Source organism: Phragmites australis, chromosome 6, assembly GCF_958298935.1.
Source record: "Phragmites australis chromosome 6, lpPhrAust1.1, whole genome shotgun sequence".
NCBI classification, from domain to species: Eukaryota; Viridiplantae; Streptophyta; class Magnoliopsida; order Poales; family Poaceae; genus Phragmites; species Phragmites australis.
Genome location: NC_084926.1, coordinates 25,502,497 through 25,574,585, shown reverse-complemented (window position 1 = coordinate 25,574,585; position 72,089 = coordinate 25,502,497). Strand labels below are relative to the sequence as shown.

At 42.9% G+C, this 72,089-nt stretch overlaps 1 protein-coding gene across 2 annotated transcripts; it reads right to left on the bottom strand.

Annotated features, from left to right (window-relative positions):
* Positions 1-25,965: 25,965 nt before the first annotated feature.
* LOC133922170 (probable protein transport Sec1a) lies at positions 25,966-50,692 on the bottom strand. 2 transcript variants are annotated; one of them, XM_062367379.1, is made up of 21 exons: positions 50,334-50,692; positions 48,920-48,975; positions 48,027-48,108; positions 46,695-46,773; positions 44,844-44,894; positions 44,657-44,753; positions 44,525-44,557; positions 43,717-43,845; positions 40,618-40,809; positions 40,439-40,522; positions 40,245-40,343; positions 40,095-40,168; positions 36,792-36,888; positions 36,068-36,193; positions 35,893-35,988; positions 35,392-35,508; positions 35,222-35,299; positions 34,231-34,421; positions 26,573-26,663; positions 26,352-26,441; positions 25,966-26,274 (listed from the first exon to the last, which is right to left on the bottom strand). In XM_062367379.1, exons 1-21 carry the CDS (start codon positions 50,401-50,403, stop codon positions 26,221-26,223), a joined length of 1,986 nt encoding a protein of 661 aa, XP_062223363.1. In that variant the 5' UTR covers positions 50,404-50,692; the 3' UTR covers positions 25,966-26,220. The 2 variants fall into 2 exon arrangements, with proteins under 2 accessions (XP_062223363.1, XP_062223365.1); XM_062367381.1 differs by having other exon boundaries at positions 48,920-48,983; positions 50,334-50,658.
* Between the last annotated feature and the right edge of the window lie 21,397 nt (positions 50,693-72,089).

Here is a 72,089-nt window from a genome sequence, read left to right as displayed (position 1 = left end):
ACGACCACCAGGGCTCACAACATTTTCTTCGCCTTGCTGCTGTCTGATTCCTTCCTGAAATGATTCTTTGATTTCTCTGATTTTGGTGTCTGTCATCTGACGCTCTTGCACAAGTTCTTGTCGCACTACAGCCAGCAGGTCTTCCAGCTCTTCTCTCCTTCTCTTCCGACTCCTATAACTTTTGGCGAATTCTGGGAATCCCTCTTTCCAGGGCACCACACCCTTGCCTCTGGTGCGACTTGGGTGCTCCTTGGTTCCTAGTGCCAAGGTTAACTAGTCGTTCTCCCTATCCGGCCTGAAAGAGCCTTGGGAAGACTGAGTGTGGGCATCTGCAATTCTCTGCATCACTTCCTGTTCTCTGTCGCTTTTGAAGTTCACCAAGGTCACCCCTCTCGGGTACAGATAGTGCTTCGCCCGTTCAATCCAGGGAGCCGTCTGAGGTGTGGCACCACTGCGGGTTACCTGTTCTTCCATCTCATCCCACTCATCGTATTTCCTCACGTACCCACGCGAGCCAGTTCTGTGGGGGTACATGTTCTTCTTGGAGTTGGCTTTGTTGATCTCGCTTAGTCTTTGTGCTTCCTCTGAATGCTTGTTCTCTATGAAATCGTTCCAGAATGGTTGAACCGTCGGATAATGGTCCCATTTTGGTGTCCGGCCCACCAAGCCATAATTTCTCCACAGCTTACCCTTGAAATTCTTGAACGCGATGGACATTGTTGATAGGGCACGACTCTTCGCTTTCGCCATGCTGCATCCTTCAGGAAACTCAAACTTTGCCAACAACTTGCCCCACATAAGTTCCTTGATATTTTCGGGAACCACCCATACGTCATCCCGTCTGCCTCTCCAAGTTATGTATGTGACTGCGACATGGTTCCTCACCAGACACCCGATTGCTGTCTTGTATAGGCCCAGAATAACTTTTGGTCTCGTGGGCTCCCCGACTGCATTGACCTCCGCGATGATGAAACGTCCCTCAGGCATCCTGCTGGGACCTCGTCCACTCCTCTCTTCTCCAGTCATCTCGTCACCACCCGGAGCATCAGCATCAGGGTCGATCTGACCCTCCGGTGCATCACCTTCGGCCGTGCCCTGCGCAGCCTCAGCGGCTGTCTCCAACTCAAACTGTTCCATGTTCAAGTACAACCTCGGGCTACCGCCCCATGTCTGGTCCGGCTCCATGTTTGCAGGCTCATCATGTACTGAGGCTGGACCCGGACTTGAGGGACCTTGTATCGGAGGGGGGACGGGACGGGGCCGTGCACTGCGGTTGGATTTCGTACGTGTCATTCCTACATCAACATTGTACACACAAGAAGCACTTGATTTAGAGATAATCTAAAACCGAATGCTATACTGGAACATAGAAGAAATGAGGAGAAAGGGATGTAAAATGCAAGGGCATAAGGCATACAGAAATGCAAACGTACAACATATTGATCAGGTCCATAAGCAAAACATACATCAGTTTTAGTTATGCAAGTGTTCATAGCCAGAGTACTATACACATAATAATCAAGTCCACACAAGCATTATACATTCAAACTACTCATCGCTATCATCACTCGGCAACCACCAGTACTCATCGCCCTCAATGTGGCCAACATCATCGCCCTCAACGTAGTCATAAGGAACCACGTCGTTCGGGTCCACGCTAGAATCCACATCATCGCCCTCAAGGTGGCCAACATCTTGACGGTCCAGCACCTCGGCCGATTGAATGTACAACTTCTGAAGCCTTCTCACTACCTCCTCAGTTTGGAGTACAAGCCGGTTCACATCCATAGAGCACTTGCACGAACAGGGATCAAAGCTTTCCTTAGCCATCTTCCTTAGGTCTACAACTATATCATCAATCTTTTCGATGGTCCACGCCGAATCATCAGTCATTATTCTACAACCATCCAAAACGGATAGGAAAACACATATGACATACCAATTTATGACAAAGCTATATATACAAAGCTATATATTCAAAGCTATATATACAAAGCTATATATTCAAATGAAAGGCACATATTAGAATCAATGACAAAGCTATATATACAAAGCTAGTCCAATTATTGGAAAATTGCATGGTTTGAGATAAAAAAAAATATTGTAATGGTGGCGGCCTTGCAACACCTATTGACTCAATGAGCTCGATCAAAAAGAATAGAAAGAAGAGGGAGAGAGAGAGATCAGCAGTGAGCTTGAGAGGGAGGAAGGAGGAAGGAAATAGATCTATTTTTATTGATCTGATCAGCCAAGAGGCTCTCCTTATATATAGCCCACACAATCTAATTGAGCTCTATCTCTTAAGCAAATCTATCTTTACTACTTATCTCTAAATAAACTGATTTATTTTATCTCCTAATTCTAGCCAAAATTCTGCTAGATATCCTTTCTAATGCCGAATTAATCTCACGAACGGGTCTAGCTCAAAGCCCTCTGTTCCTCAGCGAAAATTTGACAAGCCCCCCAAATTAACAAGCTTATCACCAGATGAGGGGACTTAGATGGGTTAGAATGTTGTTTAGTACTAAACAGTTAACAACATTGATCACTATCTGGCTGATGCTCATGGGATCATGTTCAGAAAGACAATTTAACCCGTCGTGCACCACGCCATTGTTGATTAGTTTCCATTTCACCATCAGTACCTATTTTATTGTTGATTTGTTGTGTGTCGCAAGTTAGCAGGAGTTGCTTGCATCGATAAAGCATTTAGAGAAGACGAAATTAGCTACCAAACATCATATTTAGATATTAATACTAAAAATGACTAGCCAGATCAATAACAATAAGTTACGCCCTAGACTCCTAATGACAAACTAATTTAGCCGTATATTTGATTATTTCAATTTCGCCGCCGGCTGAGCCCATAAATCAATCAAACATGGGGCAGCTGATGTCATGAATCAGTGAATCAGCACAGCTTTAATCAGCTAGAGACCAACTGATTATCTGGCAGATTCACATGGGGGCATATTGATAAGAATAACACAATTGGTACCCAATTAAACAGTCTAACAAAAAGCTTAAACAAAGTAAAGACAGGATCTGTTTACTACCAATTAATTTACCATCAGCCTGCTGTAAATATCTCCAAACAGCTCACATTTCACAGAACAAAAATAGTCTCGCATATATGTATATTTGAACTTCACATTTCACAGAACAAAAATAGAACCCTAGTTCGTAGTTCCTCTATTTCTCCCAAATTCTTCCATCCTTATCACAAATCGGCGTTGGGTAGGATGGGATGGTGCTTACCCGTTGGGCTTGACGGGGATGGAGGAGAGCAGAGCAGGAGAGGTGGTCCTCGGCGTCGGCGTCAAGGGCGGCGGCGGCTCCTCCTCCGTGGGGGTTGACGACGGCGACGGCTCGGGGACAAATCGGCGTCGGGAGGAGGCGGCGGCGCGTCGAGGCTCGGGTGACTGAAGTTAATGAGGAAGGTAGCGCTAGGGTGAATAGAGGAACGAGGATGCGACTAAGTGTTGGCGATAAATATAGGAGACATATCAGTGCCGGTTCTATTTCCCAACCGGTTATATGTACAACCGGCACTGATAGTTCAAGTATCAGTGCCGGTTATATGTACAATCGGCACTGATAGTTGAAGTATCAGTGCCGGTTGTACATATAACCGGCACTGATACTTGATTTCCCAGCAAATTAATTCTTATAATGTGCTTTGTTTGACAAAATAAATGCATTAATGTGCTTTGTTGCATATAAAATTAGTTTTAATTCTAGAAAATTGCAAATAAATTTTATAAAATCTTTTTAACTTGTTTTATGTTGAAAAATAATTCTAGAAAAATTCAATATGCACTCGATATAAATTAAAGCATATTATTACATCACTCATATATGTCCTTCATACAAAATAAAGCTTAACCTAAATATTATACAAATTTCACCAAATACATGAAAGCTGCTTTCACTGAACGATTAATGCTTCGTTATGGTCGCGGCGTATGTAGGTAGCTTCCGCAGTGTCATCAATGAGAAGCAGTTCGACATTCTCTCCAAAAGGAGGCAGGTCTTCGAATTTGTCGCAGTCTTCGTCGTCAACAACATTCTCAACACCGACGATTTTTCTTTTTCCTTGAAGAACCACGTGACGCTCCTCCTTGTTAGCTGGGTCCGGGTCCTTTACATAGAAGACTTGTGCAACATCGTTGGCAAGCACGAATGGTTGTTCTCTGTATCTGACGAGTTTGAGGTCCACAGTAGTCATACCGTACTTGTCGACCTTGACTCCCCCTATGAGTCTGACCCATTGGCACCGAAACAGAGGGACCATCAACTCGCCATATTCAAATTCCCAAATCTCCTCTATGAATCCATAGTAGGTCTCCCTGTTGCCAGCGCGGTCACAGGCATCAGTACAGACACCGCTATTTTGGTTAGTGCTCTTGTTGTCTTGTGCTCGCGTATAAAATGTATAGCCGTTAATCTCGTATGCTTGGAATGTGCGAATCGTAGTTGACGGGCCATTTGCCAGCAGTTCCAACAGAGCATCGTCGTATCCTTACCCATCATGAGTTGACGTAACCAATTACCGAAATTATCTATGTGCTCTTTTGCGATCCAATCATCTGACTTCGTTGGATTTGTGAAGCGTAGCATGCTCACATGCATTTTGACATACGGGATCACTACAACTGTCTGTTGTAGAACTGCGAAGTGTGCTTGAGTGAATGAAGCACGATCTTTGATATGGATTGAAGTATGACCTATCGTCTCTTTCCCCTTTAGCCTCCCCTCATAGCGAGATATAGGCATACCAATTGCGTTCAGTTTCATATAGTCAATGCAAAACTCAATGACCTCCTCCGTACTCCACCCTTGGGCAATGCAACCTTCCGGACGACCTCGGTTACGAACATATTTCTTCAGAACCCCCATGAACCTTTCGAAAGGATACATCTGATGCAGAAACACAGGGCCAAGGCTCTTTATCTCACCCACAATGTGAACAATTAGATTGGGCATTATATCAAAAAATATCAGAGGGAAAATAGTCTCAAACTGACATATAGTATGGACCACGTCTTCCTGCAGCTTTGCCAGTTTGTTCAGATCAATGACCTTCTGTGAAATTGCGTTGAAGAACGAACACAGCTTAATGATTGGGTCTCGGACCTTATCCGGCAGAATACCCCGAATTGCAATTGGAAGCATCTGCGTCATCATCACGTGACAATCATGAGACTTCATGCCAACTAACTTCGTATCTTTCATGTTTACAAAGTTCCTGATATTGGAGGAGTAACCGGTCGGAACTTTGATATCACGCAAGCAACCACACAGGCGGATCTTCTCTTCCTTGCTCATAGTGTAGCAAGCTATGGGAAGTTTCTTTTTGCCGTTGTCTAATTGTATGTAGTGTAGGTCCTTCCTGAGGTTCATTTCTTCCAGGTCCAGCCGTGCATTTAGTGTATCTTTTGTTTTGCCGGGTATGTCTAGTAAGGTACCAGTCAAGCTATCAAACACATTCTTCTCCACGTGCATGACGTCAATTGCGTGTCGGACTATAAGATACTTCCAATAAGGCAGCAACCAAAATATTGACATCCTTTTCCACATGGGAGCATTTTGCCCAGCCTGCATTTTTGTACTGCCTGGCCCCTTTCCAAGTACAACTCTAAGTGTATTAACCATCTTCAATACCTGTTCTTCACTACGAATCTTCGGAGCTTGACGAAGCTCTATTGTCCCGTCAAAAGCTCTTTTATTCTTGCGGTATGGGTGATCCGGACGGAGGAACCTACGGTGACCCATGAAGATCATTTTCCGGCTGTTTTTTAGCCACCGCCCCTCCGTTTCCTCCAAGCACTGAACACATCCATTGTACCCTTTTATAGTCTGCCCTGATAGGTTACCAAGAGCAGGCCAATCTGAAATCATCATGAACAGCATCGCGCGCAGAGTGAAATTCTCGCGTCTGTACTCATCCCATACTCGTACGTCATCTTTCCACAGTACAAGAAGATCTTCCACCAATGGTTTGAGTTACACATCGATATCGTTGCCTGGTTGATTCGGCCCACTAATCAGTAGAGGCATCATAAGGTACTTCTGCTTCATGCACATCCAAGGTGGAAGGTTGTAGATACAGAGAGTCACAGGCCAAGTGCTATGAGTACTTCTCGTGTTGCCGAAAGGATTCATCCCATCCGTGCTCAACCCGAACCTTATATTCCTCACTTCATCTCTGAATTCCTTGTATTTCGAATCGAATCTCCTCCATTGCATGCCATCAGCAGGGTGTCTAAGCATTCCATCTTTCTTGCGCTGTTCGGCGTGCCATCGCATTAGCTCGGCATTCGCTCTGTTAGCAAACAATCGCTTCAAACAGGGGACTATAGGGAAATACCAAGCCACCTTAATGGGGGGGGGGGTCTTTTCTTCTTTCTTTTCACCCCTACGCCATCGCTCTCGATATCATCAACGCTGCTCTTGTACCACGGTGCATTGCAAACACGACACGCTTCCAAGTTTGCATCCTCACCACGGAACAACATGCAGTCGTTTCCACATGCATGTATTTTCTCTACTTCCAATCCCAACGAGCAGACAACCTGCTTGGCATGGTACGTGTTTTTAGGCAACGCGTTCCCCTCTGGAAGCAATTCCCTCAAGAATTCTAACAATTCATTGAAACCCTTATCGCCCCAACCATTGCTAGCCTTCATTTGCATCAGTGTCAGCACCACATGCAACTTGCTATGCTCATCTTTACAGTTCGGGTAAACTGGTGCTTTAGAGTCCTCTATCATGCGCTGGTACTTTTGATGTTGTCTTTCAATGGTGAAGTCCCCCTCCCCTTCGCGCAACATTTGTTCCATGCCTTCTTCATTGTTGCCAACAAAACTGTCCCGATCATCGTTCTCGACAAAAGTATCTTCAAATGCCGACATATCGAAGTCTTCGTTAGCCATCGGATCGTTGACTCTGTCACCTTCGACTGTTGGTTGCCCTTCACGCCCAACATCTGCAAGTTCATCGTGCTCAGTCCAACGGGTGTAGCCAGCCTTAAAACCCTGCGAATCAAGTGTGCACAGATCTGCTCTATGTTTGAAAACTGCTTCTCATTCTTGCAGTCAACACACGGACAACATATATAGTGCTCGTCACGCTTCCCTTTTAGCTTCTTGTACGCTGCGGCAGCTCACAAAAAAGCCTCGATGCCAACAATGAACTCTGGCCCTCGTTCCTTGTACATCCATGACCGGTCTATCTGCAAATCATTATAATTAAACACATTGGACTTATAATCATTAAACATTTTAAAATCTAGAACATATTCATCGAATTACCTCACATCCTGATTGGTCCCTATTTGAGGGCCCATCTCCTTCCGGTACTTGGGCCGGGTCGGGGGACCCGCCTTCCAAAGGCTGCCGAGTCTGATTGCGACCCGTGGGTGGACGTGCCATCCCTACAACACAGTATTTTATGAACTGTATATGTTAAATTCAGTATGTTGATTAATTAACAGATGAAATTCATCAGATTATTATTAAAATTCATGACTTTAAAAATATACGCAATCCACATACCAGAAAATTAGAGCTAGATTTTAGAGACATTTTACAAATACCTCCCTGATTTTTTATTCTTTGGATGCCACTCGAATGACAGTTCTAGCGGTATTTTTGCAATTTTTGAATGGCAATAATGGTTCAACAAGTTGCAAAGTTGCAACTCGTTAAATCATCTACAATGATAAAATTGCGACCTTTCTCTAATTTATATGGATATTTGAGCTCTTGCTCATTTCAAATTTCAACACCAACTAACAACCACCTAAATTCAAACCTAGAGAAATCTAACAACTAAAATCCAACTAAGAATCAAATTTAGATCATCTCTATACAAATAACAACGACAAAGTTGCAAAATTTACCTAAATTATATCTCAACTACATCTCTAAATCCATAACCATGGAACAAGCACCATCCATCATCAACCCTAGAGCAATTTACCAAGTAATCTATCCAAAAATGAAATATAGATCTCACTAACCTTAAAACAATTGACTCCTCCAAATTTTGAAAGCTCCCACGCAAAAAAAAACCTTGAATCGCCAAAAAAATGGCAAGGAGGCGCTGTAACACTGGGCTGCGGCGGCGGCGGCTCTGTTCTGGGTCAAGATGGGGAAGAAGATGGGCTATATATACTGTAGCAGGCTTTCAGTGCTGGTTTGTTATTAGAACCAGCACTGATGTATCAGTGCCGGTTCTTAACTCCAGGCCCTCGATCGCGGCCGGGAGTTTTAGAACCGGCACTGATACCTCTTTCAGTACCGGTTCCTTTGAACCAGCACTGAAGGTGGAGACTATTATGTGGGATTCTGTAGTAGTGTAGGGCGATATCTTGGTATCGTCCAATTAGAAGGAGACAACTTGTTGTGTCCTAATTCGATTTTATTTGTGGTAGAATAAGCATCGTCCATGCGTCGACCTTTTTTTTAGATTCGTCTAATGTCATTAAATGTTTATGAGATATTTTGGATACCTGGATTTGAAAAAAATAGAAGGTTGAATACGATGGTTTTAATAGGAGCTGCGACATACACGGTGGCATGTACTACACAATCATTCTAACGTACATGTATCACATCAAAACCTAACATGTCTTAGGAAATTTAAACAATAGTATTACAACATCTAGCCTACTGAGTGCAACGTGGGTACTTGCACTTCCTCCCCGCTTCCGGTCCTGCCTCATGTGCCCGACGTGCACTCTCACGCTTCTTCTACCTCTCCGCCTCATGGGCCTCCGTCATCATGCGGTTATGCTCCTTCCTCATCTTTTGCTGCTTCTCCTGAATGCACTTGCACGTAGCCTCCCTCCTCTCAACTATGTGAAAAAAGTTATTAGTGACGGGTGATAACCGTCATTAGTGACGGATCACGTACCCGCCACTCTTATCACATCACTAATGACTTATCATTAGTACGAGTGATGACTTGTCACTAATGAGGTCCTCATTAGTGACAGGTTGTTTAGTCATTAGTGACGGGTCGGATCGTAACCGTGATCCGTCACTATTGACTGAACATTAGTGACGGATTGTAATCTTGACCTGTCACTAATGACCGATGAACATTTTTTTTGACCAAAAAAAGTCAAAAGTTTTTTCACCCAAGCCATCCCAACGCAAGCTCATCCCATATGCTTCATAAGCAACACTTTTTTCACATTATTTTCAAGTTTATGTTACATGGAAATTGAACCCGCGACCTCCTCCTCGTGCGTGTAGTCACCTTACCACCTCTACTATCACATAGTTGTGATAGAAACTGAATATTTTATCCTTTTAACCTTCTTTGCTGAAGGTCATTAGTGTCATATCATAACCATGACTCGTCACTAATTACTAATTTTATCAAATTTCATCAAGGGTTATAATTTGATAGGCGACCCGAAGTGCATTTGGTAAACAGGCACAACTTTTGCATATGGACTCCAGTTTTGACGTTTCTTGACTCTACTGACATGTACAAAAAAAATTACATCCGTTCCTCCCCCACTTTGTCAAGTTCAGAGAATTTTTTCAGGCCAAAAACGGCTTGGAAGATTTGAGTTCTCGCCGCAGAAGTTTTTGCAGCATTTTCGAAACACGTGTTTGTATCTATAGCCACCACATCTTACATCAAACTTGACCAGAAATATACAATAGTTCCTATTCTAGTACTGCTGAGGTGAGAAAAAATAAGAGAAAAATAAAAGAAAAAATAAAAAAATGTACAATGGTCACTAATGACTGACATAGGATAACCCGGACGGGTCACTACTAACTGGCTTAAGACGACTCGTCACTGATGACCTTATTATTAGTGATGGGTTATGTTACGACCTGTCACTAATGACCACTTATTAGTGACGTGTTTATATCTAGTTCCGATTAGAAGGCGTATAGTGACGTGTCCTTACTGGACCCATCACTTGTAGGACATTAGTGATGGGTGTTGAGCAGCCGTTACTAATGTGGTGTCTCCTTTGCTAGTTTCTTACGTAGTGCTCGTCGGCTTCCATTTCATGGAAGTGTCTCCAAGGGGCGTGATGCTGAGTGTGAAGGAGGAACACATCCGCTTGTGACTACTCAATATCCAACTGCTGTAAGAAGTCATATAGTGGTGGCAAAGACTGCAACGGAGACTAAAATGTTTAGTGGTAATTCTCAATTGTATTTGGAGTAGTTTGGCCAGAAGAGATTACCTGGCAGCGGGAGCCAACGTCGATGCTTCCTTTGGGTGGATCATACTCGTAGTTGCGGCACATGAATAACCCTCTTTCGTAGGTGTCGAAGAACTTGGAGGACTTCATCACCCTACAAAGGTCTCCACACCAGCACATGGGCACTTCGACCCCATCAGACGTAATATTCGGTAAGTATTTCTTGGGGAAAGGATCGAATGCTATTTTGGTCGGAGTTGTGGAGGTTGATTCTAGTGGTTTGGTTCTACATGTGGCCAAGAGATTATCTATTTATACTGCAGTTTCGTGCTGGTGCATCTACTAAGTACACGGAAATCGATCCTGAGAATGCAGTTGATTCTTTTGAAAGGGTTGGTCATGTCAACTAAAAAGACTATTTTTCAAAAACCTACATTTGAAATGACTACGTTTGAAAAGATTAGATCTGAAAAGGCTACTTCTCAAAAGGCTGGGTCTAAAAAGCCTACTTCTAAAAGGCTAGATCTTAAAAGGCTAGGTCCAAAATGGCTAGGTCTGAAAGGCTAGGTCTGAAAATGGAGTACATATTTACTAATGTGATGAGTTCTAGTACAAGCTGTCAATTTTATTATCACGGTTGGATGTCTGTGGGTAACAAAAAGTTGATAGTAATATTACATTGATGCGGATAGGAAAATGCTTCTACTAGGTGGACCGAGGTTGTCTCCCCTTCGTTGACATGCCGCTTCATGCTCAACCTCTTCTTGCTAATGTAGGAGTGCTTGACTCCTTTGTAGGTCTTCGTCATGCCTTTGAAGCTCGGCCTCCTACCTCTTGAGAATGTCCTATCAAAGACGATGTTCCTCCTCATGCCTTTGAAGTTACTCGACCTATCGTTTGTGTTCTTGTTCTCGATGTTGACGTTCTTGTTAGTGCTTGTTCCGTGCCTCCTGCCATAGCCTTGCTTCCTCCATCCTAATCTTGTACTCAAGTTTAGTTTCAGTCTCTCTGATGTAGCCCCCACTGTATGGTGGCCTAACAAGGTTGATCCATTCCTTGAAATGACATGGCTTAGGACAATAAACCTAGAGTTAAAAGTCCTCTACTCAATATATAGTTGGGAGGTGTGGATGAATGCCAAAAGAGAGACGCACCATGAAATCACCGTCAAGATCTAGACACATGAAGAACCTCCTACCAAAAGTCTGAACCTTGAAGGACGTCAACATTCGAGCTCGATCACCACACCTGCATAATGGATGCTTGTGCCATTGTGGCAGTCCAATGGGGTGGTTCCTCTAGGAATCCATGATGACATGTTTCGAGATGGCAAGAGTAAACAATTATCAAGCGAAAGGACAGATTGTGCGTTACAAAAATAGGTTCAGTATGCCAAGTTCTTTTGGACAAAAAGACAAGTCATATATGGTGCAATGGAAAAATTATGTCGTGGAAAAAGGAGCTATGGTGGTACCACGCATCTATAAAAGGCTCCTTTATCTTGAAATTGAATCCACAACGATCAATAGCGGCTAGGGGCAGGAGGGGGCAAGGAAGAAGGGGGGTGAGGTGGATGGCGGTGAGATGGGAGGGTTCGTTTGGTCCAACTGAGTACAACGAGCCTCTCTACAACTTCTCTTTGCAGGATGGTAGTAATTTTTGTCCTCCAAGTCACCTAAGGACATGGCAAAACAATACAAGAGGGATGTACCACAAAATAACAATTTAGAGTGCAATATATTACACGGGAGATTAAATTGTTAAATGCATATACAAATATGTTACCGTAGTCCCATACATACATTTCACACGACACGACGTACTCACAGAAAATAAGAATCAAAACTTAATGTAGAACAACCTCAAATATAATAATAATGTCACTACTACAATGTTGCGAATACGAATATTCATCACACCGTGAATTACAACATTAATTGAACTCAATGAGTCGACATAGCGGACAATCGATGGGCATGAGGATGTCTCCCATCTACAGCTGAGCCGGAAGGGCATGCTTCAGCAGGGTTGGCTCTTGGCACACCAACAGTGCATTTCTTGTGCAATGTTTGGTTGCACTTGCTGTACCATTTCACGTGACGGTCGACTTCTGCTTTGTCCATGTCATTATGGATTCTCGTCGTCCTGCGTTGTCCCTTCTTCTTCTTTATCTTCTCGGGATTAGGGATGAACATACATTTCGGCCCAGGATCCTTTGTGAAAGAATCATAAATCCCGAAACCATAGAGCTCATGGTTCCAAGTGTTGAATAGAGCTTCCTTCTTGAAGTAGTCTATAATGTACCTTCGAGTCCTCATGCCTGTCATAGCACATGTGGCAATCACATGTAATCATAGCTTTTCCGGTAGCATCGGCTTGTAATAGCTACAAACACACATGTCATCAAAGAGAGTGCACTCTTAGATAACTCTCTCATACTTTCTCCCACCCCCTCCTTCTTTTGTCCCTACAAAGAAATTTGTATATGTGATGTATAGTTCCCATAGTCTTCACCCGGTCCATCTTTGTCTTCTCCATCTTGTCTTTCATGTACTTAGTCATCTTCGTCCCATAAATCAGATAAGCATCATTTAACGCCAACTAAGCTAATACATAACAGTCCATGAAATATTTGCAGGTTCCTTAAAGTATGAACTCTACAATGCCCACTAGGGGCAGACCCCTCACACCTTTCATCACCAAGTTGTACACCTCTGCTAAATTTATAGTCATAATTCTCCTTCTCAATCCAGTCGCTAAATGACTTGGAAGATGACCCGATCCTCCATTTTATGGTAGCTTCATTGTCTATTGGTAGGGGGACTGAAGAGGTATTAGTTCGTCCTCCAGTCCTCTCACATGCCTCTGTGCACACTCTTATGTTTGCTTCTTTATCAACTCACCTAGTGTTTTCCAAAGCGCATCAAACTTCTGCTGCTAGTTCTAACCGCAAAGCCTCTTGAACATGTTCATGAAGTTCTTATTCTTGAATTGGCAGAAGAAGTTTGCACCTAAATTGTGAGGATCTATCCAAATTGTATTCGGATTAATCAAATTGGACGATAATTTAGTAAGATGAGAGGTAGCACACGTCCGTCTCTCGACATACCATGTGCTAACCCACATCTCACAATAACAATTGCATGCATAAAATGATTAAAACGAATCCAATCCTGGAAGTCCCAACATTTGTGTTTTGATAATTATCAAGAGAGATTGTATCCACACATATCCCTACCAGCATATACAGCACAACATCATGATTATACGAAAGCTCGAATGATTACATGTTGATAAATTAAACGATGACAAGTATCCCTGCCAGCATGTATATCACAACATCATGATTATATGAAAGCTCAAATGATTACATGTTGATAAATTAAACAATGATAAGTATCATCTAGTGTAAAAATATATACATTGTAGTGGAATAATATCTAAACAAAACAAAGACCAGTGGCGTCATTTGCCCACAAGGCAACCAACCAGGGTTAGTAGTAGTATAGTGACTACTCGTCACCACACCACTCTCAGTGGGGTACAAGTAGCCGACACATAACTTCACAATCGATAAAGCATGATGAGTATGAAGGTATTCGCAAGACTTACACATATGGGTATATATATCCTCGACTCCAAGAATAATGCATTTGGATGAATTAGCAAGAAATAGGCCACAACGTTAAATTGAATAATGCAAAAAGCAATTGAACTTACAACTTAAATATGTGAGCACCTACATATCCTAAATCTTGGACTATCCTATCCTAGCCTAACCATAAGAACATGACCATAAATGACAAATGAATATGCTCTCCTCGACATAAACCTTTACTAGCTACGTCCCAACACACCACATACGACCACTATCGGAACTCTACGACTGATGCGGATGGATATAAACGTGCTCATGACCGAGAGCATGACAATTTGAATTGATCTTACAACCTACAGGAGAGTACATCTTTACCCAGATGACATGAGACCACCCTCCATACAACCCATCGGTTGCAAGTGATGATTCACATGACAACCGTCCATGTACCCACCCTGAACCTTTGGTCCCATACCTGTATATGCGAAGACCACCTAGATCTACTCCCGGAGCAATCTCAGGTGCCTTTATAATCCCTCTTGCTCACATCATGGGTGCATGAGTCAAATGAAAGCGGCAAATTACGATACTTGGCTCATCCTTACCCTATTCGGATATGTAGTAGTACGGAAAGGTAATTAAGCCAATGGTACCAACTCTCGATGCTTAAATGATGCAAGCAATCTATGGCATCTAGGTTCCTCTCCCGACCTACCTCTAACACCGCCCACATCTAGTAGCATTCTCACCAACTCTTCATCCCAACATCATTATCATCGTGAAAGTAATTAAGCCTATAGCTCGCAAATGATGGAACGTTCTACCGCTTGACTTCTACCGGTGCACCTATGCATTGCTATGTATTTCAGATAAATTTTAAGTTAGACATTAACATGGTTATCCTCATGTTAGAAGGATTGGGATCAAAACTGACAAAATAGGGATAAATGCAACAAGATAGGTTCTACCTGATTCCCAACATCGACCAGCTAAACATGCATATATGATACATAGTAATATCTAATAAATTGACCAACATTTCACTAAAATATGGGAGAAATATGATAGATGCTTGTCTTTGTGCTCTGCTTCAAATCAAGATCAACCATGAAACCTTCTCAAAAAACCCCGTCACTTTCCGGTTCGTCGATCATTAAAAGAGGAAAATGCATCACACTAAGCATGACGAAATGCAATTAAGTAAACTTCATGATTCATGATCATGAACAAGATGCAATGTGACATATCATGAAAATATTTTTTCTAGTTAGCACATATCATAAGAAGACTAGCAAAATTGGTATCCCCAATTTTGGACTTGTAAAGAATTAATGGTGAATTAATGAAGCTTTATCATACTTAATTTATCTTAGGAAATTAATTAAATATTATGGTTATGGATATTTTTAGTAGGTAGAGGACATTATTATGAAACCAAAAAAATTAGTTTCACAATTTTTGGAGCTATAAATAGTTTATTATGAATTTTACAAGTTTTGGTAAAATAGTAAACTGCATTAAAATGTTTATGTCTGAGTTGACCGCAATTAGACTACCAATATGGGTGATCAGACCACTGGGAGTGGCGGTTGGACTGTGGGGAAGGGCGATCAGACTCCTAGAAAGTGTTGGTTGGATCGTTGTGCTCGGCTGGTGACACTTGGCGAGCCTGCCAGCGACGATTTCGGTGACTCCTTTGGACAAGGCTGACACCTAAACACTGAATGTAACTAGGGGTCTATTTTAGGTGACATGCATGGGGCCAAAAGCTTGGGCCTATGGATCGATATCCATGGCTAGGAGGAGCTCGGTCCTATGGCTATGGGGAGTGGGAGAACTTGGGGGGGGGAGGGAAAATGGGTTGGGGATGTTCACCTTGGTGTGAGGAAGCTTCCTTGAGGGTTGGCCGGCTTTGAGGAAGCTCCGATGTGGAGATCAACTCCAGGGTGCTCTGACCGGCCTAGAGGTGGAAGAAGACCTGGGGCTTGTTCTGGCTAGGGGGGGGGGGTGCTTGGGGATGAGTTCAGGGACGACGTGGGGAACTGGTGGGTAATATCCTCCTTCGATCCCCGGACTTTGTTGAGCTCGAAGTGGAGGGATTGTGAGGGATCTCCCTTCCCTCCTTCTCTCTCTCCCTCTCCCTCTCTCTTTCGGGTGGGGAAGAAATGAACAAGTGATGGAGTGAGAGGTGGTCGATTGGGCTTTAGTGGCTACTTTGAGCCATGGCGGTCAGACCATGGCTAGCGCCGATCAGACCGTGGGTAGGCCCACATGCTGAAAGTCCTCTTTCTTTTTCTCCGTTTCTTCCTATTATTTTCCTTATCCTTCCTAATTAGCTTTAGGGCTTCCTAACCATTTCTAAACAATTATCACTCATAAATATATATATATATATATATGGTGTAAACACGCATTGATCAATGATGTAACATTTCCAAAATGTTTTAAAATACTTAAACAAAAGCCAAATGCATGAAATATGATGTCATGATACATATGCATGCTTAATAACTAGGTTAGGATTTTTGGGGTGTGAGACAAATGCCTCATGCACCACCTACTCTGTAGATCTGTCCACACAGGACCCATCACACCATTCTTCTTACTGTTCTGCAGATCCCGAATAGCCTTGAACATCCCTACATGTTGGTTATGTATAAGGCATACATCTAGCCGAGCACTCGCAATTATTATCTTAACATGGTACAAGAACCAATACCAACTGCTGGTGTTCTCACTCTCCACAAATTGAAAGGCCAACGGTAGCACTTGGTTGTTCCCATCAACCCCAATAGTAGCCAGGATATTTCCCCTGTATATGTCAGTAAGGAAAGTGTCGTCTATGCAAGGGATAGATCGGCAATGCTCGAAAGCTTTGGTACATGGTCCTAAGGCAAAAAAAGTTCACTTCAGGAAATACTCCAGGTTCAGATAACAATGGGTACTTATCAATGTCGTAATACGTGCCTGAGTGGTTTTGAGCAATGGTCTATAACATGCGTAGAAGATTGTGCTATGATGTTTTGTAGGTTCTGAACCTTATCTCAATTGCCTTTCTCTTTACCCTCCATATGTTGTTGTAGCTGATATTGTACTTGTAGTACTCCTTAATTGCCCTGCTTATGGACCTTAATTCGTAGTTTAGGTTGTTCACAATTTAAGCGTACATCACATTGGCAATAAAGGCTGAGATGATGTTCCTGTGACTAAGCTCAAGTTCGTCCAGCATGCATGTGTTCTCCACCACAATCGACACCTTCCCATACTCAACCCACTTCCCCTTGAAACCGTGCACCCACCACGACCAGCCCTACTTCACACACTTAACATCTTCTTCCTTTTTGCTTGACTTCACAATATAAAATTATTGTTGAAGCGATATCGCTCATTACATCACAACATCCTTCATAGTCTGACTGCTAGGGTACCAAGTGAAGAATTGAGATACGGCCTAGAGGGGGTGAATAGGAGATTTTTCAAATATTATAATAGGACTTTTCTTAACACTTATCATTATTTCAAGTAACGAAGGTACAACATTTGAGTGCCCAATTGGTTTTTTATGTGAAGATTGGAGTGCCTAATTTAGTTAGTTGTCTGCCTGCCTGTGTGGACCTTTGTAGTGGGACATATATGCTGCGAATATTTCTTTGAAGTAGTTTCCCTTCGTATTTTGTCGGCGGCTAACTTAAAGAAAACAAAACAAAATATGTAGGACTCTTGAGTATTAGTTAATTAATTAATTTATTGCTACCTCTATATTTCTCTTGATGATTAAGAAACTCCAGGAGAAGTCCATTGAGTCCATATATGGGCAAAGTGAATTTGCAGTTTTCTTTTTTTTTCTTGCACTAAGATGTGGGGATATATATACTTTCATATATTATGTTAGGACGTCGCAGTCACGTTGGGGTTAGAATTTATTTCGGAACAAGAGAAGGACAACATCTCATATAAAAGTTGTCAAGTTTCTAGAGGCCATGTAACCAATCTCTAACTAATGATATCTACTTTAATTTAGGAAATCATTTGAGCGAAAGAAAGCTCTCGCCAAACCACATAAGAAAGCTCCTGGAGTCCTATCAACAAAAAAAAAAGTCCTATCGCCGAACAAGAATGGGCGTATCATCATTCTTGGCACCGAAGTGTAAACAAAGTCCAGTAACACTATATATACTATGTTTGGGCATAATTTAAATGCAAAATATATCTTATCAGCTCAATGGATCTATCAAAGTGTGCTTAGGTACCATCATATCTTGCTCCAACTAAATGTGGAAAGAGGGCCGGCGCAGTCCATCACTCAACCCCAATTAAAATTAATTATTTAATGGAACAACCGATCGAGAAATTTTAATTGGTGTGGGAAGGAAGCCAATTTCCATTCTGAGATGGACAGCAAGCACGAATATGTCTAGAGTGACCAAGCTAGTATATTGCTTAACATGTTTGGATAATAAAAATACTTCCAATGAACCATATTTTCATGGTTTTGCCCATAATTAAGCGACGTTCAGGGAAACACACTTTTATTTGCACATATAATGTTTCACAGAACTGCATTTTAAGCAACCATGTCGAAGAACCACCACTTCCACTTGCATAGTGTTTCACAAAAGCACACGCTTGCATATTGCTTCACAAACTGCACTTTGTACGTAGCATTGTTGTACTTTTATCTTCGTGAGCCCGTATGAAACTGTCACTTAAAAGTACGGTTGTTGATAGTTTTACCAAAGAAATGTCATGGTTTTATAAATTTACCCTTATATTTTGGCATTCTTTTTAACTTTTTGATAAAGTATTTCTAAGAAAGTTATATCTTTTAATTTGTCTTCATGATAATTAAAGAAATTTAGGGCATTTCTTTCATCCCCTAAGAACCCTTTCTTGCCCCCCTAAGAACCGGCACTAATAGTACATAAAAAAACCAACAATAAATTAACTTATTACGGTATTAATACTATCACTATCGGTTCTTAACATGATCCAACAGTGGTAAGTGATTTTTTACTGTGGGTTAGTGTTAATGAATGGACAGTAATAGTGGAGCGAGTATCATTGCTGGTTCGTGTTATAAACTGGCAGTAATAGTATTAGAAAACTCATCTTCCGAAATTTATAACATTTTCATATTGAGTTGGACGAAAACAAACTTTATATAAAAATTATAGCTCTCGGTGATATTTACAACTTTATAGTTGACACCGTTTTTATTTAAAGTACTTAAGGTTGAATTTTTTTCATTGTGGTTCACTCATAGGATTACATAGCACTCATAACAATATGAATAAGGGTAAAAATGGTATAACATTGTGAAATAATAATATATGCAATGCATAAAAACTAAAAAAAGATTAATATGTTTGTACATATAAAATGCACTCATCGATACTCTTCTTCCGCTTTTATGTTGGCCTAACTTGGATGAAACATGAAATGATACAAAAATATAGGTTAGATAAAGAATTAACTCTAATGATAATAATCACACGGTGAAATGATATATGCAATGCTTAAGTTAGTTCATAAAGAAGTCATGAAAAAAACATGTGTCGGTTTGTATGTTTGTAGTGAGATATTAAAAAATTATATATATATATATAATTATATATATATACGGCGAGACTATTCTACACCTATGCGTAGAGTAGTCTCATGCTGTGCCGCGTGCGCCCTGGTCCCCTACATGCATGCTGTCAGGCCGACCAAGCCACCTGCGCGTGCCCTGGTCTTCAACGTGCACAAAACAAATGAGCTAACCAACCAGCGCACGCCACATCACCCATCATGCTGAGTGTCCACTAGTTACAACATGGTAGATATTTTAGTTACAATATAGTAAACACTACAGTTACAATATGATAGATAATCTAGTTATAACATACTAAATAACACGGTAGATAATACAATCACGCCATGGTGTAACTAGACAATGCAAATAAACGGTTCGAAGTGTGCATGCATATGAACATTGAACACGCCTCAGCACTTGCTGCACGTGGTCTGTTAGGAAGAAGGGTTTTTTTCCTGAGAATTTTCATGATTTAGTTCAGATTTGTACTAGATGGAAATGTGTCAGCTTTGCCCTATAGACAACCACGACAAATTTGTGCTTAAAAGTCCGATGTGGAGGCTTTGTGTTATGAAAACGAATGTGTCTTGACGGTGATCAAAATTCAAGTGTGCTGAGACGTACACATGCGCAGTACATCGTAGCATTCATATTAGCTCAGTTCCAGAATAGGTGATTTATGCATGTAACTGCAATCCAAGCCTGTAACTGTAGTGTTACATATCGACTAGTTACAACAAGGTAGGCACTCTAGTTACAACCTATTGAACACTATAATTATAATATAGTAGATAATCTAATTACAACATGGTGAATACCGTATATGCGCAGAACAGACCACCGCTACGCATTGGCCGTCCGACATAATCATGCTTCCTTCCGACCGAGTTACAACATGGAGACCGCTCTAATTACAATATGGTGAACATCGCAGTTGCAACATGACGAACACTATGTCTGTAGTTGCAACTAACAGTATGCATGTAGGTAGGGAATCTTTTGTTGATTCGAATCGTTAAAATGCAATATTTGTAGAACCACAGATCCGATTTCCGATTCGTTTGAAGCATATTGTTGGAAAAAATATACTTAACAAAATGAGATCCATCAAGGAGATGTTTTAGGATCATAAAGAAATTACGTCTATGTAGTTATAACATGGTAGCCACTCTAGTTACAACATGTAGAATATTGCAGTTACAACATGGTGAACTGCAGTATTGCATGTCGAAATACAACATGTAGAACTGAGTTACAACATGGTGAATATTGCAGTGTTGTAGTTATAACCATTCTAGTTATAATATGGTAGGTAATCTAGTTACAACATGTGTAACTGCTTTTATGTCTGTAGTTGCAATCACTCTATACTACATGTTGTAACTCCTCTATGCATGTAGTTACAACTGGTTGTAAATTGCTGCTCACGGTGGGAACTAGCTTGGTCATCCAGCAGTGGACCCACGGGGTGGTGAGTGGTAGCACATTTGGTTGTGTGAGGCTGGCGCGCACGTCAGAATCTGGTTGGATGCTCGGTCGGGTGCGTGCGCAGCCTGTGCGCATGCTGCACGTTTGTTGCGCATAGGTACAGAATAGCGTCACAATATGTATATATATATATACATATATATATATATATACACACACACACACACACCCACGATGAGTCTATTCTACGCCTAGACACAATAGTGAACTACATTGCACCACTCTCAGTTGCTGCAGTCACCTTCGCACCACCCTAGTTACGACTAAGAAACTAGTCAGTTACAACGACATATATAGGTGAGTTACGATCACATAATAAAAAGTGTATAATTACGAGAAGCATTGTAGTTTACTGTTGCGTCACCCCCGGTTACGACTAAGAAAATAGTCAGTTACGACAGTACAGATAGTTGAGTTACGATCATATGACAAAAAAAGCCAATTACGATAGCAACTATACTATTTTTTTATTGTAACTGGGGTGTGTGCAAAGGTGACCCAGCTGGGATCACAGTTACGACTAAGAAAATAGTCAATTACGACAGTACAGATAGTTGAGTTACGATCACATGATAAAAAAAGTCAGTTACAATAGCAATTATACTATTTTTTTATCGTAACTGAAGGTGTGCGCAGAGGTGACCCAATTACGATCATATGATAAAAAAAATGCATAATTACGACTAGATAAGGTACTAAGTTACAATCATATATGTTTGGAGTAACTGACATATCTTGTGAGTTGCAACTATACTGTTTTTTGATCGTAACTGTGGGATGGTATAACAGTGAACTACAGTACGCTTAGGCGCATAATAGATATACAGTTCATATATATATGGGAATTGTAGCTCTAGATGAGACCTACAACTTTGTAGTTAAAACCTTTTTCATTTAAAGGTATCTAAAACCCCAAATAATCATCAAAATAATCATCTACAGTTTCGCATGAGCAGTGGGGTCATGGGTTCAACACCCATAAACCGCATGCGTGTGGAAAATCACATGACTTGCGATACGCGACTATGAGGAGTGGCTCCAGTGAAAAAAATGATTTTTTTTTCTGAAAATATCAAATTTTAGAATCGAGTATCACTGTCAATATAAAACCGACAGTGATAATCTTTTCTGTAGCTATGTAAAAAACTTTGTAAGAAAATATGTGTTTGTTTATACTTAAACTGTGTAGACGTTTTTGACAATGATTATGCACCACACCTACATATTCTCCCTAACCGAACCTAACTATATTGAGGCCAAGTGATCCATTCTTGCAGCTATCAATCATGGCCACCGCCATCAATGTATTAACATGAAGCTAACTCCGCCGCACCCTGGCGTACGTTATGGGCATAAAAAAAAAACTTCAAGTACCGACGTCAAACTTAGAGAACCGACGAACAGTATTGGCTAGGTGCGCAATCAGATCAGATGATGACATGACAGGATTATATTCATAGCTGCAGAAAGCAGAACGAAAAGGTTGCTAGCTGCTACCTACTGCAGCGAAAATATTCCTCTAGGGTCTAGCAGTAGATTCGGCGTCTCCATCGGAGCCAACAAAGAAGGCCGTATCCTTGTCCACGTGTGTTTTGCCCATAGATGTCATCTGCAAACGGCTCCAGAGGAGCCTGCTTCGTGTGCTATATGGAAGCGGCTCGCAAGCTGTGACCGACAATTTTGCAGAAGAAGAAAGAGTGTTGTATTACTATTCATAGAGAATACATGTGTGTTTGAAAGGAAAAAATAGTAATAGAAGGTAGAATATTAGGTAGCTATTAAGATAAAAAAAAATTAAAAAAATAGAAGATCCTATAATGATATTAGAGAGGATTAAGCTACGTGGCTATATATTATTTGATCAGCATGGCCGTTGCTGTTAGGTGCATGCATGTCACTAGTCATCTCCTCTCTTTTCTTGGACAAAGCTGCCTCAGAGTCAATGCTCCGGGCCAGTGTTTGCCTACCGGCGTTTGAATACCAAGGATAAGAATAACCCTAGTGCAGGACTGCAGCTGTTTGGTGCCATGAAGGATTGTGACCTTGTGTTATATGTATATAATAATTGCAATGGTATGGGCATCAGGCTGCTTGCTAATTGATGTCATAGATTCTCACAAGATTTGGAAGCAGCGCCATCCATGCAAATGATCTCCGAGTTGGTGCCGGAATATCAACTTTTGGCGCCCTGTTCTGAACGAATCATGCGCCAAAAGTACCAAAAGTAGCTACATCGACAAACCATGACAACAACGATATATTGGTTGATGAGATTTTAATTTGACTTCGAACCAGATGTGCCGACTGCCGACATGATGATTGTATTATGCAAGAGCAAGCAACAAGGGATCGATCGCCGCCAAGGTTAAGCCTCACGTTTTCGTGTGAGGCCACGCTTATAGATAGATCGACTGCGATTCATATATATTTCATGCACCAAAAGGTGTCCAAAAAGTCATGAGAGGTCAGGTCACGAAAGTCTAATACAAGGTGTCGTGTAGTGTGTTCATTGTGTTGTTCACACTGGTACTTTGCATGGGTCCAAATTAAAGCTTGCATTGCATCAAAATAATGCGGTACCCGTTAGCTGCATCTCAGGGTGTACTGCCAATCTTTGAGCAAATTAAACATGATCAGTGGCCCCTGGCCGGTGGCACTATTGATATGATGTCTTCCGTTGACCTGGCTTTCTGTACATGAAACCTACTGTTCTGTCGTCCCAAATACAAGTCCTTTTAGACTATGCACATGGTACATGCATGTATATATTGATTACAGGGGCATTGGGATCGGATAGGTTTTGCAGTCTGATACTAAAATATCATTGCTTTGTTTTATTCATGAATCAAAATTGTTCTTAGTTGATCTCACCCATCAAGTCACGTTAAAGTTTCTCATTTGGTGTCGGCCCCTAGGCAAGTTTTGCTTTCGTTGCTTGTTTTGGTAGGTAATGACTTGATACATAGTACTCCCTTTAGCCTTATTGATACATGAAAATGATGCAAGTAAAATTGTCGTCTAACATTTGTATAATTAACAGTATACTTTCATTCCTTTTTCTGAATATACAAAAATAGAATTCAGTGGCGAGCCTGTCCATTCATCAGTACCGGGAAACGGAATCGATATTATACTTTCATGTTGATTTGCAATGTAAACAGCCCCACCTTTTCTTGCTAGAAGGAGCACAGTAACATATACCGTGCATCACTTGGCTGCATTAATATAGATCATTCGACAAAAGGAGAAAACCAGGGGAAAGAAAAAAAAGAGAAAACTACACTAAAAGCATCACTCTCAGGTAGTCTATTAGAGCAACTCCAACTGGCCCCCTTTGTAGCTCCTATCGTCAAAAGTAGCGATCAACCTCAAAAAATCATCTCCAATCCACTCGCCAACTCTCTCGCTATATCTATGCGCTCCCTATCTAGTCTGTCTTGCTCTTCAGGTCTAGCGAGCAGGAGAGGCTCGCTATCGGACATAACGGAAGAGGAACCGACGTTGAAAGATGGACCCATGGCTGAACAGTACTGTCAGCTCCAATTTTTTTCTCATTTCCTCTGTTCAAAAAGTGATCTTCTATTGCCCTAAAAATCCTAAAAAATTTGTACGTGTTCCATAATTCATATGCAACCCATTTTAACTAGATTCACCCAAAAAGCCTATATAAAATTTAAATTAAAATTATCCAAAAAAGTCTACTTATAACTTCTAACAATCGTTAAGGCCTCAAATCAATTCTCAAAAAATTGAAAAAATTCATTAATAATCTTCTTAGGTGATTGACTAATTTCTAAAATTATTTTCAGCCCTAGGTTATATGGTGAAAAATTGAGTTTCTTTGTCATGCTCTATTTATATGTATTTTTATAATTTTATGTGATATTCTTCTTTTAATTTAATTTGAATTCAAACAAAATTCAAACATATACAAAATTTAGCCTTTGTTGCAAATATTTTTTATTTATAGAATACTAATAAAATATAGGGGAGTGAAATTTAAGGAGCGAGATTTAGAAAATCGATTGAAACGCGTAGAGAAATAGAGATAGAATCTTTTACATAAGCTCTCTATATAAAGATATAGGGAACGGGATTTAAGAAGTCAGTTATTGTTACTCTTAGAAGGGTACATTTGTACAATTTCAGGCACAAGAAAACTTGACTCGTTGAATTCCAAAAGTAAGCATGGACAACCACACTAGTGCACTATTAATCTCGAATTATAAAAAGAAAAGAGAAGAAAACAAGCTTGCTGGCTAGCACCACCAGACTTTTGTTCAGGTTTGCACAACCAGAGCAGCATTAGCAAGATGAAATAACTCACGGAACAAGAACCTGTACCTTAAGAAACTTACATATATGGCTGCATCGCGTTGTCGATCCTCATATTTCCACAAGGAAACAAGTACGAACTGACCAATCTAGAAATTTTTTTAAAAAAATAAGAACACAAGGGAGATAAACAATCCTAGAGAGTATACTCTATCAGCAAACATGAGGGTTAAAAAATGTGACTAAAACTGCTAAGATCATCTCAGAGATTCCTATCAGGGACTCAAATCTCTTCGCAAATAAATTTTCGTTCTCTTCAACGCTCTAACGATTTCACTTCACGGTTTCTATTATAAAAGGATTTTCAATATCATTCCTTTAGGACGAGATTATCTCACTTTTCTTCATTAATCCTTTAAAAAAACTGTTGAAGATGAAAGAAAATAAAAAGAATAGAAATAGGAAGAAAAATAAAAATAGAATAAAATAAAAAAATATAGTTAAAGATGGTCTAACAAGCACCTAAAAAGCATGTGCTTACAAAGTTACGGGCCTCATGGACTCAACCGTACATGAGCCGGTTCACTTAACTTTTCCATAGAACTCTATCAAGACATTACCAAATGCGCTTCCTAAATAAACTACAAAAGAAATCCAGCAATAAATAGATAAAGAGAGATAAATAACAAAATAATACCTCTCACCGTGGTTCATGTTTGCAGATGTGAGTGAAACCGGTTTCATTCCGGAAGGCAATGATTATAAGCTCTGGTTGCCATACAACGTACCCTTTGCAGTATAACTAGTCTCAGGCACGCATGGATACAGAAATCAAGATCTTCTCAAACATTGGGGAAAGGAAATCAACCAACCATTGGCCCAATCTAAAAAATTGATTCAATTGTTACAACTTACAGACGTGTCCACTATTATGTACATTCATTCAATTATGAGAAATTGGTGTTAAGAATACACTTCCTACCGAATGAATATGATGCAGCCCCACGCAGAAGAGCCAACATAAAAATTACAATGAAAATAAAAAGATAGGTACAATGGCGAAAATTCAGATTGAGCAGCACTCCAAGTGGGTGATGACGCTATTTATATCTGAAGATCATCCAGTGTCAGTTCTTCTGCTGACATCAACTTCAGTTTCTGCAAACAATAGTAGTCCTGATCAATTATGCTAAACCCTCGCATATCAGAGGGGGCTAACAACACAAACTACTTACTGTGATGAATTGGGGAGGATCATCAAGACTAGATGAACCAAGGATGATCTCCCGCTTCAGCTTGGATGTAAGATTGTGTGCAGCACGTAACTGGAAAATACATATTACTCGTGACAGCGTGCAGGATGAAAACACCCATATATAAAATGTGGATTTCAAATTACTAAGCACAACATATTTTAATGTCATATCCACGAAAAAAACGAAGGTACTGAACATACCTCTGATCGAGTAGCGCCACCAATGACAAAAACAAATATACGCTGACCAAGCTTTTTGAAGTCACTGGATGCATGCTTCAACACAGAATCACTGCAAAATACTCATATGGTCAGCAGACGATGCTGAAAGTTACAGAACACATTATTTTAATCCATCATGTCATACAGTACAAAATTTGCAACGATAGACTACTTTCTCCCAAATAGATGTCCGCTAATTGTACAATATCTAGCTATACATCATTGCCAACAACATGAACATTCTGCTGATCTACTTTAGTTTTCTTTTCTCGAACATGCAAAAAAGCTGTGTATCATTGTATTAAGAAGAAAAAGGTACAGTTCCAACACACTCATAGAATAGTACAAATAGCACCACAATCTAAAGAAAGAACAGCCACATAGGTGAAATTAAGCACTATGCTCAACCCACAACTAGCTGCAACAGCCCTTTTGCTCCCGCATCGCACCAAAGTCTAGCTTCTTCGCAGGCCAGCCGCAGAATTTTTTGGATAATGGGCACCGTACCATTGAAAACACAATCAATGAGCCAAGCGCCTAGAATTACGAGCGAATTGAATCCATCCTTCACTTGCTTGGTAAACATATTGCTTGTCCTTACCCACCAATCGCTGAACACCAAATCTTCGGGTTGTGGCGTCACATCTGGGATCCAAAACCACCTAAACAAGAACCAGACCAGCCTCGCGAAGACACACGAGGTTAGGATGTGTTGGATGGATTCATCCGCTTGATCACAGAGTGGGCATCTATCAGGATGTGGCAAACCCCTTCGAGCAAGACGATCAGTCGTCCAACATCTATAGCCAGCCAACGGAAAAACTGACAATGTTTCGGAGCCTAGGACTTCCAAATATGTTTCCATGGTTCAAAACAAATAGCGCCATGGCTCAAAACGAATAGCTGGGCAATTGTGGCACCATTCAAGAAGCGCCATGGAATAAGGCCTTGTACGCCGACTGAGCTGAATATTGTCTAGACTTCGAAAACCTCCATCTATGTTCATCCTCGACCTCCAGCTGAAGTACAAACTCCGACACTAAGTCCCATAAAACAAGGTATTCTAAAAGAGTTGTAACAGAGAGAGCACCTCGAATATCTTGGATCCATCTTCTCCCTAGGAGCGCTTCTTGAATCATGCGCTTGTTGGACAATCGTTTGGGGATGAGAGCATGAAGATGAGGTGCAAGCTCAACAATCGCTTGCCCATGTAACCATCTATCAGTCTAGAAAAAAGTGCTGCCACCATTGCCCACCATGGTGATTATCGAGACCAAGAAGAGTAACTTAATATTAGCATGGATGGGTACGGCAAATGCTACCCATGGCTTGTCAGGTTGTGTTTTTTGTAACCATAACAATCGCATTCTAAATGCACACCCGAGCGTCGTGAGGTCGTGTATGCCCAGTCCCTCGAGTTCTCGCGATCGGCACACCTTCGGCCAAGCCATGAGACAAGGACCGCCCTTGGCCTTATCACTCCCCCTCCAAAGGAAGGCACGACGAAGCGTCATGAGGTCATGTATGCCCAGTCCTCCGAGTTCTCGCGGCCGGCACACCTTTGGCCAAGCCATGAGACAGTGACCACCCTTGGCCTTATCACTCCCCGTCCAAAGGAATGCACGACGGATCTTGTCGATTGCCTTGAGCGCCCAACTCGGTTGGTCCAAAGCAATGGTGTGGTACATCGACATAGATGTCAGGACTACTTGCACCAGGATTAGTCGACCAGCCTAGGTCATTAGCCCAGCCTTCCAGCTGGGTAGTTAGTCTGCAATCTTGTCAATGATTAGTTGTACATGAGCCTTGGTCGGCTTCTTCCGAATTGATAATGGCAGCCCAAGATATTTGCATGGGAGTTCCTTGACCTCACAAGGAAGGCATTCCTAAATTGAGTTGAGTTTGTTCTCTGTGCATTGGATTGTTGAGACACTACTTTTTTGAATATTAGTTTTGAGGTCAGATGCATCACCGAACAGCTACATGATGTCGTTGATCATGCCCGTATCCTCGACGATTGGCCATAGGAATAGAACCACGTCATCCGCCTATAAGGACACTCGGTGTTGAAGATTTTGAGTAGACAATGGCTGAAGCAATCCCTCGGCGCTAGCCTTATGAATTAATGTGTTGAGCGCGTCCATTAGTAGGATAAATAACATTGGGGACAGCGGGTCCCCTTGCCGCATCCCGCGTCAGTGTTGGATCTCATCACGTAGTACACCATTGAGAAGCACCTTGGTAGTAGATGTTGATAACAAACCACAGAGAAGGTTGCACCATACAGGTCTAAAACCAAGGATTTGGAGGACTTCCAACAAAAACGACCATGAGACAGAATCAAAAGCTTTTGATATGTCAAGCTTTAAGCGTATACATGGTTCCTTCTGCCGGTGCAAGAACCTCGCCGTCTATTGTACTAACAAAAAATTATCTTGTATACATCAGCCTTTCACAAAAGCACTCTGATTTAGGGACACCATCTCATGTAATCTATCAGCAAGCCGAGTTGCCATCAGTTTGGCAACCAATTTGGCAAAGGTGTGTATAAGACCAATAGGTCTGTAATCCTTGACTTGAATGGCATAATCCTTCCTAGGTAAAAGAGTAAAAAAAAGCTGTGTTTAGCAACCTTACGTTCCTAACATTTCCTTGTTGTATTGTTGTAATTGCTGTCGTGAGATCATGTTTGTTTATAGACCAATACACCTCGTAAAATCTTCCCATGAAACCTTATGGCCTGGGGCCTTGTATGACGGCAATTGTTTGATAGTGGCTCATACTTCCTCAGAAAATGGCACATCAAGAGCCGTCAGGTCGTGGCTTGAAATTTGCAGCACAACAAGGTCCAGAGAATGTGCCTGTTGCTCCACATTACCGAGCAAATTGCAGTAGAAATCGAAGACAGCTTGAGCTTTATCTTCCTGGCTGGTGAAGACATGATCTCCGGAGAGCAGCTTTGGGATGAAATTCTTTCTCTTGCGGTGTCGAGCATGAAGGTGGAAGAAGGCAGTGTTGGCATCACCTTCTTTGAGCCACCCCAACCTAGAACAAAGTCAGGTGATTGTGCGTTCTAGGGATGCTAGGCCAAGGCAATGTTTCTTGAGGTTGCGCCGTAGCCACAACTCATCACCGGTCAGTTGCCTTGAATCCTAAGCAATTTCAAGTTGATATGGAGTTGGGAGCGGATGTGGCCAACACGTTTCTAACTCCAGCTTTGCAGTGCCCTAGTTAGCGCCTTGAAACGGACTGAGCACGTCTCAATCAAGCACACTCGTGGCGCCGTAGCTATCCACGCTCGAAGGACCTCATCCATGAAGCCGTCAAACTTTGGCCAAAAGGCCTTGAAGTGGAACCGGCGCTTGCCTATGGCATTGTTGCGTAGCCCAAGCAACAATGGGCAATGGTCTAACGCCTCCGTTGTGGCATTTTGCAGCAGACAATTAGGAAACATCTATTCCCAATCAGTGGTGCATAATACATGATCGAGCTTCACCAAAGTTGGTGAAACCCTCTCATTAGACCATGTGTATTTGCGGCCAATGAGGGGGATTTCCTTAAGCTCCGTATCAATTAGCCACCTAAATCGACCCATCATGGCGTGTTCGACGTTCGAGTTATTCTTGTCCTCCAATTGATAGATTAAGTTAAAATCTCCTGCTACAACCCACAGGCCCTGGCACTGTGCTCGGATATCACGTAATTCTTGAGGGAAGAGAAGCTTCTCCGCATTGGCTTGGGCCCCGTAAACTCTAGTCAGCCACCATGATTGCCCGTTAGAGGCTACCAACTGAACTAAGGTGGAGAAGGCATCCACCCTTGAAGCAGCAGCTAGGCCAAATCTGACTTTCCAATCAATGAGCACACCACCACGCACCCCATTAGCTGGTAGGAACACAAAATTGCAAAACTCTGGAACAAGCATAGACAGCACAAGTCGTTGAGAGATATCAGTCATTTTCATCTCTTGAAGGCACAAGATATCAGCTTTTGTAGTGTTAACAGCAACCCGTACAACATCCTGTCGCGCGTTTGAATTCAATCCGCGGACATTCCACACCAAAATATAAGAGGGGTCCATTAATTATACTCCAAAAAAATTGCGACCTTACACCCACCACAGCACAGAGCTAAACTGACACGTCAATCAGAGCTAAACTGACACGTCAATCACCACAGTTGCCGGGTACTCTTCTTCTGCCTCTGGAGGAGTCCAGCCAAATAGGGTCGCCAAGGCCTGGATATGCTCCCTTGTAAGTGGCTGGCCGAAGAATCTAGCATACCTGTCTGGAGCTTCCTCATCAACCTGATCATATACAATCCCGAGTGAATGCATTACTGTCCTTCGGGGCTTCGGAATTGCAGAACATGGAGACTGAACTCCAACCCCACAATGCGTCTCCTACACCGAGAAGTGAAATCAGACAGGAAGGATTTCTTCCTTTGGTTTTGAACTTTAGGTACTGGAACAAGACCGTCAGTCTTCTTGGTGATTCGAGTAAGGAACTCGGTGCGACCCTGGGGCGGGCCAACCACTGGTGTTGTGGCCCTTCTTGTTGTAGAGTGAGATGGAGAGCATGGCCTAGCCATAGCCCGTAGCCGAGAATAAACAATTAATCCGTCTGTGGGTAGGACCGTTGGCTGCATAGCGGCCAGAGGAGGTGGCCTGGCTGGAAGCTGCATCATACTCTCAACCTCTGTTGTGAATGCAACTTTGCGGCGCCGACTAGAAAGCTGTGGGTTTTACTTCCAAAGCCACCAAGTTGCCAGACCGTTGTGTATGGGAAACTGGGGTGGACTAGCTGCCTTCAATCCTCTCATATGTCGAGGGGACCGCCGGGCCACTTAGGGACATGCGTCTTGGTAGATGAGCCATCGCAGCAAGTTAGCGGTTGATCGTTGAGTGCATCACGCCAGCACACGCCACGTGTACAAGGCCTGGGTGGACTTGGACGTCGGAATCGTTGCCGCGCCACGGTCACATTCACCACCAGAAAGGCCACCACCGTCGCCACCAGAACGGCCACTACTGTCACCGCCATAACAACCACCGCCTATACTAAATCCTTTGTTGCCATTAGACCCATTGTCACCGACATCAGCTTCAGTTAACTGGATCCGACCATCAAGTCACCGACGAGTCCGACCACCCCCACTACCAACACTGCTTGGGGGAGACGGCGGTTCCAACGGGTGTGGGAAATCAAGGACCTCGGTTAGTTGGATGTCGGTAGGATACGTTGAAGTCTTCTTGGTTGGCAATGAGTAGGTACTTGCTTGGCTGAAACAGCTCAGGATCATTTGTCCAAACGGTGAGCCAGAATACGGAAAAATCCAAGCGGTCAGCTGTGGAAGGATGAAGTTCTTGAATCCAACAATATAAGCACAACAGCTGTTCAGCTGTCTTCAGACCCCATGCATGAGTAGGAATTCCATGAAGAGCCAGTTGAACCCTATAGTGCAGAGATCTGCTGGTTGCATGAGCTAACCTGGTCCAAGGCTTGAGAAGGAGACAAAACCACAGTGTATGAATCGGTTGCCTACGATTGGTGACAAGCTTAGCTGTATGTTTAGCCGGAAGAAGAAAATCTTCAGGCCTTGAATGATGAATTGAAGGGATTCAGCGTTGAGGCTAAACTTGTTTGCGATGGGCGACACAACCTCATGCGGCATGGCCGACGGCCTGGTGCCGATAATAATCACAAAGACCGCCCTACGCAAAAACTCTTCCGCCTGAGAAATGCGATCAGAACTATCAAGCACACATTGTGGTATCCACGAATCAGACGTGGTCCTCATGGAGCATGAAACTTTGAAGAAGGTTCAGTGGGTGAAGAAGGCGCAAAACAATGGCCATGATCCGAGGCAGGTGGAGGCAGGGGCGCCGCCGCACCAGCCGCAGAAGAACTATGTCTGCGGGGAAGACGACGTGAGCGGCCACCATTGCTATTGTGCTGAGAATGCCCACCCACAGCTGCTATGGAACACGCGTCGGCGGTAGAATCGACCGACCGAGGTGCCGAGATGCAACGCCAGTCGAACCATTGCTTTGAACGCAAAGAATGGGGCGAAGGCACAACCGCCAGTGTTTGGTGCCGCGGGGTGCGCGGCCGTGTGCACGCAAAGGCCCTGTGACCCAGTGCCAAGCAACGGAAGCGACGTGTCTAAGCCAGATCCTGGCCACGCGATTATCCTTTACATGGCAATTGAAACACCTCCCCCGGAGATCTTCAGGAACCGAGTTGTGACGCTGCCGTAGGGGACGAGGTTGACATCACAAGTACTTGTGAACCACTGTACGCCACCCGTCCGCTTCCGGACCACGCTCCTGGCTGGAGACGCGGTGTATCTCAGAGCGGATCAAGGGGCAAGGCACGGGTGGCAGAACATGACATGAAGCACCGAGCACACCGCCGCAGAGCGACAGAGCACGACAGGGAGCGTCACGCATATCTTCCTTGAGCCCCTGCAACTCGACGTTGATGAACGGGGGATGACGTTGTCGTAGTGACGACCACAGGGGCAGTCGGCACCAAGGCGTCGCGATAGGAGGCCAATACAGGGACACGCTGTACCGGATCTGGGCTACTGCGAGGTAGAGAAGAAGGGCTAGCATCAAGCCACCTTAACTCCTTGGAGCGGCCAGTCGGAGAATACGGCTGCGCAAACGACAAGAGGGGCGACCCTGGAGCATGAGTGGACGATAAGGGGCGGGCAGCAGGCTCTAGGGTGGAAGACACCAGGGGAGGTGGCCGTCAGGCCCTGGGCGGATCCCGGCGTGAGGTTCTGGCTGAGGTATGGAGGGGCGCCGGGGAGGGGGAGAGGAAACGCTCATTGCGGGAGAGGAAACGTTTCCGTAGCCTTGCTCGATCTACTTTAATTCAGCGATCAATCGGCATACTTGTATGTGCACAAATTTGATAATACAATGTTCAAAAGTTTGTTTCATGAGAGTACTTGCAAAGATTTATGGTGCTTGCATAAACCCGGAACTTCGCAATACTAAAAGTAAATGCCAGCTTCTAATGTCCAACATGGCAACAACATTATGATAATGTGTACTCAATTCTCAAATACATGTCCTTCTAGATTACCTAATGCATGTCATTCTATAATTTTGAGATAACTTTTACCCTTTCCTCCTTGTATACCCTCCCCCTCATTATGCATGGCTCTTCCCAAACTCATTTAGTACTATGGAGTATGGACTGGAGTAGCACACAATGGACTGGAGTAATTTAATAAAGGCTTCCAAGTAAGTGTTAGCTCAAGAATATATAAATGATACATGATTTATCAATCTCAAACTACAAAGCCATTCCATGCACCCCTGTCAAATTCATGTGTAAACCTAGTAACAGTTGCATGTGTGCACTCTGCACTGCATTTTTCACAATGGCTGATGCACTGTATATAAAACCTATAGGTGAAGAGGTTTTAACTATGTTGAATGCAAAAAGCCCTGCCTACACAGACACAAACAACTCAGTCCATGAAATAAACACAAGCATCAGACTTCCAAATAGTTCTGGAAAGATCCTACATTGAAATAGCTTCTCTTCCTAACTTCTCTAGCTAACAAGGATGATCTCAGTATATGCTTAATATGAACAACGAACATAATATCCATGACTCACCTTGAATATCCATCATCAGAGCCCCGAGGTCTGGCCCATGTGCCACCTGTTCGTCTAGATCTCATTGAGTGAACTGGACTTGTTCGCACAGAGGTACTGGTTGATGGTCCATGGGCACTAGGACTAGGGTCGTTCATACAGTTATATTCATCTTTTGGCAACTCACCCTTGCTGAGCTTCTCAATCAATTCCTGTAGGGCAGGTAAGAACCTCATTCCATATATCAGTAAAAACAAAAGCTGATTAAATAAAGGCATTTAAATAGATTATACGGTTGTCTTCATGATTTTAGAAAAAAAAATTGTTTTGTGATCTGAATTCTTGTGTTCCTGATGGGAGGATTATTTTAAGTGTAGCAATGGCAGTCGTGCATATTACAGTACTTTTCATATTTGTTTAGTTTTCAACTTGGGGGTCTTTTGGTACCCTATATTGTACTCTCCATAGCTGAATGGGATGGGATATGATCATTCTAATATTCCTAGATACTAAACTCTCCTAAATAGTGGATTTTCCGCTTTGTGCACCTTTGGCTTTTTCACAAAGGGATTTCCACATTAAATATATCTCTCTTGTCTTGAATATATTCTCTCTCCCTTCCTCCTACAGGGAACGGGCATCTTGTGCATCAAAAGTACCGGTGCAAACTCCCGGTGTTCGATACTATGAATTGAACTACTTACCAACAGAATTTTTAAATTTTTTGACAGATACTCAGATGTCTTGGAAGATCCAGTTGTCCCAAGAACAAGCACAAGAGTATATCAGAATGTTAGCAGGACAAATGAGAAAAGTGAGTAGCTTAGATTTCTAGTGTAAAGTTTAAAAGACTATTTAAGTCCATGTGGAACATGAAGAAAATAATTGCAAACGAAGTCCATGCAAAGAATCAGAACTGAGAAAATTTAGATGATTCGCTACAAGCATCAAGCTAATATAGTAATTAGTAATGTACAAAAAAATTATAATATAGTTTCTAATGTATTGATACCTCTAGAACAGGATAAAATCGGGAGAGTGCCCATGCTGATTCTTCCCCTGTTCGTTCTTTTCGATGTGCATGTTTTTTCTGTTATCAACAGGAAGATATGAACAAATTCTGAGATCCAGTCGTCCAAATTACTTACAAATACAAGCTGAGAAAGAACCTAGAACTTTTACCTTATTAATATCAAATTTGAGGGTAAAGCCTCCTCCTAAGGACTTTTTCGTATCAGGCCCACATAAGCAACGCATATTATTTACAGCAATCATGTCATCAGCAGATAATCCTGCCAACTGATAAATAACAACTCTTCAGGTCCAAGGCTAAGTGACTGTTGATGAGAAATAGCATGAGAACAATTGAAGGAATCGATGAAGTTAGGAATTTCATATTAAAACTTTGAAGTAACAGCTAAGTTGTGTTTCACCCGATTTTTTAGTTCAGGGTTGATTTTCGAACAAAGGGCAAAGTTCAAGGTTGAAAAATGGACTTTTTCCTTACATTAACTTTGTTCCATTCATGATACATTGCAAAAGAACATTTACAGCAGAACCAAGATGCAAAAAGTAGGCGCTGAAAATTGACAATGCATCTAACAAACAGCTTGCCATGAAAAAGAGTTTGCACGCGTTGAATAAAGAAAATGTCTTGAGTAAAATATATAATCAAAGATTTACCTGCATCAATTTTACACCCTTGTCACTTTCAAACTTCTCTGGATTAAGTGATGCATAAATCATCAGCAAGCGCAACTTATTTTCACGACTTACACCCTGCATTGAGTCAGTAAATCTAAATATTGCGTTTTGAGAAGTCCAATATGTCAACCTATGTAGTTCAAATGTAAATTACCAATTGTGTTCTCAAAAAATTGATTAATTCTTTTGTTCCAGCATCACCAAACACAAGATCTTGCTCTAGCTGTCCAACATCCCGAAGACTTTGTTCCCTAATTATGTTATTGAGTTTTCCTGCAATCTGTATAAAATAAGTGAGAGAAATACAACATAGAATCATTCTGTACATTATTCATGTGATGAACAAAAATAGAACATATGTCGAATATTTATCAAGCAAATAACTGTCTATCACAGAATATGGCAGAAAGACATAGCTCTTAAGAAAAAAAAAGTTGTTTAATGGCTTCAGGGAAAACAACAAACAAAGAATATATTGAGTCTAAAACTGATACAAAGTTTCTGATTCTTTTTTGGAAATTCCTGTTCAGTATTGTACTATTGTGGTCCAAAAGGAATTGCATTTTGAACTGGATGTCTGCTATATACTAGAGTTTTATTGGATGAAGTTTTTATCAGGCCAGAAGGAAGAAAACAGGATACAGATAAATTTTTCTCATGGCAGAGGAAAGAAAACAAGGCATAGTACTAGTAGGTACAGAAAAGAAACCTTGCACCATTTCAAAAAGATGGGCACAATATCTGAATAGGAAAAGCAAGGACCTTTTTCTGTAAATCCATGTGCATAAGTCCATGCTTGACTCACGAGCAATGTAGTGTGACAATAGATTGATAATGCAACATTTTTAACGAATTTTCGCAGAAATATAAAAACCAACCTCAACATGCAGAGAAAGCTTGTCAATTTGATCACTGTACTGTGGAAGAGCTTGAACCATTTTTTGTAAATCTCTTGTAGATAGTTCTCCACCAGTTCTGATAATCAAAAAAGGAAAAAAAGCAACATTAAATAAATAAGTTAAGGGCATAACTAACAAAATGTGATCGCGAAAGTCAGCATTAGTGTATGTGATCGCGAAAGTCAGCATAAGTGTCCAAGCAAACAGAAAGACAATCTTAAGAATTACTTCCAATTAAGGCTCTGTTTGGCATTGCAGCAAATCATGGCAATCTTGTTAGGCAGGACCGTCTTTAATTGTTTTCATGCTCGGTTATCTGCTTTTTCTAAACCATGCTGTAAAATTAGATATTATTGCTTCCATATCACAGGAAATATGGTTTCCTTACTCTAGCAAAAATCACAAGAGAGAAGATAGGAGAAAGTAGGGAAGGATAGACCATTGGATGACGGCATATGTTAAACTATAATCTAACTTACAAAATAGCGTTATGTTTTTCAAAGCAGTTTTAAAATCAAACACAGTGTAACACAACACAGCAAACCAGAAGCTGGCCTTCATGTTGAAGTTGACGAAGACAGATATTGGTTGAACGAAATAAGCTGTCCCACAAAATTATTTCAGAATCAGGGTTAACTCGAAAACTGTTTGTGAATTTGTCTCCTATGCAACTGTCACATCCTACTGCAACAGTCATATTTGTTTCATTTTGTCCTAACGCATATGGATTGATTTAAAACAGCTTTCGTCCAGTTACTACTAATCAATCAACCAAATACAATTCCAACATTATAGTTTAATTATGTTAATATGGTTAAGCTATACTTCTCAGAATGACAACACTTTCTCAAAATAACAATAGAGTGGCAAAGTGTTAAATTAGGTTACTTTAATCTGCTTGGCCAGATTGCATAACTAAAACAGTTTTCCTATATCACAACCACGTGTCGTAACGCACGGTTTTCCTCTGGACGTCTGGCCCTCCGGCAACGGCGGTTTCTCCAGCGAACTCGTTAGTGTTAGGAATATAAGAGTCCTTATCCATTACGTATAGATTATGTTACTAGAGTCATTTTATCATGTACTCTATATATTGCCCCCAGAGACTACTATTGAATACGAGTTGTTATTCCTAACAGTTAGGACCTAGGAGTAAGGGCCAGGGATTCACCATGCCCGCATGCTTAGAGGGAGGCCAGGACAGTGGTGGGCGATGGCGGTGCTGCTGAGCCACGGGTCGGCTGCGTGTGTGTGAGAGTGGGGGGGGGAGAAGCGGGAGTGTGGTGGCACGTGTTGCAGTGGCAGGGAGGAAAAAACTGCTTGCTGCATCATGCGGTTGCTACATAGACCAACCCTTAGTTAAAAGGTCCAAATAAAGAATGCACAGCCTCACACTGTTTGGTGAGTTAAGCTCTGACCCTGACATCTTTGAGCTGCATTAGCATTAACCTGGAACTGAAACATCCTGTTGCTCTAAAGAAATGAGTTCACCCATTTCCATTTGCATTTGAACTGACAGGGAAAATGAGATATCAAATAAATATGATACCGACACATGCAAACTATGTGCATGGCTACAGAAGTATGAAATTTGATATATGATGCTGAATTTATTTTTAATGTCACTGTCCAGGGGCATGTTCAAAACTGCAGGTTTTGGACTTTGGAATGGCATAAAAAATGGGTTTTCAAGCTTTTTCTGTGGCATACATCAAATAAGCTGTTTTACAACGGCATATATCAAATAAGAAAAATTACAGTGGCAGATGTCACATTGCACACATCTGCAGTGGTACCTATCAAAATTTCTCAACCTGTGTGACAAACAGATCTCTAATATCAACATGTAAAATGGTATTTCAACAAATAGCAGAAAAATAAGATAAACTCTGCATAGAAATGAGATGTTTAACGCATTTCACCAAGTTAATATCAGGTGGATGGCGCAATATTAACTCTACACAAACTGGAATGCCATCAACATAGGGCAACGTGTTTGGTTTCCTTGCTAGTCCAAGCTAGCTGGGCAAGGATTGCCTAGCCTAGCTGGGCAAGGCTAAGCTAAGCAAGGAATGACGTGGTGTTTGGTTACCCAACCTTGCTATCATAGCTCTCTCACTTCCCCTTTCCTCTCCTCTTCCACCTCCTGGTCAAATATACTTGCTGCTATGCAAATCAAGTGATTTGCTTCGGTTCTTGATGTTGCCCTGATCTAGGAGACCAAATCCAACACCAAAATCGAACAATAAACAGACCTATCAAAAGAAGAAAAATGTGCGGAATGATCCTGATCCAGATCAAGAAGAAACCCCATGGTACAGCAGTAGAGAAGAAAGAATTTGCTTGCTCACAGAGGGGACGATGACTCGACTAGGAGCAAGAGAGCCAACAAGGAGGAGATGGCTGCTGCTGTCACGACTGAAATTGGCGAGCTCTTCACTCGGCGTGTTCGCTGGCTCACACCAACCGCCACCGAGGTCGTGTACACGCTGCCACCGTGTTCTCTGGCTCACACCAACTGCGCCGAGGTCGTACACGCTGCCACCAGGGGTCAATTTCTGCCGCCAAAGTCGTCCCCACCAGCCTCTGCGTCCATAGGTCTCAGCATGGAAGGCAAGCGCGTCTTCGCTGGCTTACAGCCACCGCCACCAACCATCAATTTTGCTACCAGGCATAGGTTTCTGCAGGATGAGGTCGTCCCCGCCGCCGCCCAGTGCCGCTTACCACAGTTGGTGGTCAATTTTTCTGCACAGGATGGTTTGTCGGTGGTCGGATTGGAGGACAAGACAGGTGTGGAGGGTGTTGTACAGCAAGGCAGTGCGCGGCCAAAGCTTGCTTGCGCAGGAGAGCCAATTGCGTGGGCAATGATTTCCTTGCCAGCATGGACAAGATTGCCTGGGAAAACAAGCTTTTTGAGGGGAACCAAACATATAGCCTTGCTAGGCAAGGAGAGGCAAAGCCGTTGCCTAGGAACCAAAGTCTAGGCAAGGAGAGGCAAAGCCGTTGCCTAGGAACCAAAGTCTAACAAGTGCGTTGATTCAATAACGATACAAAACAGTACGATCAATTCAGAAATGCAATATCAACTACCTATGTTACGCAAATATTAAACAAATATCACCATAAAGGGGAAAAAAATATCTGCAGAAACCTGGCCCACATAATTAATGCTCATTGCAGAATGGAAAAATCAGAGAAGAGCGAAATGTATAACAAGACAGCACATTTTAGCTAATAAAGAGTTATCCTAAGTTGTTTAATACTCTGGTTGAAACAACAAACCTTGCTTGGTGTAATTGAGCAGCTCTATTCTTTGAAATGAAGTTGGTCATCTTATCATGCAGTCTCTCACTTGCCTGCAATAATGATGATAATCATACAGCAATTGAATGCACAAAACACATAGGAAGGTAGACTAAGGAGTAATCTCACATCTGCTATATGGGCATGCCTAAGCTCAAGCCATACAGGATCATGATCTTCTAACAGGACTTCCTTTTTTTCAGTTGCCGACCCATTTTTACTCGGAACCTTTTATTTCAGTCATAGAAAAGAATCCATTAAACATCTACTGAGACAATGGAACAGAATACTGCATTAAAAATCAAGTATGTTTATACACTCACCTCATGAACATACTTGTTGCCATCCATGCATAGCAGATCATGGCACATGGCATCATAAGTCCATTCATGAATAATTGGCGCAATCTGCAGTACCAAAGAAACAAAGAGGCATAAAAAAAACATTATATGCTCAATGTAGTACCGGACTGGAGGTTAAACTCATATACACAGGTATGTACCTGATCTATGGAACGGTCTACTATAAGTAATTCACATGTTTCTGTTTGAGGAAATTCAGGTATTGTCGTTTTGTATTTAGCAAGAAAATTCCATACACCAGCAGCAAGCTTTGTGGGGATCAAGTCCCGTAGCGTTGTCATTGTACAAGCATCAATTGTCTTGGCAACACGGTAGTGCACACGGGGGAATTCCTGAAATGTACAAAACAATGCATTTTAATAAATTGTAAGCCAACAGTTGATTGGAACCAACTTGCACACAGGTCAAGCATCGAGGTTCTTCTTGAAAGTGGTCGGGAAGCACAGGTGTAAAGAAATAACAATCATAACAAAGTTATCGCCAAAATCCAATTTCCAGAACAAAAACATAAGTGTCCAAGTCATCTGCTTTGTCTCTACTTTTCAGAACATGAGTGACCAGACTACCTCCAACTTTACTACCTTCTGAGCCATCTTTCCTTGCGTCTCAAAAAATTATGGCTGTTCCACCAAGAGATTACTTTGCATGACCCTTTCCATTGTAAATTGGTTATTTTAAGTAGGAGTGTGTGTGGTTGGGTCAGGCCAACACAGGACCTAGCCCATGAGGACCAGGAAAGCTAACTGCTGCTCATGAGTCAAGGCCAGCCCATGCTGTCCTGGCCCATTAGACCCACAGGACATCATGGGTCAACCCATATAGAAACACTAAGAAGCTGATGTTTGGTGACTATCCACAAACTAGATCTCCACCGCTGCTACTCCAGGAGCCTAATTCCCAGAATAGGTGATGCCAGAGCCAAACCACCAATGCTGCCCTCCTGTAACAGCCTCCTGCTCCAAAGCCTCTCCACATTAATTAGACACACGGAACTACACAATGGAAAAGGCTGCAGAGATGAGGACTTATCCTTTTTTCAGTGACATGGCTCACTCGCTGATCTTTCCCTACAATAAGAAATGCCCTGGATTCTCATCAGTCATCAGAAACCAGTTATTGTTTTATAAGCATCTGATTTCTCATGCTTATCACTGTTTGGAAGGGCCTTTAACTTAATATTATAAACAGCAAATGCATTTCTAGAGGCCAATTAACAGAGACATGGCTCAAGAAGAGAGAGCTGCGTGTAGGCTCCCAGATGTGGGCATGGAGATCAGGAGCAGCAAAGGTGGCCATAGAGCTGGCAGGCGGATTTTAGGAGACTTGGAAGCCATGTGCCTGGGTTGAAGGCCCGGCAACTTATTCCACATCGCAGGCATGCAATTTTGACACATTGACTTTCTGTCCGAAAAGCCAGAACATCTCCACTGTCGGTGAATCAGGAACCAGGGGTCCCCGAATCCCGAGGCCAGGCCAGCAATCCGCCACGTGGCGCCATCCCGCGGGGTCACCTCCGCGAGGTAAAAAAGACTAAGTCCCGGGAGAGGGCGCTCGGGGCCACAGTCAGTGGTCCCTAAGTACCCTGGTTCCCCAATGATCTGCGAAGACTAAGGGACCGGGACGAAAGTGCTCGGAGAGGTGAACAGTGACCCCCGAGCACCCAAGTCCCCCGACGACCAGGAGAACCGAATACCGGGAGAGGTCTGCCCAGGGCTGCAAGCAGTAGCCCCCCAGGCACCCGAGTACCTCAAGGACTCAAGGAAGGTAGTTCTGGGAGAGAGTGCTCGGGGCTGCGAGCAGCGGCCCCCGAGCACTCGGTTCCCCGAGGATCCGTACAGTCAAGACCAGGAGAGAGTGCTCGGGCTGTGAACAGTGACCCCTGAGCACTCGGTTCCCCAAGGACCAAGAAAGGGCGTTCTCGGGAGAGAGTGCTCGAGGAGGTGAACAGTGACCCCCGAGCACTCGGTTCCCCGACGACCCAGGAAACCCCTCCGTCAATGGCCCCCACAGGGGTCCAGCGATGAGGTGTCAGCCAGTGAAAGGCCCAAGGCCGCATTTAAGAGCGCGCGTGGCCTGTCACCTCCAACTGCTCCCGCCACACTTGGTGTCAGTTCCTGTCATATTCTGGCAGAAGGGCGTGGGGACATTTAATGCACGGGTCCCATCCCGTGCCATCCGGCGCACCTCATGATAGCATCGCGAGGCCCGAGGCGTTCTGTCTGCCACGCTGCTGTGACAGGCGAACAAGACCGGGCGGGCACGCCGGACAGCTCTGCGGCTGCCCGGTGGGCCCTCTCCACGGCGCCCATTGCCAGCGCCATCATGACGACTGAAGACCGGGCGCGGGGCGCGTTTTCAACCCCCGTCACTTCGTGCAGAGGCTATGATGACACCCTTTCCATTTATGGTGCCTTGGAACTCGTGCCCTCCCATTCGGGACACGCTACCGCCAGCGGGTATTTAAAGCGACCGGCAACACGGACAAAGACAAGTCTAAGAGGGTGAATTAATTGATAGGCAACGCTCGAACTCTCAGACAAACGCATTCGGAGCCAACAGGCACACACAGATCGAAGAACACCTTCGTACGAGCATAGAGACCGAAGAACAAGGAGCCCCAGGCTCTAGGATAGACAGACATTCTTGTAACTAGCACATTCTCAGGGCATTTATAGCATCCACACAGGAGTAGGGTGTTACGCGTAGTGCGGCCCGAACCTGTCTAAAAATCCCCCCAGCGCATTTACTCTTTTCTGCATTAGATCATTCCTCACCACCCGCCATTGCATTCGCATTCATTTATTTCTCCAGCAAACATTCAGAATCATCCCCCGGCCGAATCTCTAAAAAATGGTCCCTCAGGATCCCTGCGACAGGAGCTAACCCTCCGACATCCACCAAGCTTGTCGTCAACAATGATTAGGGTCTTGTTAGGCCTTCGCGCGCAGCAGGGATGCAATGGAGAGAAAAAGGGGTGACCTAAGTTCTCATGGTCATCTTGTCCCAACCCACATTGACCAGCAAATCTGATGGGTTGGCACATCATAATTTGTTAGTAAATTAAGGACAGGCCAGAGGGCTAACAAGACAACCCACCCCATCTGCTTCCCTAATTTTTACTCTTATCTTCCTCAGCATAATAAAACACTTTCTTTAGGTCATGTATAGTCACAACACAAACAAGTAAAAGGAAATGTATTCAAGTAACAGAAGCTTTCACAAGTAACATATATGCATACCCTCATTGATGCGAATACTGTAGATATGCGAGTAGCCATTGTGTTCAGACAAGCATTGTACTTGTGAGACCCTTCTGCATTTTCACTAAAAAGTTCTTCCAGTGCCCTCTCATGGTCAGTTACGAAACCCTGCATGCAATCACCATGGGCTTTTGAAACCACACACAAAGAACTACAATAAAATAGTTGATTGCTTAGACTAAATATCCATATTCTCACAGTAGTATACAGTTTGCAAGTTATGTACTAACTTGTAATGTTTTGTACATTAGAGTTATTTTTAAAAGAACTTAATATTGTTAATAGCTAGGAGACAAAGTTTCAAATGTTGGTTAGTTACTGTTGCTACTCTTGGTACCAACTAGATGAAAAAAGAGTGTCAATGAAACCTGGTCATGCAATTACAGAAATATTCAAGTTTACACTAAATCCATGATTGACTCCGAACAATTCTCTAGAGTTATCCATGAATGATATAACTATTCTTACCAGTACCAGTAATCTAGTACCACAAACCGGTGGAAAGCTTTATCTAGAGGTATGCTTACATGTCTTTTCACAATGGAGCATTGCTTTCAGCTCCTATAAACTGTCAAAATGTGATAATAATATTTGAAAGGGGAAAAAATGATCAATCATGATTGAATTCCACTGGGACACAAACAAGACTGTTAATACCAACCAATCCTAGCTATATGAAATATGACACAAGATGAGCCAAAATGTGACAAACTATTTGTGTTTCCAGAAGATACACAGCAACAAACTGTATATGCAGCCAATGATCTTTTTGAAGGAAAATGGTTACCTGGGAGTCAATAGCAAAGTACTCCAAATTCATCTGGAAGATTAAAATACAAGGAACAGTGAATAACAACATACAATCTTTCATCTTTAAAATACTCAAGCAAAACAGATAGGAACATGAGAGCTAAGTAACCTCACTAAGTGCACCGATACGAGGTAATACACTTGAATCTTTTTTTATTTGAGCAACTAATTCTTTCTGTATGGGAGAACTGAAAAACACATATGCCCTACACCACGAGTAACACTATGTTAATAGTTTAAAAACAACAAAGCAAATCTACATAATAGAAAGTGGTGGAAGTATATGGTGCACATACTTCTTGTACAAAGGGCTTCTTCCTGACATGTCGGATAGGAACATGACAATGCTGCAATCACCACAATATGATGGTTAGAGCATTAAATCAACGAAGTCGCATATGGCTATAAGAAAAGTTTGAGATTTTTTTTCTGGCTCAACTCAACATCGAGTCAAGAAAATTAGCTGACTTTGAGCACCTTTCGGACCTCGGTTGAACAGAAAAAGGAGTCAAGTTTATGACAAGGTTAGCTGAGTACAGCTTGAAATCTAGTATATATTTCTTATCTTAATAGTAATAGATTCAAACAGGTTTCAAATACTAAGTTCCCTTATATTGTTGCACCTTCAATTTATAGCTTCTTATATGCAGATGTATGTCTTTTATTACAATTCAGTATTGAAAAATATTTTTAGTGTTTATGACAAAGTATGTCATTGTGAAGTCATTATAAATGTTTATTTACACATTGTCTATGTTTTCCCCAAAAAAGTATTCAAATTAATTTTGAAATTTCCATGTAATAAATTGAGGTTTGCTCAAGTTTGGTATGAGTTCAGCATGAGCCTATCTAGCTTGATCTAACTTGACTGAAATTAAACTCACCCAGGTTCTTAAACGAGTAGAGCTAATTGTAGTCTAGCTTGCTCGAACCAACTACTTTGCAGCCTTAATGGAGCATCAGAAAAATCCAGTAAAGGGCAATTGTGAGCAACAAGTAAATAGCGCAGCAAGACTGGAAATAAAGGGAAACATGACATAGCGGCTAATGCTATATAGATGAGCTAGTCTGGCAGCATTGTTTAAGGGGAAGGGAACTAAGGGGGTGTCCTCGAAAATGCCCAGAAAGTTGTGAATTATATGGAATCAGGCTTAGAAGATTTCAAGAATCCTCAATGAACTTATGAAACAAGGGTAGCCATGTCTGCACACACATAAAATTTCAAGATGATACTCAATAGCATTTGCAAGATATGAAAAACACAAACACTACGGAGATATCACTATTTCAATTAATATTTGTCTTTCTTGTAACTCACATATACAATTGTATCATCTTGAAACTTGTGTAGTGCCTTACCCTATATTTGGTACTATAGAGAGTTTTCAGGAATTTGTAAACTTGATTTTCACAGAATCTCAAACTTTTGGGGCATGAGGGTTCTGTTTGGAAGAGGGAGGTGGTCTAGGAATTTTTAGGAACTAGTTCAAATTTGAATGAAATCCTAAGGAGTCGGATCCTAATCCCCCTTTGCGAACATGCCCTAAGTCGATTTCACACCTAACCTCGATAACTTAAGCTTTTGGGCGTATTGCTGGCGCATCAAGACGATATTAGGACATGGCCGGTGCAATTTCAAGAAAAAAGTGATTGCGATGAGTGAGGGGTTTGGTATTGGGACAAAGAGGGTCCCAAAGGAGGATCAGGTCCCAGCACATGTCGATTCCAAGTCGTAGGCCTGGTTGAGCCTAGATGTGAACCACAAGAATTATATTGGTCATTGATTTCTTGCACATTGAATTGAAGGAATGTGATGTTATGCCAGTGGGCCCGTATAGATAAAGCATTTTGGCATTTTGGAGCCTCCACTATCAATAGATAGTTTTGGTACAAAGGCCAGAGATAGCATCAACTGCAAAGTGGATATAAGATGAATATATCCATTGGGCCACTAATTCCCAATGTACTTCAGCATTCTACTAACTAAACCAATTTGGTAGTTGAATATAGATAACTATTGTAGTCACACTTCTCCAGTTACTAGGTTTATATAGGCATACAGCTACTATTTCCCATGGTAAAAAATGAAAGGACTATCACTTATGGTCCAAGATTCGAACACAATCACTTCAAGCATGATAACTTACTTTTCTTTAGTTGGTTGGATGAAATATATGGCATCCAGTGAAGGCAATGGTTGCCTCCGTTTGTATAAATCTTCAACCACTGCAAAAGTTTTATCATAGTTGGTTATGTCAGATTATGCATCTAGTGGAAAACTCTAAGGCCCAATGAACCATGTTCTAACAAACAACATTTTAATTTAATCCAAAGGAATCCGAATACAACTTCAACAAAATTATAAGAATGACAAGGCAACAAGGTGATAAGCAGCATGCCATATTCAGGGAATTGAAAGAGAAGATACTACGAAAACATGACAACTTTCAGCAATATACCTTTTTAAGTACAGATGTTGTCTTAAGAAAGAGAGATTTTATACACTATAGTTGTCATCGAACAAAGTTTTATGGTACAAAGACAAACATATTTTTTTAGGTCTCTTGAGATGGGATACATTCAAGAGTGGTCATCACCAACTGCACAAAATGTAAATTTGCTGCACACACAGGACAGGCTATAATACAAGAACCGGCTATCGAAGACTATATTCCCATATTATTTTGTGGTGATATCAACATGGTCCTTGCAGCAGTCCAGAGGGGTCTTTGCCTGTCGAAATACTCCATGCCAATGATTTTATAAATGAAGCTAGTATAACCAAAAGAGCTTTCTAATGTAACATGCCTAAAAGGGTACAAAATTCATAGTGCAGAAAATAGTAGATACACTACATCCAAAGTGGTAACAACAGTTATCTAAACCCAGGGTAGCTATAACCACTTAGTCGTTGGATCAATCTTCTTGGTAGGGTGCAGAATCTGCCACTGGGAGTTGGCAAAAGTACCACAACTTATTAGCCACACCCCTACCGGTCCTGAACTTGAAGCACTATCCCAATCCCCGCAAAATCACCTCTTTAGTAACTATAGAAATATGTACTCAAATGACCCAAAAGTTCTCAAGATAATTCTAGAAGTGATACTTGTTATTTCAAATGTCTCCTACAGATTTCATGACCATACGCCAATAGAAAAGAGAATCTCAGTTTAAATCAAGGAATGATTTGCAACAATAATGTTTATGGCAATGCATTGAACCAGTTTTTTTGGTGTGTACCATGTATGATCAAGGTTGTACCTGAAAAATGCAATATGCCTGATTTAACATGTCCTACATTTATGAATTTTTAGTATTTAAGAGATCTAAAATGTCTGAACAGAAAGCGACTGTAGCAACCCAATGGTTTACATCTGCTTTTCCCCATTTCATATATTTTAGCAACAATGAAAAAGGCAAACTTCTTTGCAAATAAAAACAAAATTCACAACATGAATGAATCATGTCTGCCTACTTACATGAAACCCCTTCTTCTGTGATATCTGCCATCTTACATGCGTATGACATAATCTTGACTGTAAACTTATCCATAATAAGTACCTACAAGAGGTCATGATAATTTATGTATAAGAGGCTAGAATTTTGCAGGGTAATTTATTCGAAAACGGGAGTAAATCAAATGTTGCAATTATGACATGCTTTTAAGACCATATACCAAATATATCTATAAAGAGTACTTATGTTGCTATACATATGTAAAATGGTTGTTAGTTACACCATGTGAATAGCAATGTTGGCATATTGGTCAACAATTACAAATGTGTAGGCTAGATAGCATGTCAGACTTCAAAGGAATCATTCGGACTCAGTAATGTATCAAATTTATATGTGGAAACAAATTAAGCATTGCAATTCTAGTTCTTTGGAACATGTTCCAAGTTATTTATATTGCCCATAGTCCCTTTATTGTCTTTGTTTTCCATTGAGGCAAAGTTGGTTAAACCTAGCAAATGTCAGCAAGTTGTTTAATTGACCAAGAACATAAATCAATTAAGAGCACTGCCTGCTATGGTTCTCTATTTATATCACACAAACTTAAGATACAAAAAATGCCACTATGTGCTAAGCTGATATGAGGGAATTTCAGCATACCAACCCAATAACATAAGAAACCTGAAACTTATTTCTCTTAAAAAAAAAACAAGACAGGTGCCCTTAGAAATATGCATAAACGAGGGATAGAAATTGAATCATCACTGTCTAGAATGTCAACCATGTATATATTGTTCACAATGGTAAGGTGCAACAATAGAAATTGACCAAATAAACCTTCAAGGCAAGTACATCATGCTATAGGGGCACATCATGAAAACCATGCCACATTAGTAAAAATGTTCGATGGAAAGGATACCTTCCATGTTGATTTTGAATCCTTCCTAGTTGATCTGAGCATTTCAAATAACAAACCTGCATGGCTCAAGTACGAGTAAACAAATGTAAGTTAGAATTGATGGAGTATATGTACAAAATGGAATATATTTGTAGGACACAAATAAAAGCCTTTTAGTCTCAAGAAAGTTGGGGTAGACAATATATTTGACATAAAGAATTGAACCATTGAACATGTATGTAAGAATAAATTGGACCATAAAAGTAGGCTGCAAAGGTGTGCCGATATATGCAATCAATTAAATAAAACAAACAAGATTGTGCATGATGCAGTGAGCAATAAAATAAGGATTTCAAATTACAAAAACTATTGGATGGTTAAATCAGCAAATTTTTAATAATGATCATTTGCAAAAAAAAATGGCAGGTCCATACAACTGTCAACTATGCATGAAAAGGCATTCACACCATTATCACAGCCCTTTTTTAGACAATACTTTGGGGTTTCAAGTTGAATCAGAAACGAAGACAAAATTGTGGTGAAGAAAGTGCCAAAGTTAATAAGTTCCATAAGCAAACAACACAACCCGTCATGGAACTAGCTAATAGCACAGCAATATCTCACCATTTCTAAAGCAATTAGTCCAACAGTACTCACCACATATTAGCTACACTCGATCCAGTAACTTCTATTACTTTTCCAAGTAAACTTTGGTCCAGTTACTGCTAACAGACATCAAATGGTTTGGCTACTAGTGGAGAAGCAAGCACAATTCACTTCATAACACTGCGACTACTCCCTTGAACAAGGCATCCACAGACAGTGGCAGACCTACGTTGGTGCATGGGTATGCAGTTGCATACCCAAATTTTTTTTGGGAAAAAATCGATTATATGTAGTATACATTAGACATATGTGTAGTACACAGCTCATTGGAACTAAAACTCACAACCTTAGCCTTCTATCGGGCGTCCGCTGTCGGCCCATCCTCACTTCTGCATGCTCCCATCGGCCTACAGCCACGCACGCACCTTGTCACCCCCCAGCCCAATTACTTTTCGCTGGTTCGCTCCCTCAACAATCTTGCATACCAGCCCAGAAATCTTGGGTCCGCCACTGTCCGCAGATCTAAACAGTGAGCAATCGAGGAACAAAATACTCAGGAGCACAGTGAAGCCACTAGCATTGCTAATCCAACAGCCATATCCAGCCAACCACCATCACTCAATTCGACGGCAATGCTAGATTCAATCGCCATCGCGAGTAAAAGCCAACTAGTCGTCCAGTTCTTTGTTGCAATTAGAGCTCTGGAGAAACAAACTGCCGAATTTTTCAACTCCGCAAGCAGTTTTGCCAGATCCATTCCCAACAGCAGCAGCAACAACAAGCGAGCGAGCAAGCAAATCCGAAGCGGGAGCGGGAGAAGGGTAGTTACGATCTCGCGTGATCTGGCGGAAGCTCCGGCGGTCCCCGCCCTGCGAGGAGGTGTCCGAGTCCAACGACATGGCGCCGGAGATCTCCCGCCTCCTGTAACCGGCGACGCCGCCTCGCCCTGGCGCTCGTCGGCGGGAGAGATCCCTCGGCTCCGGCTTGGAGCAGAGGCGGAGGCGATCGGAGGCACGACGGCGACGGCGACGGCGACGGCGAGGAAGCGTGAGCGGAAGCAGGAGACGGGACGCGAGATTGTCGTGTCAGAGTGCTGGACGGGGGAGCAATGGAGACGAGTCTCGGTTCTCGAAGAGGTCGTCGGCCGCCCACCGGCCAAGGAAATTACTGGACTGCCCCGCTGCTGCGTTGGACCGGGAATGACTGCCTACTTGGACGGGGCTTGAGCAACAAGAATACAGGGTGGCCCGGTGTTTGTGCTCGCGGTTTGGTGTGTCAACGACCTGTGAGGCACGGAGTTTCTGGGATTAGTCTTCTCTAACTATAATATTATTGAAATTTTTGTTACTGATATGTGAGGCTAGTGAGATACGGAGTACTTGGAACCGGTCTCCTCTTGCTTCAATGTCATTGTGAGGATGATAACATATATGTCAGTGACAAAATCACGGTGACATTGAAATCAAAGGATCCTCGTGCGAGTACCTGGACCCACCGATCGTTGTCTTGTGTAAGTGTAGGTACAGAAATCTGCGGTACAGAAATCTGCGGTGCAATTGGCCACAGGTTCTACCGAGTTCAACGTGGAAGCGCCAAGTTAAGAGAGCATCTTCGACAGACTAATCAAATTATACTATTCATATCTCCGTACAGAGAATCATATAAAAAATCCTTCCTTTATATCTCTTTCTACTATAACGACTATTTATATTTCACCTTCCATGTTCCACTCTCATATACCTTCTGCACACAAATCCAATCAGCTACTCTCTAAACATGTGGACCCAGGACCTAGATGATCAGATCAAAGCTTGGCCTGGGTCAACCCAGAGCATGAACGAACTCTGTACAAATCACACATTGGTCGGTGGCCTAGCGAGCTCGTCGGTGGCGGGCGGCGGCGGCACAAAGGCGGTAGGGAAGGCCACCATCGGCACCAGCACGACGAGGGGTTCCGTTTTGCTTGGTCTCGGTGACATGCATGGAGCGGGGAGCTCGACCCACGGAGAAGCAGCGGCCATGGCCAGCATGCAGGAGTCGTGGCGGTGAACCTCGCCACTGTAGAATAGAAGGAGGGCACCATTGGAGAGAGCATGCGATGAGAACCACTTGAGGCAGTTTATGAATGGAGGGCCTGGTCAGAGCCCGCCCGGCAATGAGCGCCTTAGCATAGCGGCACTCGTCTCGCACAAACGGTCGAGTCAGCGACAGGCCATAAAGGAATTAGCGCAGGCAAACATTGGAGGAGGGTCTCCGTGCCCTCATTTAGATGGGAAACGCATTGCGGCGGTGGCTCGATGTGCGACTGAGTGGAAACCACCGGAGTTGGGGAAGACGACACACGAAAGCTCAATTCGGCCGAGGAAATGGAGGGTTCGCGCAGGAAATGATGAGGACGACCCTGGGCGACCTTCCTTGTCGGTGAATCAGAAACCAGTGGTCCCCGAATCCCGAGGCCAGGCCAGCAATCCGCCACGTGACGCCATCCCGCGGGTTACCTCCGCAAGGTAAAAAAGACTAAGTCCCGAGAGAGGGCGCTCGGGGCCACAGTCGGTGGTCCCCGAGTTCCCCGATGATCTGCGAAGACTAAGTGACGGGAAGAAAGTGCTCGGGGAGGTAAACAGTGACCCCCAAGCACCCAAGTCCCCCGACGACCAGGAGAACCAAGTACCGGGAGGGGTGTGCCTGGGGCTGCGAGCAGTAGCCCCCCGGGCACCCGAGTACCCCGAGGACCCACTGAAGGAAGTTCCGGGAGAGAGTGCTCGGGGCTGCGAGCCACGGCTCCCGAGCACTCGGTTCCCCGAGGATCCATACAAGCACGCCCGGGAGAGAGTGCTCGGGGAGGTGAACAGTGACCCCCGAGCACTCGGTTCCCCGACGACCCGGGAAGCCCCTCCGTTAGTGGCCCCCACAGGGGTCCAGCGATGAGGTGTCAGCAGGTTAAAGGCCCGAGGCCGCATTTAAGAGTGCGCGTAGCCTGTCACCTCCAACTGCTCCCGCCACGCTCGGTGTTAGTTCTTGCCATATTCTGGCAGAAGGGCGTGGGGACATTAAATGCACGGGTCACATCCCGTGCCATCCGGCGCACCTCGGGATAACGTCGCAAGGGCCGAGGCGTTCCGTCTGCCGCGCTGCTGTGGCAGGAGAACAAGACAGGGCGGGTACGCCAGGCCGCTCTGTGGCTGCCCGGTGAACCCTCTCCACGGTGCCCGTTGCCAGTGCCATTATGGCGACTGATGACCGGGCGCGAGGCACGTTTTCAACCCCCGTCACCTCGCACAGAGGCTATGATGACGCCCTTTCCATTTATGGTGCCTTGGAATTCGTGCCCTCCCATTCAGAGCACGCTACTGCCGGCGGGTATTTAAAGCGGCTGGCAGCACGGACAAAGACAATCTCTCTCGACAAGCAAAAAAAGAAGGTCTTACAAGCGCACAAGCGGAGAAAGCCCGGCAAGCTCTGCACGGTTGAAGAAGTTAAGGAAGTAGAGAAGATCGAGAAGTCCAAGAGCACCCAAAGCCAATAGATACATACAGACTGAAGAACAAGGAGCCCTAGGCTCTAGGATAGACAAATATTCTTGTAACTAGCACATTCCTGAGAGACATTCTCAGGACATTTATAGCATCCACACAGGAGTAGGGTGTTACGCCTCCGTGCAGCCCGAACCTGTCTAAACCCCCAGTGCATTTACTTCATTCCGCACTAGATCATTCCACCCCACCAGCCATCGCATTCATATCCATTTATTTCTCCGGTAAACATATTCAGAATCATCCCCCCGGCCGAATCTCTAAAAAGGGGTCCTTCAGGATCCCTGCGACAGGAGTTAACCCTCCGACATTCCTCTTCGCGATTTGAGGCTCGGTTGGGCGAAATCAGGCTCGATTGTGTGGGATTTGGGGCTCAGGGTGGTGTTACAGTGGCTTTACTCTGTTTTTGTGTGTGGCTACGGGAGAGAACAGTGAGGGAGAGGGAGAATGGTATGGAGAGAGAGGCTCTGGGTGGCTGCACGATAAGAGGAAAGGGAAAAACTGGTGCTCAATGGGGTGCGGCTGGATGGTGGCGGGAGAGCACAGGAGCGAGTGGTGGTTGGAGGATGGCATGGGGGAGAGACACGTCGGACTTGGCATGGTGAGGCTCATGAAGATGCTCTTACCTTTCCTAGTTTACACGGTCTGGTCTACGAATCAAAATGATGTATGCTTAGCCAAGTTTTTAAGGTCATGCAGACTTTTTAACTAAAATGTCACAAAAATGACTGCTACTTATTTCATATTGAAATAAGAGCTTATTTTAGAGAAAAATTAGATACAAAATGTCAAGAAGTCCAAAAATTCTCGGGAAAATTCACTTGTCCGACACAGCTATTTTAAAGGACTCGATAGATCTATTTCATTTTGATACAGAGAAATAGATAGGTGAATTCCCCGTTGAACACTTTTACACTTTGTAGTGTTTGTTCAATTGGGCAATAGGTATTGTAACTAGACAATGACACAAGAATTCACACAGGAGAGGCATGGCGACACGTCAAACTTCATTGGCCAAGTTTGTGTGATATTGTGGTTGATCTTTATCAAACATCATATTCTCTTATTGCGTTGCTAGTAAACTCGATGAGAATCAGTCTTAGCCATGAGTGGCCTTAATATCTTCTTGGATCCTTCCTTTGCAAAGATGTAACATACTATTGAAGCTTAGTTTTGAGGTGAGATCACCCAATAAAAGTTGTCTAAGGAGAAAATAGGTTGAACAGTGACTTGTTGCTTGTTGGTCACTTGATGCTTCCTCATTGGATGAATCCCTAACCGAACCCCCATCCCCTCGAATCCATCATCGTGCCACCACAGTCACCGTCGTCGAGGATGGCATCCGCGTTCCCTGGTCGATCAGAGCGTGGATTGCCATGCCCTTTGACCAGCACATGTCCCTAGATGTTACCCACACCCTCACCAACCAGATCAGCTATTAGAGCCTTGGCGTCATTGGCACCACGATCGTCGTGCCTGCTGCCCCAATCCGGATGATTTCTACGCATGCAGCGGGTTCAAATCGCGTTCCTGGGTGAACCGGCACTCCAATCCCTGAGTCCTTTGGCTGAGACATGCCTCTGATAGTCCTTAACATCCTCCCGATTTGGGTTGTCCAAATCTGCACCAGAGCCACCGTTCTCGATGTCAGCTTTGTTGTTGCTCTGTTTGGATAAGTTCTGTGCGTGCACTGCGGGTTAATTGCAACTGATGTGCAAATTAATATATATATATATATAAAAAGCACATAGATTCTCATCCAATACCTGTCTTTGCAACCCATGAAATTCTCCTCTCATGTTTGATGCCCTATCATATCCTTGCCTGCACAATTTAGACATAGACAAACCATAGAAAGCAAACATATCATCCAAAGCTTCCTTTAGAGAAGATGATGTTGTGTCAGTAATATTCTCAAGACCAAGAATTCTCTCAATCACTTGACACCGTGAATTGACATACCTACATGGAGGAAGAAGCATTGTTAGTAATTAATATGGTGAGCATTTAAATAAAAAACCTTAGATACTAACACCAAAACCACAAACATTTGCTCCTTGATAGATGTATCTCGATCCTCATCAACAATAATAGAGAGATGCCTATCCCCAATATCTACTAATGGATTGGGTGGTTTTTTTCACAAGCTTTGCACAAGTCTTTTTGAATTTTCGGTGAAGTCATTTGATTATAACGAAGCAGATGTACAACATTTTTATCCTTACCTTTATACCATTCTACTCTAAAAAGTTTTCATTGTTGCTTGAGCTAAAAGACTCGTCATGTCTATGCAAAGCATGTGCTTGCAATAAAAGAAATCTTATAACTCATAATATAACAAGCATATCACCTTTATATTCATCACCCTTCTTGCTTCCGCTAGTCATCACATGTGACACATTTTGCCTTTGATTTTTGTAAGCCTTGTAATGCCTTCTTGCATTATTGTGAGCAATGCCTTTACCATTATCATTCTGCCATGTAGTTCCATCTTTCCATTTACAAAACTGAGGAATCAAGTTGAAATGTGCCTTGGTTTATATGTGATGAGTGATTTACATGGTTGTTAATTTGGTTTGATCATTTGTGGGGCGCATGAGCATGTTATGTGCTGCAATTATGATCATGACTAACCAAAGTTGAAGAGAAAAATAGAGTTGGCATTTTTTGTCTCTGAGTCTAGGAAAAATGTACTCACCTGATGGTCCGGTGTGCAGAAAGTTAACCACACTAGATAGTCTGGTGTTCAAAAAAGTTCACGTCGGAGAATTTTAGTTCAGAGGCAAACACTGATGTGTTCAGTGGATGGTCTAGTGTTCAAGCAAGATGCACACCGGGCTATTTTCTCAGAGTTGTGCAAAATAAAGTGCCTGGAGATGTTCTGCACACCGGATGATCCGGTGTTTGAAGATGTTCACACTGGACCATTTGTTCTAGAGAGGTTGTAAAATGGGGTGTATGCTGCAATTGTACTCACCAAATGATCTGTTGATGGGCTCTGTATGCACCTGAGGTTTCTCCAGAAGGTTTTTCAAGAGATTTTAAGTGGAGGAAATATTGCTCACACCGGATGGTCTGGTAGTCATAGGCTATTCACGTCGGAACATCCAACGTTCATAATTTTTCTAGGACGAGCATTTCTATAGGATTTTTTTTATGATTAATTAGAGATGGAATTGGAGAAAGTGTGTGCTTATCTTATCATGTGTAGGTGATGGATGCAACTTGACGATCAACGGCAGGGTGAATGACGTGATTGGTGCTGGACAATCAAGGAGGCCGTGCAGAGTCAAGAGTGATCTTAGCTGTACATGTGGAGGGCAAGTGTCACACCCCAAAATTCCTATTTTGGGTTGTGATCATTTTAAAATAATAAAATAATATTTTTCCTGAAATTTGAAACCTTTTCCAAAAATTTTAGAGTTTAAAAAGAATTTTTTTTGAGTGATGAAAAATGTATTTTTAAAATATTAGAATAGGTTAAGGAATTTCAAGGTTGGACAAATCATTGTTCCATTTTTTTTCCAATATCATCCAAAAATCCTCTGTGGATAATCTCATCTCACGTCCTTTTGATCGAACCTAACATGCACTACCTTTCCTCTCCAGCCTGTGGCTCCAAACCAGCAACTTGCTATCAACATTGCATTAGGTTGGATTGGTAGAAGGAGTGGAGGATGACCCACTTGTGTGCTAAAGCCAGTCCAAACCAACTCTTTTGCATGTGCATATACCTGATCATTTTCATCTACCTCCAATCGACATCGTCTCTTCGTATGGTAGCTATGATTGGTCAACTAAGCTCGAATAAGTGCTCAATCAAACACTTGGACATCCATCAAGTAAGAAAACCGGTTATCACTCCATCCTCTTTCAATTCCCAGCAATTCAGAGTAAAAACCGCCACTTTAATGGCCACAATGGCAATTGAAGCCGGCTGCCAGTTACTCCTCGTCGCTAGCCTCGTCTTCTCACTCAGATTCAGAGTTTAAGACGGCCTCAAATGCAAATCTTGACATTACCAAAGTTGTAGGTCTCGTCGAGAGCTTTGATTTGCAGCTATGGAAGTCCCTATTTGGATAATGGAGCTAGGAGTTATGGCCACCGAAATCAGTGCTGCATAGATTGGATAGAATTCAAACAGTTTCTCTTGTGAGGCATGTTTGGAAATCAAGATGGCGTTTTCCGAAGTTCTAATGAATACCAAAGTTGTAGATCTTTTCGAGTACTACAAGATAAAGTCTAGAAACGTCCAATTTGGGTTATGAAGGTGAAGTTATTGTCCTTAACCTGAGCTAGCCGTTTCCCCTTCCCAATAAATTCAGAAACTGACGGCCTTAACTCTAACCAGCCTTTTTCTCTTTGTTGCCTGGCCATCCTTCTCCCTCCCTACGCATATAAAAGGAGCCCTCTATGCTTCTGCAAGCTGCATGCCACCACTCCACCACTCCGCCAGGCTGCTGCCATGGTTCACCGTTCTCGCCGCAAGTCGCGTCCAGCCATGTCGTCATAGGTTGGCATCCATGTTCCCGGCGATCCGTCTAGGTAAAAACGTTGATCTTTCACCATGATGTTCCTCAGATCATCCCTCACCATGATCCAAAACCCATTTGGCCAGAGGAGAAAATACACCATTGGGATCTGCGTCACGGCGCCGATGCCCCAGTCTGGAATTCTGCACATGCAGCACGGGTTCAGATCACGTTCCCCGGTGATCTAGGACTCCAATCCATGAGTCCTTTGGCCGAGACGTACCTCTACTAGTCATCTACATCTTGTCAAATCGGTTTGTCCATAGCTACAACAGAACTCCCATTATCAACGTCGCAATCCATGCTGCCCAGTGTCGCATGTGTCTTGTGAACCTAGAACATCAGGCGCGTTCCCCGACGGACCGGAGCTCCAATCACTGATCCCTTTCACTGAGATGTGCCCCTGGCTCTCCTCTACAATCCCTAAAAGTGGTTTCGCCAGAAGAGCATCAACGCTGATGATTTTGTGCTCGCTGCGCTACTGCCCCCTTATTTGGGTGTGTTCGGTGCGTGCACCCGGAATTCATTCACGTTCCGGTCAATCTAGTAGTGCCTTTTGATGCACCGATCACGTCATGGTGTGTTACATCACATCTTCTATGAGGGTTCCCTCGGATCTATAGTGACGCCACCAGGAACGAAATCCCAACATCCAATATCGTTGCACAATCTTGCCAAAAGTTCCAACCAATCAATCTCCTTTCAGGTGAATTTCTATCCAAACCTCCACCCTAGCATTGTGTTAGCTTTGTGTTAAAGCACTTTCCTTGAATTCATAATCTATCTCTAGGAACGCGAGCCTCATCTTCCCTATGTCTATGTGCGGCCATCACCAAACCTGGAAACGTTCATCATCGTTTTGCTGCTATCTCAAGACTCCTCTGCCAAGACCAACCATAAAACTGAGATTGCCTTATCGTGTTCTACACCATGCTCTCCTCAATTTGTTGAAACTCACCGCTGCCTGACATTAACGTCAGTGACTGCCACTACCATCGCTTGTGTCCTCCATCGTCGACGATGGTGAGAGCCCACCGAAATCAGTGCTGCTGGGCCCATCACCCTGGTCCCCTTGGGAGGGGAAAGCCGCACGCGCAGATAGTGGCTGCTGCTGGAACGCAGCAGCGATTGGGGCCTCCTGGACGTCGGGCAGCATTCCTTCACTGGAAGTGGAGCCGGAACGCTAGAGACGGTGTCCACCGGCCATTTTTTCCTACAGAAGAAAACAAACGAACAGATTCAGGGATGTTCCCCCCTACCTGGCGCGCCAGCTGTCGGAGGATTAACTCTTGTCGCAGGGATCCCGAGAGACCCCTTTTTAGAGATTCGGCCGGGGGGATAATCCTGAATAAGTTCGTCGGAGAAATAAATGGAAGTGGAAATAAATGCTCTGCTCAGGCTTGCTTGCGACGTTTTCGTCTGAGAGTGGCACGGTCGACTGCTTGGGCTTGTCTTTTTTCCGACTGTTCTCCCCTCCGATGTTTTGATCAATGTCCCCTTCCCTCTGTATACTGATCCTTTTATGCACTCAGTGGCCACGACATACCCGAACGGGAAGGAAGGGGCACAAGTTCCAAGACGCCACGACCGAGAAAGGGCATCATCATTTCCTCTGGGCGAAGTGACAGGGGCGGTGGAAAAATGCTGCGCGCGTCCGGTCACTCGTCATTGTGGACGCCCTGGCGACGGGCGCCGTTGAGGGGGCCCACCGAGCAGCCACAGAGGCACCCGGCGTGCCCGCCCTGTCTTGTTCCTCTGCCACGGCAGGACGGCAGGCGGAACGTCTTGATCCTGGCAACGTTATCCCGAGATACACTGGATGATACGGGACGTGACCCGTGCAATTAATGGCCCCACGCCTCTCTGCCAAAGCATGGCAGGGACTGACACTACGGCGGGAGCAGTTGGGAATGTCGGGCCGCGCACGCCCATTAAATACGGCCTCGGACCTCTGACTGGTTGACACCTCATCGGCGGGCCCCTCGGGGGCCCTTCTGGGTCGTCGGGGCACCGAGTGCTCGGGGGTACTGTTCACCTCCCCGAGCACTCTCTCCCGAGCACTCTCGCACGAACCTTCGGGGAACCGAGTGCTCGGGGGCTGCCACGTGCAACCCCGAGCACTCTCTCCCGAGCACTTTTGCACTGACCCTCGGGGAACCGGGCGCTCGGGGGCGACCGGGCACCCCCCGAGCGCTCTCTCCCGGAACTTAGCTCTTCTGATCATCGGGGGACTAGGGTGCTCGGGGGCGACCGGGCACCTTCCCAAGCACTTTCTTCCGGTACTTGGACCCTGCGGATCATCGGGGAACTGGGGTGCTCGGGGACCAGAGGCTGTGGCCCCGAGCACCTTCTCCCTGAACTTAGATTTTCCTCATCCCGCAGGAGGGGCCTCGCGGGAGCGTGACACGTGGCGGACGGCTGGCCTGGCCTCGGGACTCAGGGATCCCTGGTTCCTGATACACCGACATATAGGGATCCTAACAGGATGGTTTGTTTGAGGATGGTGCAAGAAGGCGCATGTGTTGTGCTGCACGGTGGGAATGTGTATGTTCCTATGTGGTGTCCTAAGGACCGGTTCTTGAAGCATGTAACTCGGATAAACAACGCAATCACGAGGCTTATATGGGTATGGCCTGACCAATTAATTAGCCACCCTCCGATTCTGTGGGCACCAGTGGACGGTTGAGTGGCACAAGAGGGGGGCCTCTGCAGTGATGAAATCATCTGTTAGCGGTGAAATCTTAGTGGGTGCCTACGGATTAGCGGGAGCTTTGTAAAGGCCTTGTAGTGATCTCCTGGCAGCACACCATAGGAAGTGTGCAAGTGCTTGATCAATACGGCAACATGGTGACTGTCACCTGGTAATGCGGGCGATGAAATCACGACTCGTGGGTAAAGTGTGCAAACTCTACAGAGTGCCAAACTGATCGATCAGCCATGCTCACGGTCAAGAGCGGGCTTAGACTTCTTCTTGATTAGTTGGGATCAGGGTTCTGCTATGGATGGTCAGGTAGCCATGTAATGGGATAACCTGGTGAGTTTTGGTAGCCGGATATGGGATATCTGGTGACTTTGGTTGTCGGATGGAATTTGATGAGCTATTCCTCTTGCTTAAGTTGTGTCTTCACACTTATTAAATAGGATGCATGTTTCTTGGAATGGTAAGTTAAGGTTGCTTAGTGTAGTAAACTAGTGTCTAACCTTTTCTTGACTCAAGCCCTCATATCATGCTTTTCTACACTTGCGAAGTACAATATGTACTCACACTTGCTGTTTTCAATAATAAATGATGCTCAGTTGGAGAAGACTACAAGGAGATCAAGGAAGCTGAAGATCGTTGATTGGATACGGAGCGTCCTACGTTGCGTTGCCCCCAGTCGATTACCTGTGGTGTGCCCAGAAGATCCATAGGAGTCCTCTTGTGTTCTTCTGCTATTGAGTGAACTCTGGTATTTATTTCAATAAAGTAGTTTTTGTTCGATATAGAATTGTATATCACTTATATGTCACTACATGTATGATGAAATTGATCCTAGCATACATGTGGATTGCACCTGTTGATTCTTCTAAAAAACTAGGCGTGACAACAAGTAAGGAATGAGATGATGGATGAATACGGCGTGTTGACAACATCAAAAAAGGGATGCCGATGCAAGTGATAAGAAGGCCTGAGGGATCGAGAGTGAAAGAGACTTACCAGCGATTGAGATCATAAGATGGAGTACACACGTCGACATTGGATTGCTTGTTTAACATGTAAGAAAGTGGCGATGAGTCACGCATTGAAAATCATGCAAGACGATTTCACCGTTTAGCCTCAAAACCATGGGAAAAATATGAAGTGCATGTGGCATCATCGTGATGCTTGCGTTGAGACGTACCTAAGTCATGAAGGTGCCATGACGGTTCGATGAACGTGAAAAAAATTGGACAAAAATACCCTCTATGGTAGGTAGGTGTGTAATGAAAGATAGAGGCATTCTAGAAACAACCTAGAAATCTTAGGGGTCAAAGAACGTAGGCTATAAATAGAGGGAGAGGGATGGTTGAGCCCTTTGAGCCAGCCATTTTGAGAGTGTGTGATAGCATTTTAGAAGTGAGAGAGAGAGAGAAGTGCTTGAGTCCGCAAGCTCAAAGCAACGTTCCTCTGTAGCTAGCCGAGTCTGGAGGCAGTGATAGCGGTGATGGCCAAGGCCGTGTTCGCAAAGTTGTTTGGAAAGTGCAGTCCTCTTCAGGTGGAATCCACATTGATGAGGCGACTCAAACATACAATGTGCCTCGTGGTAGTGCTTTGCCGCAAAGAGGAGGAAGGGGTGCAGCAGGGACAGGAAGAGGCAAAGGCAAAACATTTGCATCTAGCTCAAGGGCACAAGATAAGGAGATAGAAGAGGATGTGGATGAACAAGATAAAAGTCCTGTCTTGGGACCATTAAAGCTTCACAAACCATACATGACAAGATTTTTAACTCAGGTACCTAGAAAAATGGTAGATTACATAAAAAAGGCCGGCACGGTGAAGAAGGAATGATAAGAAGACCCCTTTGAATATGAGAAGAGTATAATAGATCATCGCTTGTGAAATGACCTTTAAGCAGATTTCTATGAAAACATGATTCTCAAGAAGAAGAAGCCAGTCACCCTAATGTATTGGATTGATTGGGACTACATGGCAAGTAAGGATGACCCTACCTTCAATGAGGTCATAGCAGCTTGTGAGGACAAAAGGGTCAAAAGAATCCAGGGTTTGAAGTATGATTGGAGTGTTGATGTCATAGCCCAATTTTATGTCACACTCCACTGTGATCATGAGGAGAACCAAATAATGCATTGGATGATAGAAGGAAAAATATATCAGATCAAGTATAGAAATTTTGGTCGCTTGCTTGGATTTGATGTCCGTGACACTAGCAAGACCAAAATCCATATTGAGAAACAACTCTCTTCTGGAGAGATGGATTTAATGTATGAGAACCAAGGTGAAGTGACTTATGACACAACCAAAGGCATGAGGCCATTTTACAAGTGTTTTAATTTCTTGTTCCACCTCACTCTAGCTCCTAAAAGTGGCGATGACACTACTGTCCAAGGTATAACAAGGAACTTAGTTGGTAGGATGTCCAATGAGAGTGAACCTTTCAGTGTGATGGATTTTCTTTGGGAAGAAATACATACTTCCCACATACCTAGCAGAAGTTATGCCTATGCTCCAATATTATGTATATGATCGAGAAGGCCACTAAGAAGTATTTCTACTTCTTTAAGTGAAGCATGAGCCCTATAGGATAAGGTTGTTAAGCTCAACATCATTTACTTCTATGCCACCTTCTCCTCCACCTTCAACTCCTAGTGAAGTACAAAGGGCAGCATCGAAGCGTGCATCTTCCTCTCATGGCTCACCATCCTTTATCAAGAGTGCCCTCAAGACTATTTATAATATTTGCACCCACAATACTGTGAAGATAAAGGAACACAAAGAGAAGACAAATTTGAGATTGAGGACAGGCAAAAAGCTATTTATACTCATTTGAGGATTGAGCCTCCTTGCTCTCCAATCGCCTCCGAAGAAGAAGTAAGAGAGCTCGAAGTGTTTGAGAACTCATGGGCTTGGTATGATGAGGTCCAAGCTGCTGCAGAGCGTGCTGAAACCTCTCATGCTCAAGATGAGAAAGAGGAAGAAGGCTTGGGTGGTGCCAAAGAAAGCTCTCCGGAGGATGATGATGGCAACAGAGACGGAGACAGAGATGAGGACATCGAGAAAATCTCTATCTTTGCTTCTCTTTCCTTTTTGGTGCTTGATGCCAAAGGGGGAGAGAAATTCTGTGTCAGCTGTCTATTCTATTCTGCCCCAACCAGGAGTCTCCGGGTTGGGCAATATCATCTCTCATTTATCTGTTCAAACTCTTTATCGCTTCCGTTGGACATGTAAGACTATTATAATAATGTGTGATGAACCATGTGTTGTGCTAGTCGTTGAACTTTAATTTGTAAGAACTTAAGTATGTTAGTGTGATGCTATGAGATGTTTGGTATAATATTTGTTTCTCTATTTATTTTATTATGTGATATACCATGCCATACGTGTCACGCATTATCACATTCACTCATACTCTTTGCCCCACAGATGCTAAGATATAGGGGGAGCTCTCGCAAAATTCTTTTAAATATGTGCATTTGATCTCAGATTCAAATTTATCTAATGCACACATTTATGGGGAGCTCACATATATCTTAGAATTCAAAATCTTTATTTCAAATATCTTTTGTAAGCTTTAATCATGTCGTCATCAATCACCAAAAAGAGGGAGATTGAAAATGCATCTAGGCCCCCCTATGTGGGGTTTGGATAATTAATAACAAATGATTAAGGGACTAATACGTTTATTGAGGTTATGAATAAGTTTTAGTCCTATCAATAAAGTTAAAGCGTTTGCGTCTCTCAAAAAGAAAAGAGAAGTGACATGTTGTTACTCATAGGTTTAAATTCATTTTGTTTTCGAATTTGAGTTTAGGAATGCCGTACTATCAAGAGGGATGCGTGTTGATAGTCTTGAAGGTGTCTCAATACTCAAAGTACCCTTTTAGACCTAAAAGTTGAAGAGACATAATCATCCACGAACACCAGGATAGTTGCAAAAGTTGTCTAAACCCAGAGCCTCCAGATTAGCCCGAATACTCCGGATTCTGGATAGTAGCTCGAAGTCTCCGAGTTAGAATCTGAACCGAGCTCTCGGTTTGGGTTTGAGTGCCAACCTGGAGTCTTTAGGTGAACCCAGAGTCCCCAGGTCAGTACAAAAAGTACTGTGACAGCTCGTTTGGGGGGCTGGGTTTAAATACCCCTCTCACCCCCTTCTTCATTTGTTGCTGAACTAAATCGAGACAAACTCATTCATAGCCATTCAATAGCCCCTCTAACTCTTCTAGTGCTTTAAATCTTGCTATATTTTCAGAGTTAAGTTGGGAGAGTGAGATTGAGTGCTAGTGAGCTTAAATTCATTCATTGAGCACTTGAGTTCATCGCCAAGCCGTCGATTCACGTTCTTTACTCTTAGAGCTTAGAGCTCCTAGATGGTTAGGTGTCACTCGGAGAGCACCCAAGCTTGTGGAGTGCTCAGGAAGTTTGTGAATGTTCTTCTCGCCTCCGCAAGGGAAGAGGAACTCTTGAGTAAGCTTAAGTTAGATCTTTGTGGTCGCTTGGTGAGGACAAGGGTTGAAAGAGATCCAGCTCTTTGTGAGCACCTCAATGGAGACGTAGGGTTATTTGATCCGAACTTTAGGAAATAAATTCTTGTCTCCTTTACATTTTTGCATGTTTTCCTTGTTCTAATTGTTTTTTTGGGGGTTTGTCTCAATATACTTGTTTGTGAGGTTGTAATTGTAGGTGGTTGGTTAAAAGAAGCTCTTGCATCAGTTAGAACCCGTGGTAACTTTTAAATCCAACTAGACTTGCTTAGTTTTCCTCAGTTTTCAATTTCCTGTACAGGCTAGACTATCTGGGTTAGCTCGGAGTCTCCGGACCCCGGAGTCTCTGGATTGAATCGGAGTCTCCGAATTCTGTTAATCTGCTGTGAAGTTTTAATTTTTAGAAAACGCATATTCACCCCCTCTAGGTGACATCACGTATATTCAGCAATGAAGCTTATTTTAACTCTTATGCTTGTTTTCATCTCCTTCTAGTTTCCCTCTCTTGGTTCACTTGCTCTGTTTGCAAGTTCTTCGGGTTTTGTGGAGATTTTTATTTTTATTGAAGATCTGAAATTTTCCACCTTGTTGAACTTGTTGTTCTTGTTAGTAGAGGGATAAGAATCACATATGAGTTGGTCTTGAACCATCCCCATCTTCTAGATCTATCAACTTGGAGAGTTTCTTCACCCATTATTTTTTTCTTCGGATCTGAGGTTTCCTTCATCAAGTGGCAAGCTTTTGTGAGCTATGACACTTGAATTGGTGATCCATGGAATCTAGTGTTTGAATCCATCTAATGGAGCTATGTCCTTTTCATGCTCATCAGGATTTACTCCTGTTTCTCTTTGTTCTTGCTTCTGCACTTTGTTTTAAGGTGCGGTGGGTGAAAGTTTAGGAAAAGGCCATCCAAGAATTTGGTGAGACGCCTATTCACCTCCTCTAGTTGCCTTTCCTGGTCCTACAGAAACCCAACACCGCTGAAGGATTCAATACCGTAGTTTTTAGCTCTTGATTGTTTAAAGAGGAAACAATAAAAACAAAAGGCAGCATCCTTAGCAACACTATATTCCAACCAAGCATGACTTTTGAACCATCCTTCATGAAATCTCCTATTGCGTTTGTTCATTAAACTTTGTGGATAATTATGATCTTTTAGTTGGCATGGACCCATCCAAATATACTCCATTTTGGCAGCATCCCTAATATTCAGATCTATTTTCTTTATTGCTATGCGAAGACAAGGATCAACGACAATTTGATTGGAATCAAGTACAACATGGATTGCCATTAGCATTGGTAGCTCCGGTTCCTACTGTTTCTTCTTCTAGTGTTTCTTGTTCTTCATTCCTGGTTCTAAAGGAGGTTGGCTAGATGGTACTATAGGAGTAGGGGCAAGAGCATAGTAAGATGATAATGTCTTGGTCCTCTTCATTGTGTAATTCTAGTACCAATTAACTGGAAGATGCAACATAAATATAATCATATCTTAATGCGTGCAAATGATACAAATTTAATCAAACTGACCACAACATGACGGCAACCACACACCGGCAGCGCACATACCTGAACAACGACAGCAACAAAAGCATGCCCTTCACCTACATCTGGTGAAGGCAACAATAGGGTCTCAGCCCCCCCTCTGACCCCTGTAGCAAATTGAGTCCCGATACATATAGGGTAGCTGGAATTGGGATTCAGAGATAAAGATCAATTTGTTGCAATTTCAGGGGAAAACAACTGGTGAATCTCTTCCCTCCCCTGTGAATCGAGTCTCGTAGGGATAAAATTAGGGATTGATTTCATGCGGATTTGGGTCAGATTTGAGTGGTGACTCGTGCAGGCTCTTGGAGATAAAGAGGAAGGAGAGAGTGATTTCAGCAGGCGGTAGTCTGCTCTGTACACGAGAGAAAGTATGAGAGGCGGCTGGAGCTGGAAGAGGCAAAGGATGGGCTATGAGAGAGTGGGAGAGGAAGGCAATGGGCCGGCTCAAGAATCCACATGCGCACGGGCCGATTGTGGGCTAAGTAGAGGCCTGGGGCCAACTAATGGAAAATTGGTTTGAGCCATATAAAATTGAGGGGGGCAATGGAATTTTTTGGGCCATGACTAGAGCCACAGCCCCAGTTGCCCAGGCCCAAAATCAGCCCTGGACATGCATACCTGAGTCAATTTCAGGAGTTCATTGGTGAACTTGAATATGTTATGAGTAATTAGGATAGTCCCACCCTGTTAGGGGGTGAGTTCAATTTGGTTAGAACTCAAAATGAGAAAAGTAATGGAGTAACTAGTTTACACTAGACAAGTTGCTTTAATGATGGGATCAATAGGAATGCACTTATAGAGCTTAAACCTTCGGGTAGGCATTTTACATGGTCTAACAATCAGGATAAAATGATTTTAACTAGTATTGATAAGGTTTTTGCCACTACTAAATCGGAAAGAAAATTCCCTTTATCCATGATTACAGCCTTATCCAGGATAGGGGGTGATTACACTCCTCTCCTGCTGAATACAGGAGAGGAAAATAGGCCTAAGCCTAAACTTTTTTGCTTTGAAAAATGGTGGTTAGAATGTGAGGAGTTGATGAGATTGTTAAAGAAGTTTGGAAAACACTGTGTAATAAGTCACATCCTATAGAGGTATGGCAGTTTAAGATGCGACTTCTAAAAAAAGCTCAATGGGTGGAGTGCTAATGTAGAGGCTAAGGAAAATAGAAAGAAGAGAGAAGTTATCTAGGAATTTGATATCTTGGACAAGTTTTCAGAAGATAATGTGCTTTCTGATAGTGAAAGGGTTATAATGAAGGAGATAGAAAAAGAGCTAGACAAGATCTGGCATTTAGAAGAGATTAAAGCCAAGCAGAGGTCCAAAGATAGGAATGTGAAAGAAGGTGATAAAAATACAGCCTACTTCTAGGCTATGGCAAATAAGAGGAGGAGGAAGAAACATATTTCGTAACTAGAAACTTAGGCGGTGTAGTTACTGAAATTGAAGATATGCTTAAATCTGTGGTTGAGTGTTACAAAACTCTTTTTGGGTTTGAACCCAGAATGAATATTAATCTGGATAATAATTTTTGGAATGAGAAAAGAAAGGTGTCTCCAAGTGAGAATGAAGAGTTAACTAAATGGTTATCTGAGGAGGAAATTAATGCTGTAGCTTTTGAATCTTATGTTGAAGGGGCCCCTGGCCCTGATGGTTTTCCTGTCCTCTTCTATCATAAATTTTGGGATGTAGTGAAGGAAGATTTTATGGTTTTGGTGAGAGATTTTGAAGATGGTAAATTAGATGTTAGAAGGCTGAACTATGCTATCTTGACTCTTATCCCTAAGGAGAAAGATGCCAAGAACCTTAAGAATTTTAAGCCTATAAGTTTGCTAAATTGTAGTTTGAAAATTATTACTGAAGCTCTTACTAAGTGAAGCATTGGTGTGTGTGATAGGCTGATCTCTCATAACCAAACAGCCTTTATTAAAGGACAATTTATTTTAGAAAGTGTAGTTTCTGTTCATGAAGTCTTGCATGCAGTACCTAGGAGTGGCCAACCTGGGATTGTTTTAAAATTAGACTATGAAAGGCATACGATAGAGTTAGCTAGGATTTCCTTGAGGAAATGCTCAAACTAAGAGGTTTTTCTGATAAATGGATCTCTTGGATGAAGAATATTACTTCTAGTGGATGGTCTTGTGTTAGGATCAATAATATGAATAGTAGTAAAGGCTTGAGATAGGGAGACCCTATGTCTCCTCTTCTCTTCAATCTAGTAGTTGTTGTATTCATTTACATGTTGTGTAAAATCGCTAATGCTAATCTTATTAAGGGTCTTTTGACTAATTTTAGACAAAATGGGGTCATTAGCCTTCAAAATTGCTATGATACCTTACTTTTTCTGGAGGATTCTACTGAGTATGCTAGAAACCTAAAGTGAATCTTGTGCTGTTTTGAACAAATTTCTGACATGAAAATTAACTTTCATAAAAGTGATTTACTTACTATTAATATGGGCGAAGTGGAAAACAATGCTTATGATCAACTCTTTTCCTGCAAGAGAACTGTTTTCCCTTTAAATACTTGGGGTCCCTCTTCACTATGACCAACTAAAGAAAGAAAATCTACCGCCTGTAGTTGATAAAATTACGAAATGGGTAGTTGGCTCGCATGGTAAACTTCTTTCTTATGGAGGCAGACTAGTGCTTTCGAAAGTCTGTCTGGTTTGTATTCCCATTTATTTGCTTTCTGTGATTAAGTTTCCTAAATGGGCTATTGATGCTATCTACTCTCACATGGCACATTTTTCTGGAATTATCAGGAAGATAAACATAAACATCATTCGGCAAAATGGAAATTAGTTAGTCAAAATAAAAAATATGGAGGATTGGGGATCCCTAATATTAGAGACTTGAATCGCTATTTATTAGCTTGGATCCACAGGTACAATTTGGGTGAGAATAAACTCTGGAAACTAATTGTAGATTTCAAATATAGAACTGCTACCCCAAATATTTTATGTTGCGATGATAACAGAGCCTCTCCTTTTTGGAAAGGGATTTTGTGGGGTATGAGTGAAGCAAAGTTGGGGGTTTAAATGGAAAATAGGAAATGGCTAGAAAGTTAGATTTTTGGAGGACCAATGATTTGGTTCTTCCTGCTTGGCTATTCAATATTGGGATCTGTATAAAGTTGTTCAAGAGAAATGTTTGACTATTGCTCAAGCCTGGGACGGGGAGAACCTCAAATTTACCATTAGGAGAATTGTAATTGAAAGGGTGTATAATTTGTGGCTTGAGGTTATTAGCATTGTTGAAGTCGATTCGCTCCTCTGAAGAAACTGGCAGTCCCATTTGGATGCTGGAATCTAATGGGACTTTTCTATTCAATCTCTTTATGCGGTGGTTAACTTTGGTGGTGTTAAACTTGTGTACCCTCCTTTTATTTGGAATCTTAATGTACCTCCTGGGGTGCATGTGTTTTTTGGCTTTTGTGTAATACTAAGATTTTAACTAGGGACAATCTTCAAAAATGAAGGGAAGTAACTGATAAAACCTGTGTTTTCTGCTGTAATACTGAAAGTATTCATCATTTGCTTTTTGATTGCTGTGTAGCTTGTCAAATTTGGTTATGGGTTGCTGTGTGGTTTAACATTCTAGTGATTAACAATTTTGAATTTATGGGGCGCTGGTGGATTAGTAATAACAAACATACTGAACTAAATATGGTAACTTCAGCTATTTGTTGAGCTTATGGAAAAGTCGTAATGGTATGTGTTTTCAGAGGCAAGCCTTGATGAGGACATCACTCTTTCGGATACACACACACCGAGTATTCCTCCAACAATAGGTCCATTGACACGAGCTCGTGCACGTCAACTAAATCATGAGGTGAGCTCGTTCCTTAGTGTTCCTTTATATTTTGATGAGGATGGGATGCTACTGAATAATTATGATGTATTGTTACTTAGGAACACGGGAGAAGAACAGCAAGGGCGCCCAAGCCAAGGTGGAGGTCCAATCAAGTTCGAGTCCGTTTCGGAGTCCAGGACCAGCTTGCAATAAAATCGTCGCCCAGGACGCATACGGACTCCGTTTTCGACGTTCTACACATGGTTGGAAAGCTAAGGAGATAAGCTTTCCAACGGGACTGGTCCCATATCCAAATTATTTCTGAGTCAACAGGAATCGTCGAAATAAATGGACATCCAGAATCTGTCAGGGTGCTGCGCCACCATCTTTTGGGCCGTTGGGCCGTGTATCGTGTTGGAGTCCATTAGGGATGCGTCCAGGGGTCCTTGGCCGATCCTAGTCTTTTATATACAGTAGCTGCCGCCCTAATTAGGGTTGGATTTTGCTTAGATATTGATCTACACACAGTTGTGAGATTTTCGCTCTTGTTCCGGACCGACTAGGCCGCTGCAAGTGTTTGTGGAACCCCGACTTCGAGTGCTTGAATTCAATTCGCAATATTTCAGATTGCATCTTCTACGTTCTTGCTTGTGTTCTCGATACAGTTGCAGGGATTGAGCCTTCTTGGTGAGGTCAACCGCGCGATACGGTTGATAACCAACGGAGCTGTGTGTAGTGATTGCAAGGGAGACGATCTGTTCGGGTCGAAGCCTTTGGATTATCAACGTCGAGTTCTCCACCCACCAACTTATCGCTACCTATCGGAAGACCAGGCCAACATTACTCATCAACCGGTATCAGATTTTCAGGTTGCCCGTTAGGTTGTCCAAGGAAGAACTCAACAAAGCCTTGCAGGATCATACTAGGCTATTGACAGACATTAGAACAAGCATTGCTAACCTCGTCACACAAGTCAATGATCTTGAGTTGCGACAGGCACCACAGGATGATGACCATTCACATGATGATGATGATGATACTAATAATGGTGACCAAGAATATGGTGAGGTTTTTGTTGGGCAAGATGCGTGTGCTGAGCAACGTCCTCGTGCTGAACAATTACGTCGTGACCAACAACAACGTCGTCAAGGTAATGGAGGTAATAATGTTACTCGCAACGGTCGCGATGATCCTTATTCTAAGATTAAGTTTTCAATGCCTCCTTTTGATGGTGCATATGATGCTGATGTTTATTTGAATTGGGAAATGACGGTTGATCAAAAGTATAGTTCTCATATGGTTCCTGAAATGCATAGAGTTAGACTAGCCACTTGTGAGTTCACGAATTATGCTATTATTTGGTGAAATGGTCTAGTTTCTAGTGGCTTAGAACCTGAATCATGGCCTAGACTAAAGCGTGCCATGCGCAATAGATTTATTCCTCCTGATTATACACGTGAATTAAAAAAGAAATTGCAGCGCTTAAATCAAGGTTCTAAATCTGTGCATGATTACTATCAAGAGCTTCAAATTGCTATGCTTCGTTGTAGTATACAAGAGGATGATGAGGATACCATGATTCGTTTTTACTCCGGGTTGAGACGTGAAATTCAGGACCTTGTTGATTATAAAGATTACAATACTACCAATAGGTTGTTCCATTTTGCTATCTTGGCAGAAAAAGAACTGCAGGGTCGACAACAGGTGCAGAAATTGCGGAACAATTTTGGGAGTACATCTACTTCACGAGTACCATCGGGACAAGCAACAACATTCCCTTCTATATCTACACGATCTGCTGCTCCCTCCTCCAACACTCGGGCGCGTTCAGCAGGAGCACCACAACCATCACGTGAGGTGAGTAAATCTACTGTTTCGCAGGATCCAATGCCACGCTCTTCTTCAGGTGCAGCTACCACGGGTAATTGTGCTACTAGTGCTAAAAGACAAAAAAGAGGAGCACAGAGAACACCCAGATAATTGTGCTGTTTGCTATGTC

Bases quoted from the DNA above. Each gene is read 5' to 3' on its own strand.
- LOC133922170 (XM_062367379.1), bottom strand. From the start codon at position 50,403: ATGTCGTTGGACTCGGACACCTCCTCGCAGGGCGGGGACCGCCGGAGC. The intron at 44,558-44,656 runs GTTACTTAGCTC...TTAATCTTCCAG, and splicing joins GTATCGGTGCACTTAGTGAG to ATGAATTTGGAGTACTTTGC. The intron at 43,846-44,524 runs GTAACCATTTTC...GATTGCATGCAG, and splicing joins ACTTTGCTATTGACTCCCAG to GGTTTCGTAACTGACCATGA.